The 71754-nt window shown below is 48.5% G+C and overlaps 2 protein-coding genes, 1 long non-coding RNA gene and 1 other non-coding gene across 4 annotated transcripts; 1 reads left to right on the forward strand and 3 right to left on the reverse strand.

Moving 5' to 3' along the window:
• Positions 1 to 40752: 40752 nt before the first annotated feature.
• Positions 40753 to 45421, reverse strand: LOC127317046 (uncharacterized). Its single transcript, XR_007860777.2, has 3 exons — positions 45292 to 45421; positions 44064 to 44214; positions 40753 to 41238 (listed from the first exon to the last, which is right to left on the reverse strand). It is a non-coding gene; the product is annotated as an uncharacterized lncRNA (long non-coding RNA).
• A 676-nt stretch (positions 45422 to 46097) lies between these two features.
• On the reverse strand, positions 46098 to 49108 carry LOC127317036 (subtilisin-like protease). Its single transcript, XM_051347569.2, has one exon. The coding sequence runs from the start codon at positions 48601 to 48603 to the stop codon at positions 46378 to 46380; it is 2226 nt and encodes a 741-aa protein (XP_051203529.1). The 5' UTR covers positions 48604 to 49108; the 3' UTR covers positions 46098 to 46377.
• An 8009-nt stretch (positions 49109 to 57117) lies between these two features.
• Positions 57118 to 57188, reverse strand: TRNAG-CCC (transfer RNA glycine (anticodon CCC)). The gene has a single exon. It is a non-coding gene; the product is annotated as a tRNA-Gly (tRNA).
• A 255-nt stretch (positions 57189 to 57443) lies between these two features.
• On the forward strand, positions 57444 to 59003 carry LOC127317053 (uncharacterized). The gene is made up of 3 exons (XM_051347582.2): positions 57444 to 57661; positions 57741 to 57816; positions 57968 to 59003. Exons 1-3 carry the CDS (start codon positions 57455 to 57457, stop codon positions 58762 to 58764), a joined length of 1080 nt encoding a protein of 359 aa, XP_051203542.1. The 5' UTR covers positions 57444 to 57454; the 3' UTR covers positions 58765 to 59003.
• The last annotated feature ends 12751 nt before the right edge of the window (positions 59004 to 71754 follow it).

A 71754-nucleotide genomic window follows, 5' to 3' on the forward strand; every position in this document is an offset into this window, starting at 1 on the left:
GTACTCGCGTTGGGTGATTTCCCACTGGCGCTTGGCAGCGGCCAGTTCTTTGGTTTGCTTGAGGAGGAGCTGGCGGTGCACCTCCAAGTCCGCCTCGATGGTGGTGGGGTCCCCACCAGGCGTGAGCGGGGAGCTCAACTTCGCCCGGACTTCTTCCAGCCGGGATGGTGGTGCTGGCGCCTTTGCGCCCGAGCCGGACGCGCCGGCCGTGGTGGTGCGCTCCAGGTCCGGACCACGGACGCGCGTGGACTTGGCCCCGGCGTCGTCACCGGTTGCCATGACCTCATGCATGATGCAGGGGCTGGCGGTGGTGTTGTTGATGCCGGCTCCTTCCCGAGGCGTTGACGTCAGGAGCCGTTGAGGCCTCATGGCCTATCCCATCCGCCTGCGGAGTTAGCGGTATGGAGAGGAGGAGTCCCTGTCTCCATCATGCCCTGTAGCCGTACGGAGCGGCGTCAGCCATGCTGGCCTGTCGAGTGAGGGGCACTATTGCTTCATAGTGCCCCTTACTTTATGGGAGATGAGGTTAGCGTGGACCTTTGAACCCGGATCACCTACCCAGTTCCTTCTCCTGCAAGACTCGCCAGCCTCGAGTCGGTCAGGGTGTCAGAACCCAGTCGGATATGGCTTGTAGAAGCCGGCCCAGCCACAGCGCAGGCGGCCGTTGCCAGGCCGACTAAGACTTGGAGCCAGCCGGCTCCCAAGGCAGCCGGCCACGGCTCCAGCCGGCTGCTCCTCAACCGGCCTTTGCCGCGGGCCAGCCGGCCTTGAGCCAGCTGCTCCTCGTCTATTGCCCTACCCGGGGTCTTCCCCCCGACAACCACTGATTTTCATGGTGTTGTTCTGGGTAAAAAAGCAAATTTCCTTGGCAGCATCAGACTTCCCGTGGCCTTCGGTGATGTTAATAATTCCCGCGAAGAGATGATCACGTTCGAGATCGTGCCCTTCAAGAGCTCCTACCATGTCATTTTTGGCAGGCCCACCTACCACAAGTTCCACGCAAGGGCGTGCTACATCTACAACAAGCTCAAGATTCCGGGTCCTAACGGTATGATCACCGTATCCGGAGATTACAAGAAAGCTCGAGAGTGCGACGTGGGTGAAGACGCCTTTGCAGAATCTATGATATCTGAAGAGGAGCTGCAAGGCTACAGAGCCAAGGTGGATCCAAAGGAGATGCATACCACCAAGAAGTAGATCTCCGAACAGAAAAACTCGTTCAAAGCCGCGATAGACACCAAGAAGGTCGACCTCAAGGTAGGAGACAGTTCCAAGCAGGTGTCGGTCAGAGCTAGCCTGGACCCAAAATAGGAAGACGTATTCGTCGAGTTCCTCCGAGTTAACATGGATATCTTTGCATGGCAACCTTCTGACATGTACGAAGTACCAAGGGAACTCGCCGAGCACTACCTCAACATAAATCCGGGTGCCAAAACGGTGAAGCAAGCTAGAGACAAGAAGCGTCGTGCCATAGGGATGGAATTACCAAAGTTACTAGAGGCAGGTTTTGTAGTAGAAGTTATCCATACTAATTGGGTTGCAAACCCCGTCCTTGTACCCAAAAAGAATTCTGAAATACTAAGTATGTGCATCGATTACTCCGGCTTGAATAAGCATTGTCCGAAGGATCCGTTCCCCTTGCTGCGCATTGATCAAGTCATTGATTCGACGGCATGGGCGGAACTTCTATGTTTTCTTGACGCATATTCCGGGTATCATCTGATCTGGATGAAGAAGTCCGACCAAAAGGCGACCTCGTTCAGCACACCCTTTGGCACTTCCTGCTACGTCACCATGCCCTTTGGTTTGACAAATGCAGGTGCCACCTATCAACGTACGATGCAGCGGTGCTTGAAGGACCAGATTGACCGGAACGTACATGCTTACATCGACGATATCGCGATCTTGACCCGAAAAGGATCTGACTTGATCAACAATCTCACAGAAACCTTCGAAAATCTCCGACGGTACAAGATGATGTTGAATCCGCTAAAGTGTGTATTTGGCGTGCCAGCTGGAAAACTCATTGGCTTCATGGTATCTCACAGAGGCATCGAAGTAAACCCAGAGAAAATCAAGGCAATTCTGTGCATTAAAAGGCCAACTTGTCTCAAAGATGTGCAACGACTAACTGGCGAGAAGACACTACCTCTATACAAACTGCTGAAGAACACAGACAAATTTGTCTGGGACGACGCACCAGACGCAGCACTTCAGGGGTTGAAGGACATACTTTCTTCCCCGCCTATCTTGGCAGCTCCGGATGAGTCAGAGCCCATGCTCCTCTATCTGTTAGCCTCCAACAAGGTCATCAGTCTCGTTATCGTGGTGGAGCGGAAGGAAGAAGGTCACGAATACAGAGTCCAAAGGCCAGTCTATTACATTACCGAGGTACTGACAGAATCCAAACAATGATACCCTCACTTTCAGAAGCTAGCCTATGGCGTGTGCCTAGGCAGCCGGAAGTTGAGACACTACTTCCAAGAGCATCCCATGACAGTTGTGAGTAAAGCTCCACTGTCAACCATCCTTAACAATTCTGACGCAATAGGACGCATAGCAAAATGGGGCATAGAACTCTCTGCCTTCGACATCAACTACAAAGCCAGAACCTCGATCAAGTCTCAAATATTGGCGGATTTTTTCGCTGATTGGACCGAGGCTCCGAAAGGCGAACCTGAGACGGAACCTGAAACTTGGATCATGCACTTCGACGGATCCAACCTGAGAAGAACTGCAGTACGTTCTGCAGGTCCACTTCGAAGCTACAAACAACATGGCAGAATATGAGGCTCTACTACACGGTCTGTGCATCGCTAAGGAAATTGGGATCAAGCACATCATATGTTGTGGTGATTTCGACTTGGTGGCACACCAAATAGCCGGAACCTGGAACGCCAGAAACTCCATCATGGCGGCTTACAGAGACGAAGTTGATGAGATCGCCAAGTGCTTCCTCGGATATGAAGTCAAGTACGTCAGGAGAGATGACAACACAGCGGTAGATATGCTGTCCAAGCTCGGATCCAGCAGGAAACCCATTCCGGCCGGAATTTTCCTTGAGTATCTATGGATACCCTCGGTGAAGGGCGCTAACCCGGAAAATCCAGAGGTGGCAGTGTCTCCGGCTAAGGAAGTAATGGTAATCACTCCAGCTTGGACCAGACCTTTCCTGGATTACCTTATTGACCACAAGAAGTTGCCGGAGGATGAAGTCCTCGCACGACAGGTCGTCAGACGAGCAAGATCCTACACAATAGTTGATGGACATCTCTATAAGCAAAGTGCAAACGGGGCATTTCTAAAATGTGTATCAAATCAGGATGACATCGAAATCCTCAGAGAGATCCATGCAGGTGATTGCGGGCATCACGCCGCTCAGGTCCCTCGTTGCAAAACCTTTCCGGCAAGGTTTTTACTGGCTAACAGCTAAAGAAGATGCTGAGAAAATAGTGAAAAACTGACGAGATTGTCAGTACTACGCTACTTAACCAAATGCTCCGACTCGGGAGCTGAAGACCATCCCTATCATTTGGCCGTTCGCGGTCTAGGGGCTCGACATGGTCGGAAAATTGAAGAAATCCTCTTCTCGCGGTTTTGAGTACCTCTTGGTCGCTATTGACAAGTTTTGTAAATGGATCGAGGCAAAGCCAGTGAGAAAAGCCGATGGTGCTACGGCACTAAAATTCGTCTGCAGCCTCATAGTGAGATACGGCATCCCACACAGCATAATCACAGACAATGGCACGAACTTCGCTCAAGGAGAACTAAAGGATTATTGCAATGACGTAGGGATCCGGCTTGACCTTGCATCTGTGGCGCACCCACAGTCCAATGGGCAGGTCGAGCGAGCCAATGGCCTCATACTAGCCGGAGTCAAACCTCGCCTTGAAGAACCGCTGCATCGCGCAGCCGGAGCTTGATCTAAGGAGTTAGATTCTGTTATGTGGAGTTTACGAAATACCCCTAACAGATCAACTGGATTTACTCCCTTCTTCCTAGTATACGGATCTGAAGTTGTGCTTCCCTCCGACATCATCCACGACTCCCCGCGAGTTTCCGCCTACAATGAAGAAACTGCTGACGAGGCTAGACACCTATCTGTGGACCTGATCGAAGAAGCTCGGAATTTAGCTGACCAACGTTCCACCATTTACCATCAGAAACTCCGAAGCTATCATAGTCGTCGAGTTCGGAATCACTCGTTTAAGGAAGGTGACCTGGTCCTTCGCCTTCGGCAGGTGAAAGAGCATAAGTTGCAATCTCCATGGGAAGGACCCTTCGTCATCAGCAAAGTGTTGCACAACAGATCTTATTACCTTGTCGATTTCCGAGAGTTAAAAGATAGACCTGCCAATTGGCACCGGAAACGCAAGCAAGAGGATCTGGATGACATATATGATGAAACAGACCGCCCTTGGAATATAGCACAGCTACGTCCTTTCCATACTTAGAAATTTTTGCATTACATACTTTGTAATAGTTGTGATACATGATCAATGAAATAAAGCATATGGTTCACTCGTTCAGTCTTTTACCTCCTTTAGTTGTTCATTATTGGATCGTGTATGTTTTCCGACTAAAACCGCAGAGCTAGATGTTTCCGCCTAGGCATGTATAACAGTTGTGATTTTCAAAATCGTCCTGTAGAACGTAAGCTTAAGTTTTCTGGTGGATGAATTTTTCGTTGCGAACTTATGGATTCCTCGTAGCGACTTTCGGCACCTTGGCTGGGGGCTTGTTTCCGCAGTTATTGACGGATTGCCATTGGGCTTCGTCGCCAACGGCGAGCATTTCCGGCTAAAGGTCTTCCGGCTCGTAGAAGGTCAAGTGAGCAAGCCGGAAAACTTAGAAACTAGCACTTACTTTCAAATAACGAAACACGCATATAATATTAAATGGATATAAGTTTTTTCCTCCCATGCGCTTGTTTCGCCCTAGCTACTTAAGAATATTTAAGTTATATTACAAACCCTCGATGGGGCCAAAATGATGCATTGTTTTTTTCCACAGGAACAAGTCTTTTACTTCTCCTTGGCCGGAGAAGAGCGAGCTTCATCGTCAGCTTCTAGTTTGTCTTTCTCAGCTTCCTTAACCGGAGAAGAAACTACTTCGTCGTCACTATCTTCAGCTTGCTTCATCGGAGAAGAGGCACTTGTATCATTGCCCTTGGACTTATTCTTTTCAGCTTCTTTGGAGCTAGTCCAGGTAAATTCGTCAGATCCGGATGGTCTGGCCTCCGCCTCACGCTCTTTCTCCAGCTCCGCCTCGAGAGGCTCATCAGCAGGAAGCACGACCTTGTCGTAGAATTTCTCATGGCGAATGCGCCAAGAGATCCTAGTATCATAGCCACTGCAAGCATCTAGAAGAGCATTCGCATCTGCATCCGGAGGAATGCTAGTAGTGGCTATGTCGATGTCGAGAGTCGGAGCATGCGCTAGGCACATGGCCAAGGACATTTGAGATGCACCTCGAGCTGAAGAAGCTTGGAGATTGACCACCAGCTTCGACAGAAGATCCATCCTCTGGATCAGCTTGCGGACAACGCAGGTTCGGCTATCCTTGATCGCCAAGTTATGGCAGATCTTGCGGCAAGCTGAGATCAAGTCATTGCAATCGTCTCCGGCAAGCTGGATCAGATCGTCACGCGGAAACAATTCGTGCCGAGCTTCGTCATATCCAAGTGGCTTTATAAAAATCAAAATTTTGAACAGGGTTAGACATCGTTGAAAGGCACGGAGCATTGATGTGGTTGAGAGTTCCGCCTACTTACCCATGATGTCGGCGTTGAGCAGGTCCCAACCTTGCTCCGCTGTCCTCATATAGGTCCGGAGGTGCTGGACATCTTCTTGAAGTTTTTTCAAGGTGTTGTTGTCTTTTCTCCTTTTCTCTACCAGATCAGCCTTCTCACGGATGAACTCAGAATTCTTCTCGGCTAGTTGCTTCTCAGCAAGCTCTCGTTTTTTCTCCGCCTCCTTCGTTTAGACTCCAGGTCTTTGTGAGCGGAGCGCAGGGCCTCGAGTTCTGAGGAAGTAGTGGCCAGACACAGTTGATGCACATGTTCAAATAAACAAAGTCAGTTCAAATTCGTAAATCTGGAATAATTGCAAATTGGTTGGAAACATACCTTGGGCTTCCGCCAGCAGCTTCTCCAGCTCCGCAATCTTCTCCTTGGCATCATGAATTTGATCCGCCTGTCCAAGGGTCACGCGGCGCATGAGAGATATGTTCTTATGGAGCTCATAGTGCAGCGCTTGTTGTTCCTGTGGCGGTGCAAAATAAGGATAAGGTCCGATTACTCATAGTTAAGTGTAGATATTTTTGAAGCATCATTTCCGGAAATTTTCCGCCATGACGTTTGGGGGCTACCACGACACTTTAAAAATTTCTCAGTCTATAGTTTACTCAAAAGTATCAAGGTGCTAACTATTACTAGTTTCCGCCTAGACACTTGGGGGCTATTGGGCATATCAGTACCTTGCGCTTGATAAGCAGTTGGTCGAAGAACTCGCTGATCTCTTTCTTGTGATTTTGAATCTCGGAAGATTCAATATCAGCTTTACCCCATGCATTGTTTAGCATGGAGTTCAGCAGGTCTTGCTCGAGCTCCCATTTCTCTATCTCCGTGAGCTTGTTGAAGAACTTGTGGGAGTACGTCTTCGGAGTGGAGAAAAGGTCAGAGGGATCACCAAAATTATTCGGAAATCCGACGGCATACTTAGCCGTAGCTTCAGCCTTATCGGAAGAGTTCACTTCCGCATCCTCTGGACCTTGGCCTTGGGGCTCTTCCGGAGCAGGTCGCTTTGCAGCGGAGCTTCTTCCGCCTCCTTTCTCGCTGCTCACTGGGATAATTTCCACTTGAGCATCGGCAACAGGATTGGGGGAAGGTTGAGCCTTAGGCGGAGATGGTTGGGGAGCAGGGTTGGAAGTGATTGGCGGAGCTGGGGTGACAGGGTGACAAGGGATTAACTTTTCAATGCCTACAAGTTGTAGACTAGGGTTTTGTTGGAAGTAGAGGGCAAGTAGATCTCGAGGGTTTCAGCCGGAAAAGTACTCGACTGCTATGAAAACTAGGGTTGTGTTGATAATGATTCAATCCTCTCTTCGTCCCTTGACTCCCCCTTATATAGGAGGCGGAGCCAAGGGTTTCGTATTACACAAGTTTATAGATTCCGGGAGACTTTTTGAGTTCAACCCGTAAAGTTACAAATCTCTTTATTCCTAATACAATTCTATCTTTCCTTAACAACAACTAATTGGGCTTCCGAGCTTCATATTCTTCGACTCGTGGGCCTTTAGTAAACCCCGGGTACCATCTTCGGCAGGCCCATCAGGAATGCCTATGTCAGTAGCCCCCGAGATTTTGCTTGAATCGGAGAATCAGGGAAAATCTCCAACTTTACAATTATCATATAACTTCTTCGAGTTAACACATAACCCTTAGTAAAACAGTCGTATATTGTACAGGGATAATGGTAATTGGGGCTAGTTCATCTGACGGATCAGGTACTAGTTAACTGCTCTTGTGGCAATCCGCAAAAACCTACTTCAAAATCACGTCCCTGGACATGATCTCGGGATACTGGCGTAACTCGACATGTGCTGCTTAAGGTCTTACCATATGCCGAGTTCCAGTCATGTTTTATCGGGTACCTAACGCGTCTGTTAGGATTTTTCTTCGTATTTGTTGATACGGAAAAACTAGCAAAACGCCGTCAGAGGCGGTGCCACGCCACACAGGACAGATCCGGGGACTTACCTTCGCAAAGTTTTGCGGCATTCAGAGATTATTCGCGACTGAGGCACTCTGAGAATATATTGTCGAGTGCCTTTTTCGGCTGATGGAATAGCACATTTATTCGAGTCATCGGATGACTTGTATATTTTTATCTTGTTCTCCCGATGGGAGTATATGAAGAGTTATTTATGTAACTCGAAATATGCTCATCATGCTGTTTCTAAATTCATCGGGCACGCGAATAGCGTTCCCGATGGGAGTAGCCCCCGAGGCTACAGCCAAGTGCTTGTACTTGGTTGTAGGCTCACCGTTTTAACATCTTTGCCGCTATATTGTCCCCTTCTCGAGTTCTTCCACCTTTATCGGGTGCGCAACTAGCGCTCCCGATGGGAGTAGCCCCCGAGGCTACAGTCGAGTATTTATACTTGGCTATAGGCTCAACCTGCATTACTGAAGAACTCTATATTTTATTGTCTGCGTTTATCTCTTATCAGAAGTATAAACAATACTTCTGATAAGAGTAGCCCACGAGCATTTGAACAAATGCTTTGTATTTGATCATAGGCTCTCATCTTTTTTCTTTTTTGTGCTGCCTGAAGTTTCCTTGTCGATATTCTTGATAAAAACTCTTAAAAAAGTAGCCCCCGAGCATTTGAACAAAAACTTGTGTTTGGTCAAAAGCTCTCGAGATTATCATTGTTCCTTTACTGTCGCCAATCTTCATATACCCACAGCCGAGATTTTTCCTTTGTAAAGTGACATCAGTGCTGATGATAGCCACGACCACTGTATCGGGAAAACGCGAGTTCTGTCCTGTCACTGACCTGTGGACCCAATGTCTATGGCACTTTGACACGTTACGCAAGTGGGGGACACACGTCCTCCGCTTTTTCTGGCACGCGCGCTCTAGCGCCTGTCCAGTTCCTTCACAGTGAAAATACGTTTTTACCCCTTGAGCCACGTGTAAAGCATCAAGCCCATTCTCATACCATCCAACGGTGCGGCGCTTCGGCTAACTTGCTATAAGTACTCGTCTTCTTCCTCCTTCAATCCTCTTCACCGTGCTGCGCTCATATCCTCTCTGTCCAAATCTCCACTGCAACCACAAAACTCCAGCGCTCATGCACTGCCCTACTTCCTCCAACACCATTGTTGATGCCACCACGGTCAAGACTCACAAGACACAGCACGCCCGAAGTGAATATGGCGGCGCAAGATCTGGGAGCTTCGGAGTGGGAGAGATCCAAGATTTCAAACCAAGACGTCAATCTGATGAAGAAGCTTGGTCTGACGAAGAAGGATGCGCTGCGCTTCCCCAGCGAGGAGAGCTACCCGACACCCCCTATGGAATATCGGGTTAGCTTTGTTGACCATCTCATTCGCGGCCTCTCTGCTCCCATCCATGATTTTCTCCGTGGACTACTTTTCGTGTACGGGTTGCAGCTTCATCAGCTGACTCCCAATTCCATCCTCCATGTTTCTATTTTCATCACCCTTTGCGAGTGCTTCCTCGGGGTCCAACCTAATTGGGCTTTGTGGAAGTGCATCTTCTGCCTCCGCCGTAATGGCTCCCACAACATCGCTTACAACATAGGTGGTGTTGTTATTTGCGTCCGCCCTGATGTTGAATATTTCGACATCAAATTCCCCGACTCCATCCAAGGGTGGCGCAAAAGATGGTTATACGTCCGCGAGGAATGTCCCGACTCGATGGAATATAACATCGCTCCCTTTGACGGTAGCGCCAAAATTCTCCGCCGCCGATCCTGGGACGCAGAGGCCACCGAAGAAGAAAAACGGCGACAGAGGCGCTGATGACACGTATCCACGAACTCCAGAATACCCGCGGCAAGGAGCTATCGGGTATTCAAATTACGGCGTATTTCCTTAGGATCAGGGTGCAGCCTCTGCAGGCTCGCAAGAACCCCCTCTGGATGTATGCTGCCGACAAAGACGTGGACCGCCTCTCGAAGGATCTTTCAGTAAAAGATCAGGAAAAGCTCGTCCGAAATATTTCGTTGCTGAGCAAGAAGGACGCCATTCCGACCTCGTGTCGCGTGGAGCCGTATAGCTGTGCCAACGCCCTCCCCAAGGTAAACTATCTTTGTTCTCCCGAAGTTCAACATTGTCGACTACTGTTTTGCTGATTTCATTGGTGTACCTTATCATCGACATACCTTTTTGCCTAGTAGAACCATCAAGTTACATCATCTCTCCCTCCCCTTCCTGAAGGCGGGGAAGTCGAGCAACAAGCCGTCGTTACCGATGATAACCAGGGCACTTCTCGCCCTGAGAGTGAAGTTGCGGGTTCTCACAAATCCGCGGCTTCCTCTGAAAGAGAAATCGAATCTGAGGCTTCCGAGTTGACGCGTTCTCGTCCTTCTGCTGCTTCCCCGAATAATAAGAGGGAAAGGGATGAGATCGCAGACTCTGGCACCTCCAAAGCGGGTAAATCTCCTATTGAGGAGACATCACCCGAAGAAGAGGGGAAAGCCTTCAACCCTTACGATGATGCCCTCGTTAGCTCGTAAGTCTCTGTCGTTTTTTGTATTTACTATATTGCTATTTTGAGTATTCTCATACTATTTTTGATGCATAGTGGCGACGAAGAAGAATACCCCATTGTTAATGTGATTGCTCCTACGAGCACATCACATACCTTGGTGCTTTCCGAGACTCGCCCTGCTCCCGAAGAAAACTCGCCTCCTCAGCGGGATATAGGGAACTTGACTCCTCCCGGCAGCCCCCGTGCCCCTTCGCCGAAGAGAGCGAGAGTTGAACTTGGCGAAGGATCAAACCTCCTGACTGGGAGTTCGTCGACTCCTTCTATGGATGATGTAAGGACCCTTACCACTCATTTTTATTACTGTCGAACTTTTCTTTTTTCTGGCTTTCTTACCCCTTTTCTTTTTCTTAGCCTCTGATGCAAGAATTTATTCGTCTTGGTACTCAATTTGTTGGGTACCGCATCCATGCGAATAGTTTGAAAGGTACTCCTCTTATCTCTTCCTTCTCGAACAAATTTTCCTTTGCTATTTTGTCGTGACATTTGCCATTGTCTTTTGCCAGAGGCTCTCGCCATAGCTAATAAGCGTGCCGGAGATCTTGCTCTCAAGCTGGCGGAGAGCGAAAAAGCTCGTGAGAAGGCTGAACTAGACGCTGCCTCGGTTGAGAGTCTTCGAAAGAGACTCCATGACGCTGAAAATGCCTTAAGCGAGCACACAGCCCAACAGCTCGCTCGTGAGAGTGATATCGCCGCCCGCTTGGAGTCGCAGAATCGACGCTTTGTCAGTAAGTGCCAGTCACTTTTCTTGAGTTGTCTCCAACTTTAATTTTTACGTATACTTGTTCATAACCCGGAATTTGCTTCAACAGGGAAGATGAGCCAGGAGTTTGAACTTGAAAAGCCCGATGATGACCGTCTCCTCGACGCCCTTTCTCTCCTCGAAATTTACGGGGATGAAGTGCGCCAGAGTATCTCTGATGCCAAGGCGGCATTTTCACGGCATTTTCCCTATTTCTTCCCGAAGACAGAACAGCCTGACACCTTCACTGCGCTTACCAAGTGCTTTATTCCGAAGGAGGATCTTGGGCTAGCTCTTCGGCAGGAAAATCTTAAGATTGGCGTTGAAGGCACCATAGCTTTGGTTGCCGAGAGCCAACAGAGCATCGACTGGGCGAAGGTTGGTGATGTGAAGAAGATGGAGACAAAGAGGTGGCAATCCTTGATTAAGGCTGCCAAGCCGAGCTCGAAGAAAATCCTCTCCTTCCTCAGATATAAACCAACTCCTTCCCCTAGTTCTGCAAAGCCGGAGGTCAAGTAGACCATCATGTCCCTGCTTTTTCTTTGTTCTTTCTCTTTTGTTGTTGTCGTTGTTGTGGGTATACTTCATGGGTGTACCATCGACAGTGCCTAGATCCGGCAAGCCCGGGTGGCCCACAGACGGTGATGAGGCATGTGGCCCATCGGGCGGCCCAGTTGTTGTTGATCATGAAGGAAGAAGTCCAGCCCAGGATCAGTAAGCCGGATCCGTACCGACATAGGAGTAACCCGGATCCAGTACGACGTGTGTGGAAGGCGGATCCGTGACGTGCACGGCAAGATATTGTACCGTAGCTAGGCAATCTGTAATCCGGCTAGGACTCTCCATGTAAACCCTAGATCCGTGCGCCTTTATAAGCTGGATCCCGGGAGCCCTAGAGGCACAACCACAACTCATTGTAACAACGCGAAAGCGCCCAGATAATTCCAGACAAGCAGCAGTAGGCCCTGTCATCGTGCAGGTGTTCCGAAGCTGGGTAACTCGCGTACCACCGTCCCGAGAGCACTCCGCCCTATGGCCCCTACTTCTTCTCCCCCTCGTGAGGATCCCTCCTCCGGGGTACCGTCGATTAGGCAACGACAGTTGGCGCCCACCGTGGGGCCTGTGGCGTCTGGAGGCCGGAACCGGGAGGGTTCCGCCATGGGAAGCTACGACGACACCATCGCTGTGGGACGCGTCCTTTACGCCGGGAATCTGCCGATCGTCCCTCCGGATGAGTGCTGGATTCCGGCTAGGACAAACCCCGTCAAGCTCTCCATCGTCCCAATTGGCGGCATACACATCTTCATCGGGGAAACCGTCGATTCCGACGGAAACCCACTGGTGAGTAACGCAGACGCGACCGCCGCAGAGCTGGACGCTGTCGCGAAGATCCGATCTAAGACGCAGGAGCTTCCCAAGGAAGATTCCGCCTTGGATCTGGAAATTTCAAAGCCCACCCAATCCGCCCCTGAGCAGGAAACAAAGGTGGAAGACCAATGCAGATCCGCCTGGGTCTCCCAGGTGTTAGAAAAGCAGAGGTGCCACTTCGTACACTTCTTGGCCCATACCGCCGGAACCGCCCCTCAAGAAGACGGAGCTGGTCCTGAGCAGGAAGAGGCACCGGAACACAACGCGGATCCGGATCAGGCTGAGCTGGTCGGAGAGAGCGAGACTCCGGTTGAAGAGTCGATTTTGGGCAACCTGAGCCCAATTTCCGGAGATACCCCCTCCATGGAGTCTGATGACTTCGTTCGCAAGATAAGGGAATACGGATACAGTGATCAGCCTGAAGTCGACTCCGCCCAGCCTAAGCAGGTTCTCGCAACGATAGCAGCGCAGGGACAAACTGGATCTGAAGAACCAACCAGCCAATCTGACCCTCAACCATCCCAACAAGGATCTCCAATGTCTCGGGTACGACCCCAAAGGGATTCTTCCTCGGAGGAAATCCTGTCAGCAGAGGAGGTGGCCGCGCGAGCAGTTCTTAACACACCTATAACCCCGGGCGACGCCGCAGATCTGGAGGCTCTAGAAACCACCAGAAAGGAGATGCTGGCCACAGCCAAGAAGCTCGCCGATACCGAAGCTGCGTTAAAGGTAGGGAGGGCAGATCATGCAGCCTGGGCGGAAAACTTCGACAGACAGGACCGCGAGATTGCTGCCACACTCGAGCAAGTCAAGAGCATGAGGGCTGAGTGGGAAGTAAAGATGATCTATGCACAGGCGGAGGCCGATCGAATTGTTAGAGAAGCAATTCCGCCTCGCAGGATACCCTTCAACACGCCCGCAGAGCACCAGCCGCTCGAAACCCCAAAGGACAACATGCTAAAAGCTGCGGAACTACTGCAGAAGAAGGACGAAGAGGTTGATATCAACTATCTTCGCACTCTCGTCGCTTCAGCAATGCAGCAGCAAAGCAAGGCGGATACTTCGCGCAGGTTGGAATCCAATCCGGATAACTGTATATCTACCGCGCAGAAGGACGCCCGCGCTGATCGGCAACCCGATGATGAATCACACACCGGATCCTCGGAGCGCAGAAGGAAAGCCAGGGAACACCCAAATCCGATCCCCGTACCGTCAAAGACGCCACCGTCAGACCCAAGAAAGGGAAAGGATGCGATGTACTCTGGACGAGATAAATACCGCAACCCCTCTCCTCCACCCAACGGTTACCCACGACCCCCTCGCCGCCGTAGTCCAGCCGGAAACACCAGGCCCCCAGGGCATGGCTGGATTGTTATCCGCGACAACGTGCTGCCAAGAAACAGAAACAGGGAGCGCTCGTCGGAACCTCGTCGGAACCAGAACAATGTTCATGAGCCCGAGCCCAGGAGGAGTCGGGATGAGGACCGTGGTCCAGAACCTCGTCGGAGCCATGACCCAGAGCCTCGTCGGAGCCGTGACCCGGAACCGTACCGGAACGACCAGGGCAGCCAACGCCAGGGCGAAGGCAGCCACAGGAGCCGGAGCCAGCACCAGGAAGGCCGAGGAGAGTCAGAAGGCGGAAGCAAGAGATCGCATCGCCCACCTCGCAGGTCTCCCTCACCACCACCTAGCGGTGGAGGCGGAGGTGGAGGCGGAGGCAACGGTCGAAGATCTCGCTCTCGCTCAAAGTCTCCTCGCCACGGCTCACGCGACGCACGGGATCGCCTCAACGAATACAGAACCGACTACATTGGTCCGAAGTGCTTTGGCAGGATGATTCGAGAGGAACCAAAGCCAAGGATGAACCTCAAGCTACCTGGAAATCTAAAGCATTATGATGGCACCGAAAGGCCGGATACCTGGATTGAGGATTACTACAATGCTGTAACCTTCGCCGGAGGAACCCCTAACATCGCCTGCCGCATGCTTTAGTTGTACCTTGTAGGTCCAGCCCGGATCTGGCTAAGCGACCTCGAAAAGAATTCCATCTTTTGCTGGTTCGACCTGAAGAACGCTTTCGAGAAACACTTCAGGGGCACCTACAAGAGACCTGCCACAACAAGCGACCTACAGGCATGCATCCAGAAGAAGGGCGAAACATCGAGGAATTTCCTCACCCGATGGTTGGCATGCAGAAACGAGTGCGAGAACATTGACAACCGCACAGCAATGCACGCCTTCATTGGGGGCTTGCAGCGAGGAGGATTGCTACGGCACAAGCTAACTTGCATGGTCAATGCAAATCAATTGACGTTGGACGACATGATCACCATCGCCAGCGATCACACTGCCGCCGATGACGACGCAGGCGGTGACCTCGCAGCCACAGCAATCCCCCTGCATCAGCAAAAGAAGAACCGTGACAACGGTAGCAGCAGCAGCCATAAGCGCAAGAACCCTGATGACCAGAAGAGTGGCGGGTCCGAGATGATCGCCATGGCGTTTCAACGCGGAGGTTCAGGAGGCGGCAGAGGACGCGGACGCGGAGGCGGAGCCGGCAGGGGTCAGCAGCATACCTCCGAGGTCACTGCTGGTGGATCCCGCGCCCCGCAAACCTACGAGGAATACAGAGACATGCCCTGCCTGGCCCATCTGGATCCGGCTACGGGAAAGTCCACTCACACCAACCGCAATTGCAAGTGGGTCAATGATCTAAAGAACGACCCGGAGGCAGGATACAAGCGCGCCCGGAAGCACCGCCCACGCGGCAAGGGTGGCAAGGGCAAGAACAAGGACAAAGAGGACGATAGTTCCGAGGCGATGGATGAGGATGATAACTCGCCGGATCCCAAGGCAGGAGCCGCAGGTAAATCCAATCCATTCGACAAAAAGAGCGTGGGGGCTTACCACACTTTCCTCGGAACTCCAACAGTACGCGCCTCCAAGTCAGCTACCCGGATCCTGAACGCCATAGTTCCGGCTGTGCCGCAGTTCGTCAGGTGGTCGGAAATCCCGTGCACATTTGATCGGAAGGATCACCCCGCAATCGTGCCAAAGGAATGCTACGCCTTGGTTGTAAGTCCCCGCATAGATGGGTATGACTTCTCCAAGTGCCTCATGGATGGCGGAGCTAGCTTGAACATCATGTACCTGGAGACTCTAGAGCGGATGAACCTCACCAAGGAACAGCTCAAGCACAGCACCACTGAGTTTCATGGTGTGGTTCCGGGTAAGAAGGCGAACTCCCTCGGTAGCATCACACTTCCCGTGGCCTTTGGCGATGTTCATAATTTCCGCGAAGAGAAGATCACGTTTGAAGTTGTGCCCTTCAAGAGCTCCTACCACGTCATCTTTGGCAGGCCCACCTACCACAAGTTCCACGCAAGAGCGTGCTACATCTACAACAAGCTCAAGATTCCGGGTCCTAAAGGTATGATTACCGTATCCGGAGACTACAAAAAGGCTCATGAGTGCGAGTTAGGCGAAGCCGCCTTCGCAGAGTCTGTGATATCCGGAGAAGAGCTGAAAGGCTACAGAGCCGCGGTGGATCCGACTGAGATGCAGACCACCAAGAAGCAGATCTCCGAGCAGAAAACCTCCTTCAAGCCCGCGATAGAAACCAAGAAGCATGACCTCATCCCAGGTGACTCTTCCAAGCAGGTTTCAGTCGGAGCCAACATGGACCCCAAATAGGAAAGCGCGCTCGTCGAGTTCCTCCGCGCTAACATGGATATCTTCGCATGGCAACCTTCTGACATGTCCGGAGTACCTAGGGAACTCGCCGAGCACTACCTCAACATAAATCCAGGGGCCAAACCAGTGAAGCAAGCTATGCGACGCTTTGGAGATAAGAAGCGCCGCGCCATAGGAATGGAACTAGCAAAGTTACTAGAAGCAGGTTTTGTAATAGAAGTTATCCATACCGATTGGGTCGCGAATCCCGTCCTTGTACCCAAAAAGAACACTGAAATACTAAGAATGTGCATCGATTACTCTGGCTTGAACAAACATTGCCCGAAGGATCCGTTCCCCTTGCCGCGCATTGACCAAGTCATTGATTCGACGGCGGGGGCGGAACTTCTGTGTTTTCTTGATGCGTATTCCGGGTATCATCAGATCCGGATGAAGGAATCCGACCAAAAGGCGACTTCATTCATTACCCCGTTTGGTACTTACTGCTATGTTACTATGCCTTTTGGTTTGAAAAACGCAGGTGCTACTTACCAACGCACGATGCAGCGGTGCCTGAAGGACCAAATCGGCCGGAACGTGCACGCCTACGTCGACGACATCGCGGTCATGACCCGGAAAGGTTCCGACTTGATCAGCGACCTCGCAGAAACCTTCGACAACCTCCGCAGGTACAAGATGATGTTGAACCCGCTGAAGTGCATTTTTGGCGTGCCAGCCGGAAAACTCCTTGGCTTCATAGTCTCTCACAGAGGCATTGAGGTTAACCCGGAAAAGATCAAGGCAATCCTGTGCATCAAACGGCCAACTTGTCTCAAAGATGTGCAACGACTAACTGGTTGCGTCGCAGCAATCAGTAGGTTTGTTAGCCGTCTTGGCGAGAAGGCGCTACCTCTGTACAAGCTGCTGAAGAAAATAGACAAATTTGTCTGGGACGACGCAGCTGACGCAGCTCTTCGAGGGTTGAAGGAAATACTTACCTCCCCACCTATCTTGGCAGCTCCAGCAGAGTCAGAGCCAATGCTCCTTTATCTGGCAGCTACCAACAAAGTCATCAGCCTCGTCATCGTGGTGGAGCGAAAGGAAGAAGGTCATGAATATGACGTCCAGAGACCTGTCTACTACATTAGCGAGGTGCTGACGGAATCAAAACAGAGATATCCTCACTTTCAGAAGCTAGCTTATGGCGTGTTCCTAGGCAGCCGGAAGCTGAGGCATTACTTCCAAGAGCATCCAGTAACAGTCGTGAGCAAGGCTCCGCTGTCAACAATTATCAACAACGCTGACGCAACAGGACGTACGGCTAAATGGGGCATCGAACTATCCGCCTTCGACATCGCTTACAAGCCCAGGACTGCGGTTAAATCCCAAGTCTTGGCAGATTTCGTCGCAGATTGGACAGAAGCTCCGGATGCAAGTCTGGAGCCGGAACCAGAAACATGGGTCATGCACTTCGATGGATCCAAGCAGCATCAAGGCTCAGGAGCCGGAGTCACCCTAAAGTCCCCTACCAGAGAAGAACTGCAGTATGTTCTGCAGATCCACTTCGAAGCTACTAACAACATGGCGGAATATGAGGCTCTACTACACGGTCTGCGCATCGCTAAGGAAATTGGGATCAAGCACATCATATGCTGTGGAGATTCCGACCTGGTGGCACAACAAGTAGCCGGAACCTGGAACGCCAGAAATTCCGTCATGGCGGCCTACAGAGACGAAGTTGACGAGATCGCCAAGTGCTTCCTCGGATACGAAGTCAAGTACGTCAGGAGAGACAATAACACAGCGGCAGACATGCTATCCAAGCTCGGATCCGGCAGGAAACAAATTCCGCCTGGCATTTTCCTGGAGCATCTCCGGATACCCTCAGTTAAGGGCGCTAACCCGGAAAACCCAGAGGTGGCAGTGTCTCCGGCTAGGGAAGTGATGGCTATCATTCCGGCTTGGACACAGCCTTTCCTGGACTACCTCATCGATCAGAAGTTGCCAGAGGACGAGGTCCTCGCTCGACAGATCGTCAGACGAGCAAGAACCTACACAATGGTTGATGGACAGCTCTACAAACGGAGTGCAGCAGGGGTATTTCTTAAATGCGTCTCCAATCAAGATGGCATTGAAATCCTTAGAGAGATCCACGCAGGGGATTGCGGGCATCATGCCGCTCCCAGATCACTCGTTGCAAAAGCTTTTCGGTTAGGTTTCTATTGGCTTACAGCTAAAGAAGACGCTGATAAAATAGTTAAGACCTGCCGAGGTTGTCAGTATTACGCTACTCAACCAAACGCTCCAGCCCAAGAGCTGAAGACCATACCTATCACCTGGCCATTTGCGGTCTGGGGGCTCGATATGGTTGGTAAGTTAAAAAGATCATCTCCTGGCGGTTTTGAGTACCTCCTGGTCGCTGTTGACAAGTTCAGCAAATGGATCGAGGCTAAGCCAGTGAGAAAAGCCAATGGTGCTACGGCACTAAAATTCGTCTGCAGCCTCGTGATGAGATTCGGCATCCCACACAGCATAATCACAGATAATGGCACGAACTTCGCTCAAGGAGAATTGAGGGATTATTGTGAAACAATGGGGATACGACTGGACCTCGCATCTGTGGCTCATCCACAGTCCAATGGTCAGGTTGAAAGGGCTAACGGCCTAATATTGTCAGGAATTAAACCACGCCTTGAAGGACCACTGCGACGAGCAGCTGGAGCTTGGGCTGATGAGTTGGAAGCTGTTCTGTGGAGTTTACGAACTACCCCTAATAGATCAACAGGGTTTACCCCTTTTTTCCTGGTATATGGATCCGAAGCCGTGCTTCCCTCCGACATCATCCACGATTCACCGCGGGTTTCCGCCTACAATGAAGAAACAGCTGACGAGGCCAGACAGCTATCTGTGGACCTGATCGAGGAAGCTCGGAACCTAGCTGATCAGCGCTCCGCCATTTACCAGCAGAAGCTCCGACGCTATCACAGTCGTCGAGTTCGGAAACGCTCCTTCATGGCAGGAGACCTGGTTCTCCGCCTTCGACAGGTGAAAGACCATAAGCTGCAATCTCCATGGGAAGGACCCTTCGTCGTTAGCAAAGTGCTTCATAACGGGTCGTATTACCTTGTTGATTTCCGTGAGCTGAGGGACAGACCTGCTAATTGGCACCGGAAACGCAAGCGTGAGGATCCGGATGATATCTACGATAAGACAGAACGCCCTTGGAACATTGCACAGCTACGTCCTTTCTACACTTAGCATACATTTTCCGAGTTATAAACTCTGTAATAGTTATACATGATCAATGAAATAAAGCTTGTGGTTCACTCTTTGAGTCTTTTACCTCCTTTACTTGTTCATTTTAGATCGTGTATGTTTTTTTTTCCGACTAAAACCGCAGAGCTGGATATTTCCGCCTAGGCGTGTATGAAAGTTGTGATTTCCAAAACCGTCCTTTAGGACGTAAGCTTAAGTTTTCTGATTAAGTTGTTATCTGTTGCGAACTTGTGAATTCCTAGTAGCGATTTCCGGCACCTATGCCTGGGGGCTTGTTTCCGCGGTTATTGACGGACTGCCATTGGGCTTCGTCGCCGCTGGCGAGCGTTTCCGGCTAAGGTCTTCCGGCTCGCGGAAGGTCAAGCGAGTAAGCCGGAAAACAATGAAGCCAGCACTTGCTTTCCGACATAAAACGAAACATGCACATAACATTAACGGATAGCAGGATAAGTGTTTCCGCCCCATGCATAATCGTTTCGTTCCTAGCTATTTAATAATTTAAGTCTTATTACAAACCCACTCTGGGGCCAAAATGATGCAACTTGTTTCATTGTTTAAAACAGGAACTCTACTCGGAGTCCTCCTCTTCTGATTGCTGGTAGGAGGAGCCATCGACGCTATCACCAGATTCGGCTTCGGAGTCGTCACCAGAGTTTCCTTTGGAATGCTCGCCGCTGGACCCGGATCCTTCCCCGTAATATTCCGGCTCACCCGCTTCTTCCTCTGCATCGGAAAATCCTTCGGGCAGATCGTGCTTGTTATACCAGAACGAGTGATCCACTCGCCTGACAAACAGCTGTTCATAGCCTTCGGTTTCCGCGAGGAGGGCATCCATATCGGAACCCTTGGGGGCTCCGCGTGCAACATTCGCCAGGTTGAGCGAGGGGAAGTGGGCCTTGCAGGTGGCCAGGATTAGGGAGGCGACTCCGCGTGCTGAAGACTCTTGCCAGTCCTTGATGAAATCCGGCACCAGCTTCATAAGTTTGGTCATCGTATCGATGACTGTGGTTTTGGCCTTCTTCAGAGACAGAGCTGCGGCGATTCCGCGACAGGCTTCAAATAACGCGTCAATTGATATCCGCGCTTCATCGTATGCCTCCGTCCTCGTAAGGTTTGACTCTTTTGACCATTCAAAGCCAAGGCTTGCTGTGGAAGAAAGAGATTCAGTTCCGCTAGAGAGGACCCATACAAGTTAGTCGGAGCAACGATACGGAAAAATGCTTACGGAAGATAAGTTTGTCAATGGCTTCCGCCTCCGCTTCCAGAACTTTGTTCTTGGCAATTGTGGAAATCACGCGGCCCTGGCTTCTCTCCAGTTTTTCATTCAGCTCCGCCAGGTCGCGGGCATGCTTCTCGGAGAGCTCTTTCCTCGCCTCAGTCTCCTTGCTTGAGGATTCTTGGATGAAGGCTTTGAGGGACTCGTTTTCCGCTTCAAGCACCTTGACTTTGGCGGAAAGCTCATCAAACGAGGAGTGCTTGACAGATTCTTCTGAAGGTAGAAAGTTGCACACATTATGCATCCTGAACTATGACAGTACAAAAAATGAAGACCCGGATCTCGTACCTTTAAGGCGGGTCTCAAGCAGCTGGATAGCCTTTTGGCTGTTTTCCGCGTTCTGGCGCAGCCCCTCGATCTCCGTGATCTGCTCTAGCACGTGAATGCGCAGATCTTCGTGCAATTTCTGTGTGGTCTGTGAAGCAGTAGGGAGTCAGCCGGATATTTAAAAATCCTGGGGGCTAGCGAGGAATTCAGTAGGTATAAAAAATTTTAAAAAAAAAATTCCGTCTAAAGTACATTCTGGGAAAGCATCGGATAATACACGTTGCACGGAACTATATCACCCAATGCTTGGGGGCTAGTATTACCTGCCGCACTTCCTTGTGCTTGGCGAAAAAATCCTTCAAGTTGCTCTCCAGCTCGGCGAGTTGACTCACCTCCTCGTCCGGTTTTCCCCATACCTTGTTCAGCATGGCGGAAACTTCCGCGTGACGTTCTGCAAGGGTAAGTTTTTGGAGGGACGGAGTTGGTTGGAGGTTGACTCGGATCGCGTTGGTAACTTGGAGGAGCTTAGCCTTCTGCTCCTGTTCTCCTTCAGTGGGCCCCGCGAAGGCGGAGCTTGGCTGATCTGGCGGAGGAATTGGTGACGAGGTCCCCTTGGTGGAATCGCCATGATGAACGGGATCTTCAGGAAGGTCATCGATGTCGATGATATCCTTTGGATCCGGCTTGCTGGCAGATGAAGCCTTGGGCGGAACTTCCACCTCAGGAGTGATAGGAAAAGAAGCCGGAGATGGTCTGGCCTTCTTCTTGGGGACCCTTGGGGCCTTGGGAGGCTGGCTTCCGGAACTTCAGAAACGACATAAAAGCATAAGTACGAGTTTGAGCGTTAAACCAGAACTTGGGTCTCAGAAGTAGACGCTTACCCGGAAGGCTTGAAGAAATGCTGGATGGCAGGCTGCCCTTTGTTGCTGGTATTAATCAGCGAGAGGCGCTTCTTTTCCGCCTCAGCTTTCCGGGTAGCCGCAATGCTGAGCGTCTCGCGAGGGCGTTTCGCATAAGGGCTGGAAGGGGCTGGCTTCTTCCTCTTCGCAGGACGTGGAGCTTCAGGAGCTTCCGCCTCTGATGCGGCTTCCGGATCCGCGTTGCCGGCGGACGGGACTCGGAGGAGAGTTCTGAGTTCACTTTCCTCAAGCGCCTCGAGCTAAATGCAAAGTTAACACTTGGACAAAAAAGTTTGAAGAAAAACAATGAACCAAAGTCAAGACGATGTACCGCGGTTCCGGATCCCTCCGTGTGGATGTCTTTGTTGCATACGTGAACGTGGAGTTCACGTGGGATTTTGATAAGGACCCGGATCCTTTTGTCGATGGCGTCGGCGGAGAGATTGTCCTTGGTGGCGCGCATTGGATCGTCGCGCCCTGTGTATTCAAACATCAGGCGATCCCTGTGTTGCAGCGGCTGGATCCGCTTTGTGAACCAGGAAAGGGTTAAGTCCTTTCCCGTCAGCCCCTCCTCCGTGAGCTTGCAGATCCGCCTGACAGCGCGGGTCAGCTGTGGTGAGTCGGAGAAGTGGGGGCAGTGCGTCCATGATGGAAGCTCCGTGGCGGGGCAGTTCTTGAAAGATGGCAGCTTCCTGTCGCTCGCGGGGTCGGAGACGTCCTTCAAGTAGAAGAAACCCCCGGACCAGTACCTCGCGGATTCGTGACGGTCGGTGGGGGGGTAGACGCGGCCCGGGCGGATTATGAAGGTGACGGAACCGCAAGTCGCCAATTCGGAAGTCTGGCGGATCTTCTCCTTCTTGACAGAAAAATAGTATTGGAAGAGGGGAAGCTCTGGAGTAACCCGGAGGTGGCCTTCGCAGAGAGCGACGTGGTTGCTGATGGCGAGCACGCTATTCGGAGATATGTTGTGGGGTTGGAGTCCATACGTCTTCAGAATCTCCCGAAAGAAGTCCGAAGGCGGAAATGAAAATCCGCGCTCCACCAGTGCCTTTGTCAGCACCATCTCGTCGTCCTTTGGAGCCGGAGCTGGTTCATTTGGAACTGATCTCCAGCTTCCGGGTTGCAGGAAGCCCTCCGCCTCGAGATTCTTTAATTCCATCTCAGTGGTGGTGCAGGGCCACCACTTCCCCTTAGCTTCGGAGTCGCGCTTCCGAGCTTTCGATTTCTTGGCAGCCTCTTCCGCTTGCTGCTCCGTTTGACCTGCCCCGGAGGTTTTCTCCGGGTGAGCAGAGGTCCCCTCAGCCTCCTTGCTGGAATCCTTTGAAGGATCCAGCCTGACTGGAGCGAAGGGAGGAGGGGCGGAGGAGATTGGCGTCGCCATGATTGGTTCCGAGCTCGGAGGTGGAGTCGTTGAAGACATCTGAAGAAAAAGAGTTTGGCGGAAACTTTCCTTAGTCGGATCCCACATCGTCTTCCCCAGGTTCACCCCTACCAACTACGGCGCGAAGATGAAGCTCGAAGATTTACCGTAATGGCGTGTGCGGTGGTCGGAGTCGCCGGCGACGAGTTTTCCGTGCGATGGCTCGCCGGAGTTAAGAACACGAAGAACACTGCGGTGGTGGGTTCGCTCCGGCGATGCTCCGGCGATTACTCCGGCAGGTTCCGGCACGACGGAGAAAGGGCTCACGGGCGGCGCTCGGCAGGAAGGTGAGAAGGGGGTGAATGAGGGTAAGGGGTCTCGACGGCTGATATTTATAGGCTGAGGGGATAAGATTCGTGCTCCGCATCCTGTGGTCGGAACGCAAGCGTCGCGCCGTTGGATGCGTGACACGTGTCCCAAACCCTAGCGGTAAAAATGGTTAGAGATAAGTTACCGCGCAAATCGCGCAAAAATGGCGCCAGAATTGGCGGAACCGTTTGAGTCTTTTAAGATTCCGGGTAATTGTGTGAAGATAAGTTGGTTCTCGTTCACGAGCAGGGAGTAACCCGGAAATGTTCTTTGGAATGTCGATGGATGAAGTCCCGCAGGATGAGAGCATTTTCCGGCTGTAAGTTGGAAAAAGAAGAAAATGCGAAGTTGGAGTTCTTCAAGTTTCTCCGCGTTGCCAACGATGCCGGAAACTAAAGGTACATGCATGGCGGAGACTGCAGGTGAAACTCGGAGAACTCTGGGGGCTACTGTTGTGGGTATACTTCATGGGTGTACCATCGACAGTGCCTAGATCCGGCAAGCCCGGGTGGCCCACAGACGGTGATGAGGCATGTGGCCCATCGGGCGGCCCAGTTGTTGTTGATCATGAAGGAAGAAGTCCAGCCCAGGATCAGTAAGCCGGATCTGTACCGACATAGGAGTAACCCGGATCCATGAGGGCCCATGAGGAACCCGGATCCAGTACGACGTGTGTGGAAGGCGGATCCGTGACGTGCACGGCAAGATATTGTACCGTAGCTAGGCAATCTGTAATCCGGCTAGGACTCTCCATGTAAACCCTAGATCCGTGCGCCTTTATAAGCCGGATCCCGGGAGCCCTAGAGGCACAACCACAACTCATTGTAACAACGCGAAAGCGCCCAGATAATTCCAGACAAGCAGCAGTAGGCCCTGTCATCGTGCAGGTGTTCCGAAGCTGGGTAACTCGCGTACCACCGTCCCGAGAGCACTCCGCCCTATGGCCCCTACTTCTTCTCCCCCTCGTGAGGATCCCTCCTCCGGGGTACCGTCGATTAGGCAACGACAGTCGTCGTAGAAGCTTTTGCGACAGCTTATCATAGGTTCACTAAGAAACCTTTTGTAATGCCCGTGTAAATATCCGAATGAATCAATGGAATGCTATTTTGCCAAGTTATTGACGCCCATATTTTTTCAAGTTGGTTTTTGACAACTATACCGTGGATCCACGTTCCTCGAACGCCTTGCCCGCTTCTTCCTTCTCGAGGAAGACTTCCGCTGATAATCTCAACGAGGATTCTTCGAGTGCTGATCTAGGACATGATTTGAACGAACTGCGACAGCAGCTACAGGCGATGAAGAAACAAGCGCTTATAATTATGGATCAATCTCGGAAGTCGTCCGAGAAAGAAAAACTGGGGCTTCATCAGGCCCGAGAAGCCTTAGCTCTAAAGGAGGCCGCAGTCGCCGAAGCTGCACAGGCTGCTTCTCGAGAAAATTATATGCTCGAGTTGATGACTGACGCCAGCCTGGATATGGCGGGTACACTTCCTGTCTTTGAGGTTCTTCCCTTATACTTGCTTCCTTTTTCTTATCATTGTGCTTCCGTTGAATAGGCTCTTTTTTGGATACTGCTGCCGAAGACCAACGTGTGGAGGCAAGATCCACTCATCTTGTGAGGCTCGCCCTGGAGCATGGATCCAGTTTTTGGTCCACGCCGGACCGTACTCGAGGAATCGTAAGATTTCAAGATCGCGCCGGTCAAGTTCGCGACTACCTTGATTTCTGTGCGAGGACATTGGCCCTGGTTTACAACACCATGTTTCCTCGAAACACCCAACCGAAGACTCTTCCTGATTTGATGAACAAGTTCAGAGATGCTCCTCGGATCCATGAGTTTGTGAAAGCCCAATTAACTGCAGGAGCCCGGTTTGCTATGATCATGCTGCAAGTCGTCTATCCGAAGTTGGATATGACTAAAATCATTGAGTTGTGCCATGCTAAACTGAAGAGATGAAGGAGGAACATCGAAAAAATCAACGAAGTTGTCACGCCTGTAGCCGAAGAAATGATGGATGATTTGCTTCGGATGGATGTCGAGTTCTTCGTGAAGGGCAATTATGCTGAACATATGAGTGCCTCTACTGACGATGAAAGGGTTAACATAGATGACCTAATGGGTCATGAATAGTTATTTTTTCCTGCCAAAATTTTCTGTATAAAAGGATCCTGCATATTGTAAGTGCTATATTGTAAGACATCTTGTGTGTTTTCTTTCCATCTAGCCCCCGAGCGTTTGTCGGCAACTATACTTTTTTTTATGTTGGTTGGTTTGCGAGGTTTTTTAGACCAAGGCAAAATAACTTTGAAGTTTGTATATTGTAGACTTGAGTATATATATTGTATTTGCGGGTTGCAAGCCCCCGAGCCTGTCGAAGAAAAAGATGTATATCACCAATATCTTTACTATATTGCAGCACCGCGAGTCCGCCTCATTAAAAACATTCCAGCCCCACTCGGTGCCCTGAAAGGAAAGGAGTGCGTCTGAAAACTCGCGGGTGTTTCAGTACATTGTATGTTTACATAGAGGACTATATTTCGTCTTAGGCGTAAAAACGCCTAAGCTGCAGCACGTTCCAAGGATTTGACTCCTCGATCCCTGTCTTCTTGTCCTTTATCCTGTATGCTCCTCCTTCAATTACTTCTGTGACGATGTACGGGCCTATCCATGGCGACTCGAGTTTTTCATGGCTATTTTGCGTAAGCCAAAGAACTAGGTCGCCTACCTGGAAAGACCTTGGTCACAAACGTCGACTGTGGTAGTTTTTCATATCTTGCTGGTTCTTGGTGACCCTTGACAATACCTCGTCTCGAGCTTCGTCGAGTGCATCAACATCATCTTCCAGTGCCTTTCTCGAGGTTTCTTCGTTAAATTCTGCCACTCTCGGGGAATTGTGCTCTATCTCTATCGGCAGCACTGCCTCAGCTCCATGGACTAGAAAAAACGGAGTTTCTTGTGTCGCTGTATTTGGTGTTGTTCGTATGCTCCACAGCACGCTCGGCAACACTTCTGGCCAAGTATGTCGAGCTTTTTCCAATGGTGTTAACAAGCGCTTCTTGATGCCATTGCAGATAATGCCGTTTGCCTTTTCGACCTGACCATTGGTTTGCGGGTGCGCCACTGAGGCAAATTGTAATTTGATGCCTACCTCTGCGCAATATGCCTTGAACTCCTTGGATGTGAAATTACTGCCGTTGTCTGTGACGATGCTATTGGGAACTCCAAACCGAAAAACAATACTCTTGATGAATTTGATTGTCGATGCTGCATCTAGTGAATTTATCGGCTTCACTTCGATCCATTTCGTGAATTTATCGAAAGCTACGAGCATGTACTCGTATCCTCCTGGCCATGCTTTGTGTAATTTTCCCACCATATCAAGACCCCATTGAGCAAAGGGCCATGACAATGGTATTGGCATCAACTCCGCTGCCGGAGAATGAGGTTTCGCGGCAAACCTCTGACAGGCATCACAAGTACGCACTATGTCCTTTACATCTTCGATTGCTGTTAACCAGTAAAATCCTGCTCTGAAAACCTTGGCTGCTATAGCTCGACTACTCGCGTGGTGTCCACATCCTCCTTCGTGTACATCCTTTAATAGCAGTCGACCTTCCTCGGGTGTGACACACCGCTGCAAGAGTCCCGATATACTCCGCTTATAGATTTCGCCCTTAACCACGGTGAAAGCCTTGGATCGTCGAATAACTCGCCTTGCTTCTACTGGTTCCTCGGGTATTTATTTCCTTAGGATATATGCGATGTACACCTGCATCCAAGGAACTTGCAATACCATCACTTCATGCGATTCTTCGTCATCTCCTGATGTGCTTTCTTCCGAAACTGCCAGAGCCCCCGAGTCTTTCTCAACCTTCTCTTTCTTCTTTGCTTGTTTCTTTACCTTAGTCGACCTTTCACTTATCTCCTCCCAAAACACACCAGGTGGTATTGCCAAGCATTGTGATCCGATGTTTGCGAGGACATCGGCTTCATCGTTGCTAAGTCTACTAATATGATTCACTTCACACCCATCAAAGAGCTTCTCGAGTTCATTGTACACCTCCTTGTATGCTATCATACTATCATTGACTGCGTCACACTGATTCATCACCTGTTGAGCCACCAGTTGGGAATCGCCGAATTTTTTTAATCGGGTTGCAACACAAGCTTTCGCCATCTTCATACCATGTATCAGTGCCTCGTACTCCGCTTCATTGTTGGACGCATTGGGGAAAGTCATCCGCAGCACGTACTTCATTTTATCTCCTTGCGGTGAAATCAATATCACACCTGCTCCAGCTCCTTCTAGCTTTTTTGTAACATCCCAAATTTTCAAACAAAGAAGAAAATGAATTTCCTTTTTCCAAAAATGAGAATCAACAAAAACTTTTATTACATCATGTGCTATGCATAGTGCTCATGCTTAATTCTTGTGCTAAATTCCATGATGATTGTTGGTATGCTTATCAAATGTGCTAAAACCCTAAACCATAATGAATGTGATCAAAGAGAAGAAAAGTGGAAGAATAGAAAAATGCACACCACCTCACATATGTGGCATATAGCCATAATGGCAAAACTTGACCTATGCCACTATACTTTACCCAAATGGTTTGAAACCATCACTACACTTAACCTAACACACAAGGAACCCAAATTGGTGACCTTAGGTCAAAGAAAAAGAAAAGAAAAGAAAAACATGAAACTCACATATGTGCTTATGGCCAATTTGGCAAAACCTTAACCTAGGCCAATTTGGTTTGTGCCATTGGTTGGAGAATGTTACTAAACACTTAAGAACACCATCTGAATCAAAGAAACTCAAATCAAATCAAAATAGAATTCAAATTGAGCTCACATAAGATAATGGTCAAAATTGCATTTTATATCATGACACCTACTTTGAGCCTCTGTATTAAGAGATTTTTAAATCAAACAATCTCAACTCTTTGTACCTCATCCAAGACCTCATCAAGGTGAACAACTTTGGTCAAAACCATCCCTGCAAATTCTTTCTCAATTTCAAATTCTCATCAAGCAAAGTAGCAACATTCAAATAGATTCTAGATTGTGCCATATTTGAAATCTTGCAAATCAATTCAAATTTCCACACCACCACCACCATTGTGTGCCAAATATTATATGAATTAACTCCACCAAAAATCATTGCAAAATTCCAAAATTTGCTTCATGCGGCCATTTGGTCGAGCACCTGGTGTGCACCATTGCTGCCAACCCAACACATGCATATATCCAGTGGATTATCGCCTAAACCATCAAGCCTTGGTCATCAAATGTACTCTCCTGTATCCCCTGCATCTTGCCAAGCACCAGAGACACGAGCTAGTACATGATATCATCACCAATCAACCATGTCATGCATGACATGGCACACACCATGCCACTCCTCTCTCCATCCTCTTCCAGCATGCACCACCATGTCATTGACTTCCCCCTCACTCTCCTGGACACGCCAGTACTTGCCATCGACGAAGAGGAGCATCACACGCGCCAGCACAAGGACGCCCAGTGACGGCCACGACGCGCCAGAGCGCGCCGCGACACGCCCTGGACGCGCCAGAGCAGCATCGCCGCACGTCACCCTAGTCCTCCCCTCGCTCTCTCCGCGCGCCAGTCGCCTCGCCGTTGACCCTGCTACCGCCCAGACACGCTCATTGGCCCGCTCGACGCATGTAGACGACGCCACCATCATCGACGTCCGCCGCAGTACCGTGCGCCTCCGTCAACATCCCGAGCGCGTCACTGTCCCGTTTTCACCGCAATCAAGCCCTACGTGACCGCCCTGACGTCGCCGACTCGCCTGCGTCAGCGCCCAACCCTCTGCGCCCCTGTAGACGCGTCGCCATGGATGACCTGAGCCCCGCACCTCGGCCTCGCCCAGCCGCTATAAAAGGGGCACTCCCGTCTCTCAAATCTCCACACCACCAGCATCCCCTCCTCTCAGAACCTCTCCTCGACCACACTCCGCTCCACATTAGCCACTGTCGCCCTCCAATTTCATCGCCGGAGCCGTGAAGCCGCCACAGAAGCCGCCGGAGATTGACGCCACCTCCAGTGACGACACATGTACCAGGCGAACCACCGTCCTCGACAACATCGCCGCGCACCTCGCTGACGACCGTCGGAGCGCCGGTGAGCTCCCCGACCCCCTACCTACGCTGCCAGTACGCTCGCCTCTCGTCGGAGATGACGATGGCCGTGCGTTGTTCGATCCAATTCTAATCCTACGGCTCAGACAGAAAACTTACCGTTTCGCGTTTTAAGTGTCGCTGACGCGTGGGACCCAGCGTCAGATGGCCTGCTCGCGCTGGACGCGAAGTGGGCCGGCCCGTTTTCCTTTTCTCTCGCTGGCCCGTTAAATTTTCCCGCGCTAGCCCAGCAATTCAAATTCGAATATTCCAATTTAATTCAAATTCCTTACTGATGCCATGTTCAAAATTAAATAGAATCAAATCTACTGAACCAAATTTGATGAATTTTATATATTTGGAAAGATTATGAAATTCCCTAAATAACTACACTGGCCTCAACCCTTGATTCATTGTAGAATTAATGTAGTAAAAATAACAAGGCAGGGCCTTTCCAAACTTCAAACATTTATTAAAAATCAACCATAAATGATTTTAAGTTGATTTTAACTCTCAAAAATCACAATTCATATTGTCTATATGAATATGTAAAAATATGACATGGTTGTTCATATGATCATGGGATAGAATAAATAATGGCTATGTGGCTATTTCTAGTCCATTTAAATTGCCCCAAATTAAATAATTAAATAGTATGAGGGATATTCTCTCATTTAAATCTTTGTCCCAAGTAATTCAACATGAGGTATTGACCTTGGTCTATATAAGCTCATACTGTATTATTTGGTGATATTAAATTATTACTAAGATAGTGTTAAATTGCATGAGGTGTAATACCTCATTTAAATCATTTTCCCAAATGATAAATATGAAGAATTGACCTTGGTCAACATGTGTTCATACCTTATTATTTGAGGAGATTAAATCTTAACAAGATTCAATGAGAGGAAATTATTTCTCAAAGAATATAAATAACAACCCTAATAATTATTTCAATGAGAGGAAATTATTTTTCTTAAAAAGAAAACAAAGTCAACCAACATGTTAAATAATGTTGTGATGCTATAATAGCTTGTGTGAACCATTTGTGTGATTAGTCTAGCCCTTAAGATTTGTTTGGTGATTGTATATCTCGTATTCGTTTATAGATGCTAGTACCGAGGAATGCCAGGAGGAGGAGGTCAACTTCCAGGAAGAAGAAGACCACTTTGATCAATACACCACTCAAGGCAAGTTATATTCTTGCAAGTTGCCCTAGTACAAAGCTCTACAAGAGCAAGGCACCATTACCTTCTACTTTATTCTTAACGATCCCATCCCAAGTTTTTAACTTACAAGTTTTTGACTTTGGTTTATCAAAGTTTATTTTTGATTCATGATTTACTTGATCTAGATATAGAGTAGTACAAGAGCATCACACTTAGCCTAGAGAGCTACAAGTTTAATAGTACCCCTCATGACTAGTTGCTAGTGCTAAAACTAAAAGTGACTACTCTAGATGGGAACATGTGAAAACCAATGACTTTGAAAACCTTGGAATGATGAGTCATTCTATTGAAAGATTTTGAAGGTGAATGTGACTTGTGAATGACATGGTGAACTTTACAAAAACTGATGGTTGGGTTCGGATGCGATACCATTCCAATTTTACAAGTACCCCCACAATACCTGATTATGGGTAAGGGCTTAACTGGAAATTTATGTGCTTTAGTATGGGTTCCCTCTAAACAAACGTCATAGGGGTTATGCCGAGGCTGCCTCCATTGAAATGTGAACTGATGTGAAATGACGTGAAATGAGGTGAATGTCCGGCCCAAGCCCTGTGCAGTTCCCAGGCTGACGGTTTGTCTTCACTGGGAGGCCAAGCTCATGGGGAGAGGTGCCTGTACTAGGGTATGTAAGTGAAAGGTTATGGTTGGTAGTCCGCACACGGAGTGTGATAAATTAGGGCCAGTTAACCCTGACGGATTATTGCAAATGTTGTGCCAAAAGTGTGCGACCTCTGCAGAGTGTAAAACTATTTGAATAGCCGTGTCCACGGTTATGGACGGTTGGAAAGGCCATACTGTTCCGTCATCAGACCAATTTCAAAAAATGTGACGTGTGAAGGTTGACTTGTGACTTGAACTTGAAAGGTGAATTTGAATTGATCACAACAGAGTTGTGGGAATGACACTAATGTTCCCACTTGAGTTAGTTAGGCAAATGAAGAGTCTTATATTACTAAAGTGCTTATGAAATAAAATTGGCTTTATGCAAATAAACCTAGAGCTCAGCACCCCTTTACTAAAATTGATAATGCTTACACTAGTATTAGTTTGCGAGTACTTTAAAGTACTCATGGCTTTGTCCCTGGCTATTCAAATGGCCAGACTATGAAGAGGAGTACCAGAACCAAGAAGATGGACAGCAGGACGTCTATGATAACTAGGACTACTCCTGACGTCAACAGTTGCATGTGGAACAGATGGACCGCAACCGCTACTTCGCTTCCGCTATGTGTTTTGTAATAGGATCTCTAGATCCACTATGTTGTATTAAGACTGGATCATGTGATCCTTTGATGTAAGACAATTATGAGTTGTAATGAATGATGTTCTATGATATCAATCTATTATGTCTCGCAAAAACAATATTCCTGGGATTGCGATGTTTGGCATAATAGGCATCTGGACTTAAAAATCCGGGTGTTGACACTTTTGGACCCGTCAAAGTTCATAGTCCAAGTTCTCGATAAGTCTGGAGGTCCCGTATTTTGCAGCTCCATCCACTCTGCGATGAAGTCTGGTAAGATCTGTGACTTTATTGCTTTTCTTTTTTCATATGTTATGTCCCGAGGGGAAAAATCTATTCCCCAAAGGGAGACACGACCCGTAGCTTCAGGGTTGTTCAATATATTGGACAAAGGCGCCTCATTGACCACTATAATTGGATGTGCCGAAAAATAGTGCCGCAATTTTCTTGCGGTTGTGAATACTCCATATGCTAACTTTTGGTACTACGGGTACCTCTGTTTTGAAGGCGATAAAACTTCACTGATGAAGTATACCGGTCGCTGGACTCCATGGAGTTTTCCTTCTTCCTCTCGTTCCATCACGAGTACTGTGCTGACCACCTGGGGTGTGGCCGCGATATATAATAGGAGAGGTTCCTTTTCCTTGGGCGCCACCAATATTGGCGGTGTCGAAATTGTGCGTTTGAGATCTTCAAAGGCTCTGTCTGCTTCTTCGTTCCACTCGAACTTTTCTCCCTGTTTGATCAAAGCATAGTACGGCAGCGCCTTTTCTCCCAACCTGGCGACGAATCTGCTCAAGGCTGCGACTCGCCCCGTTAGCTGTTGTATTTCCTTGAGCTTTGTTGGCTTCCTCATTGTCACGATGGCCTGGATTTTCTCCGGGTTGGCTTCGATCCCTCTTGCTGACATCAGAAACCAAAGAAGTTCTCCCGCAGGAACGCCAAAAGAGCACTTCGTCGGGTTCAGCTTGAGGCAGAATTTGTCGAGGTTATCAAAAGTTTCTTTGAGATCGTCAATCAAGGTTGACCCTTTCTTTGTCGTTATCATGACATCGTCGATGTATACTTGAACATTTTTGCCAATCTGAGTGGCGAGGCACTTCTGCATCATCCGCTGATATGTTGCTCCCGCGTTTTTCAACCCGAAAGGCATTGTTCTATAGCAGAAAACTTCATAAGGTGTTATAAAAGTTGTTTTGACCTCATCTTCTTCTTTTAAGCAGATCTGGTTGTAACCAGAATACGTGTCCAGGAGGGAAAGACGTTCACAACCTGCCGTGGAGTCGATAATTTGATCGATCCTTGGGAGGGGAAAGTATTCCTTTGGACAATGTTTATTGAGACACGTGAAGTCGCCGCACATGCGAAGGACTTCTGTGTTTTTCTTTGGGACCAGCACTGGGTTAGCTACCCACGTGGCCTCTGTGTGCAACTCTTTGATGAACCCAGCTTCTCTGAGTTGATTTATTTCCGATAGCATAGCTTTGTGGTTTGGTTCCGAGAAACGCCGCAAAGGTTGTCTGATTGGCCTGGCCAATGGATCCAAGTTTAGCGGGTGCTCGGCAAGTTCCCTGGGTACTCCTGGCATGTCTGCTGGACACCATGCGAAGATTTCCCAGCGCTCACGGAGGAACTCGACGAGCGCGCTTTCCTATGCGAGGTCCATATTTGTGGCGATAGCTGTCGTCTTCTTGGGATCCGTCGGGTGGATTTGTACTTCTTTCGAATTTTTCGTAGTATCAAAAGTTTGCTCCTTCAATGGCCTCCCTCCGTCAGGCAGCACATCGTAATCAGTTGTTAGCTTGGACGCCATATACTCCGCTTGCATCCCGAAAGTTTCTGACAGTCGATGAAAATCCTTGTCGCACTTATCCGCTAGCGCAAAACTGCCTTTTACTGTAATTGAGCCTCTGGGTCCAGGGAGTCGCCACAATAAGTATGTGTAATGGGGTACCGCCATAAATCTGGCGTACGCAGGTCATCCCAGTAAAGCATGGTACTGTGATGGAAAATCACGACTTCAAATTCCAGCCTTTCTATCCTGTAATTTTCTCGGGTTCCAAACTAAACGTCGAGATTGATCTTCCCCAGCAGATAATTTGGTCTGTCTGGTGTGATGCCATGGAAACGTGTGTCGGTTGGTTTTAAGTTTGCCAGGGATATGTTCATCTTCCTCAATGTATCTGCGTACATGAGGTTTAAGCTGCTGCCTCCATCTATGAATACTCGTGAAACGTCGAATCCTGCGATCACCGCTGGTAAGATTAAAGCGGATTGTCCTGGTCGCGGAACTTGCTGCGGATGATCCGCTATGGTGAAGCCAATATCTTGTCCCGACCAATTTAGGTACTCGATTGTTGGTGGAGGCATCTTCCCTGCCATAAAGACTTGTCGCGAAATTACTTTCTGAGCCCTGTTGGATGGCCTTGCCTTCTGGATCATCGAGACCGCGCCATTGGTGTCGATATAAGGAGGCGGGTGTGGTGTTGCCGCTATTTGTAACTGGTGTCGGTTTGCGTCCGTGATCACGGGAGGAGGTGGAAGGTGAATCTCACTTCTTGGCCATTGAGGGTTCCTATTTGCTGCCTGTGCGTTGGCATGCCCCGCAAATCTGTTCAGCGCCTGGAAAGTCCAGCAATCCTTCTGCAAATGTCCTGACTGCCTTTTCCCGTTGTTGTCGAGATAAAAGTGCATCTGACATGGTCCGTTCATCATATCTTCGGGAGATATGTACGGCCTCTGGAACCTTGGACCATTATTTTGCCTATTGGGGTGTGGACTACCCCTATAGTCACTGCGCTGTTCACCACTCTTTTGATAATCATCTCGATTGTTATTTCCGCTATTTCCTCGGAAGCCAGCCGATATTTGGCCGGGACCGTCATAGTCGGAGTATTGGCGAGAAAATCGTCGTCTATTTTGAATATTCCGGTTTCGATCCTCCTCAGGCGACCTATGCCGCTTATTATGAACATCATCTTCTCCATCCGCCCAGCGATTCGCTATTTCCATCAATGCTGCTATGGTTTTTGTGTTAGTCCTTCCCAAGTCCTTTATGAAATCTTTTCTTCGGATTCTAGCAACAAAAGCATCTATCGCCCTCTCGTCAGATATGTTTTCTACCGAGTTTTTGATGATGTTCCACCTCTGGATGTACATCCTCATCGACTCATCATACTTTTGTCGACAAGCTCTCAATTGTTCTATTGATGCGGGTTTCTTACATGTAGATCGAAAAATTTTCACAAACATGTCCTCAAAGGTCTCCCAGCTGTCGATGGATCCAGGTGGTAGCTTCTTGATCCATGATCGTGCTGCACCACTCAAATATACCTGGATGCTCTGCATGGCAGTTGCTTTGGTTCCACCTGTTAACTTTACTGTTTCCAAGTAGTCGACCAGCCAATCCTCCGGTTCTTGCAAACCATCGAACTTCTTGTAGTTGTCAGGTAATTTGAAACCAGACGGAACTCGCGTTTTGCGAACTCGTCGAGTAAAACAGGGGAGTCCGCACATCTCCTCCTCATCAACCTCCGGTGACTGCCGACGTTCCCTCCTTTCTTGATGCGCCTTGTCAACCCGCGCTTGTGTCGTTGTATCTCTTGCCGATGTTCTTGGAGGATCCTGTATCGCCCCTGTAGGCCGCGGATTATTTTGTCTTGCAGCACCTTCGGGTGGTGTGCTTGTTCCCGCAAACGCTGTCCCCATGACTCCGACTCCTACCATAGCCATGTTATACAATGCCTCTCTTGGATCTCCTGGGGGAGGCCTGTTCGCCAGTATAAAGGCTTGTGTCGCCATATATCCCGCTTCTGGTGTTTTAGGAATAATGTTTCCTCTTGTGTCTATTGACATAAAAGACATGTCGAGGTTCTGGGTCAGATGCTCCCTCTCAGCTTCAGGTATGTTCTGCAACCGCGATCTTCCCCTATTACGAGCATCTCTGTGACTGTCTCCCGAAGTTCCTGACTGTCGGCTGAGCTCTGCCCTTCTTCGGCTTGACGCGGAAGCTGCGGCCTTTCTTCTATTAAGCTCAGCTGTCTGCTTTTCAAGTTCTCGTCCAGCACGGGCGAGTCTATATTGGTATGCTTGTAACTCTTCAGCCGTAGCAGTTGTATTCATCGGCTCTGTACCGTCCATGGCTTTTGTGGCTCTGTCCCAAGTCGCTTGTGGGAGTTGCACCCTTAGACGCGGTGTAGGCCCGACATATTTGGTGCCCAAACCTCGCATGAGATCAGCGGGATCGACGTATGGATTTCCCACATCATTGAAAGCCTCTGACGTCTCCTTCGTGCGACTTGCTTCTCCAACTACATAAATTTGATGATATTTTGAAGCTGTATCTTTGCTGGGATTGGTGACACCATCGTATAGATCGGTGAAGACCTCCCGAACAGAAATAGATCTGTCGATGAAGTTGTAGCTGTCGACGCTGTCTGAGTCGATGCTTATATTGGAGTCCGCAAACGACTCGAAGGACATGCCGCCGAAGATCTTGACGAGTTCTCCGCTTGTTGACGATTTGTCGAAGCGCGGTGATGAGATTTCCTCAGCATCGATCTTGAACGATGATGATGATCCCGAAAAATCGGAATCGACCGCCGACGATCCCGACGAAACCGGAACCTCGAGACGATGCAACCCTTCTTTTCCGACGCTGAAGTGGAACTTCCCGAACGTCATCTCCATAGGCTCCTCCAGATACGCATATGCATCCACATGGGAGGGCGGGTGAGGAACAAAATCGACTAGATCAGTTTCGATCCGTTTACCTCTGTCCATTGCGTTGCTTCCCACCGAAGATGTCGATGATGTTGAACGTGCCATCGAGATCAGATCCTTGTCGCCTCTAATTCCCACAGACGGCGCCAATTGACAAGGGATTAACTTGTCAATGCCTACAAGTTGTAGACTAGGGTTTTGTTGGAAGTAGAGGGCAAGTAGATCTCGAGGGTTTCAGCCGGAAAAGTACTCGACTGCTATGAAAACTAGGGTTGTGTTGACAATGATTCGATCCTCTCTTCGTCCCTCGACTCCCCCTTATATAGGAGGCGGAGCCGAGGGTTTCGTATTACACAAGTTTACAGATTCTGGGAGACTTTTTGAGTTCAACCCGTAAAGTTACAAATCTCTTTATTCCTAATACAATTCTATCTTTCCTTAACAACAACTAATTGGGCTTCCGAGCTTCATATTCTTCGACTCGTGGGCCTTCAGTAAACCCCGGGTACCATCTTCGGCAGGCCCATCAGGGATGCCTATGTCACAGGGCCAACGGCCGGAGATGTCTTCATGTAGTTCGTGATGGGCTTCTGGGTGTTGACCCGAGAGGTGGTGACCTTCTGGTTCCTGCAACAAGTAAGGAAAAGATATAAGTAAAGAAACTTCACAATCAGAAGTATGAATTTCCGAACACTTACATGGCTCCAGGGAGTAGCAGGCACGATCCTTTCCCTGTTGTAGCCAGCAGCTTGATGTGATCGCGCTCCGCCTTCTTGGACTCGAGGCGCGGAGGTGGCTTGGTCTTAGCATTCTTGGCGGAGGCCTCGCCGCTGGCTCCGGCATCAGAGCCGAAAGTCTTGGCGCGGGGACGTTTTGTCGCGCGAGGGGCAGCTTTTTTCGGAGCTTGCTCGTCCCCCTCAACGTTGTCCTCCGGATCCTCCTCCACCCTTCCAGCAGGTACACGGAAAATACTTCTCAAACTATCCTCCGCCAAAGAATTGAGCTGAAGAGGAAACATGGAAAAAAGTTAGAACATTTCAAGTGTAAGAAGTAAAAAAGGCTAAGTGTAAGAACGCACCGGATGACACTTGTTGTTGATGGAGATATCCCTGTAAATCTCCGGGACCTCCTGGCCACGGCCAATCTTCACGAGTGTCCGGATCCTCCTGTTCAGAGAATCCGTTGGCAAGTTGTCTCGGGTTACCCGCAGTTGGTCGTCGATCCCGGAGTATTCGCAGATCAGCCGCTTATTGAACTTGAGCGGCTGGATCCGGCGGGTGAACCAGCTCAAGGTCAAGTCCATTCTGGTTAAACCATCATGGACTAGCCAAGAGATCCTCCGAGCAGCCTTGTCCAGTTCCGGATACTGGGCAAGGGCGGGGATGAAGCTCCAGCTGGCCAGTTCCTCCGGAGGATTGTTGGCGAATGCGGGAAGGCCGTCGTGGACGCCCGGAACTGACATGTTCTTCACGTAGAACCATCCGGCATTCCAGTACCGGACGGACTCGTGGGAAGGGGGAGCCGGAAACATCCTTTGAGGGCGGAGCACAAACGTCATGCTTCCGCAGTTCACCATGACATTATCCTTGGTCTCTTTTTTGACTCGATAGAAGAATTGCTAAAGGCGGATATCTGGACGGATTCTGAGGTGACCCTCGCAAAGAGTCACGAAATTGGAGAGAAGGAGAAAGGAATTGGGGCATATGTTGTGAGGCTGGAGGCCGTAAGTGCTAATCACTAATAAAAAGAACTCGGAGGGGGGAGAGAAAGGCCGCACTCCACCCAGCCTTTGGTGAAGACGCGTTCGTCGGTATCTGGGGTCGGAGTGCTTGAATCCTTTTGAAAACTCCATGAGCCCGGAGCAATGAACTCTTCTTTCTCGAAGGCTCTGAGCTCCAAATCAGTGACTTCACTGGGCCACCACTGACCCTTCTCACCTTCGCGGATCCGGGCCTTCGAACCCTTCTTTTGCTCAGCTTCATGTACCTTAGGAGCCATCCTAGCATGCCCTTCTATCTCCGCCTGGATCTCTTCTACTGTTGGGATCTGACTGAGAAAATTGCTGGAAGAGGCGGAGAAAGGTTGAGCTAATCTAATATCGGAAATTGGGCGGAAGGAATGCTATTGGCTCAACGAACTTTGGTTCTGTGGAGTTTGGTTGTGGGCTATTCGGAGAACTATCGGTAAACCTAGGTGAGCTAGTGGACATATTTCTGGCTGCATGCATATGGTGCAACGTTTAAGTAACCGGAACTAGCTAAGTTGTCTTCTACAAGTCCGGTGGACTTACCGGCAATGGCGTGGCGGTTCCCCGTGACGCCGGCAAAGTTGAAGGTCGCGGAAGTGACGCGCAGGCCTCCGGCGATACCACAAAACGGCGGCGGTGACGATTTCCCGATCAACCGTGAGCAGCTCGGGTTGAGGGAGACCTTGGAGCGGTGGCGCTTGAAGTTTTCCGGGGAACAGCTCACCGGAAGTGAGATTTACCGGGCAGCGCTGGCGCGAGGAGGAAGACGAAGTGGTGAGGACGGTGAAAGAATGGAAGTGGCCGTGTGCGTGGGGGTACTTATAGACCTCGCGCTGAGATTCGTGAGTCGGATCCTACGGTGGGAACGGAACGGTCGCACCGTTGGATGATCGCCACGCGTCTTAGGTCAGAAGCGGTGAAATGGACGCAGTGGTGACCTAACTGAGCGCCTCCAAACTTCCGGCTGAAGATTCGCAGATCCGAAAATTTAGGGCGGGAAAAGCGGAAGTTGTGCGCGACGTGGGCGAGAAATCTGCTAAGTTACCGTTACAGAAGAACAAATGATTTTCGGTTGAATGAAGCCGAAAATGATGAAGATTTGGAAGCTCTTCGAGATTCTTTTCGGATCCGGACAAAGTTAGGCGGAGGAATGATGAATCTTGAAGAACTTGGGGGGGCTACTGTTGTGGGTATACTTTATGGGTATATCAACGACATGGTCTAGATCCGGCAAGCCCGGGTGGCCCATAGATGGTGATGGTGGCATATGGCCCATCAGGCGGCCCAGTTGTTGTTGATAGAAGATGGATGAAGTCCAGCCCAGGAACAGGAGCCGGATCTCAACCGACCTTGCAGGGAGTCGGATCCATGACGGCCCATGAAGTATCCGGATCCAATACGGCAGCTAAGGAAAGGTGGATCCTTGACGTGCATGGTAATGTAATATTCCGTAGTTAGGCATCTTGTATTCCGGCTAGGACTCTCCGTGTAAACCCTAGATCCGGACGCCTTTATAAGCCGGATCCTGGGGGCCCTAGGGGCACAACCACAACTCATTGTAACAAAGCGAAAGCGCCTAGATAATTTCAGACAAGCAGCAGTAGGCCATGTCATCGTGCAGGTGTTCCGAAGCTGGGTAAAACGCGTACCACCGTCCTGAGGACTCTCCGCCCGATGGCCCCTACTTCTTCTTTCCCTCGGGGGGATCCCTCCTCCAAGGCACCGTCGAATAGGCAACGACACCACCACCACCGGACCCGCCGTACCCCTGGGCCGCCCCTGGAAGACCCCGCCTCCGCGCGAAGGGGGGTCCATGGGTCGTCGCCCGGAGCCACCTCGCGCGAGACGACCCGGGGCGAAGGTCGGGTAGGAAGGGAGGAGAGGGGGTGGGAGGGGACGGTGGTGGAGGGTGGAGGGGCGGCAGCACAGGGAGGTGGGCGCTGGCGCAGGGAGGGTGGAGGGGCGGCGGCTAGGTCTGTATATTATCACCAACCTGTTGCGGGTGGACATCAAAAATGGGTGTACCTAGGATTCCAAATTAAGACTACACTCTACTCCGCTCAAAGGAACCGGCTCGTGCACAATCGCCTGATTTATTCTAGTTTTAACCATTCCATTGGGGACATCTGATTACCATCCAACTATCAGGTGACTTTCTTTTTGAGACGTCCACGTCAGTTTATTCAAATTTTCATATATAATGTTTACAAATAAATCAAACCCGTCCGGTGGGTTATTCATCCACACATGGCGCCCTGCATCTACGGACATAGCAAAACGCGCTAGTTGATCAGCTTCATGATTCGAGTTACGAATCTCATAGTGAAAAGAGACGCCATTTCGTGAGCCTGCTCTCGACTTGATCTCCGTCGGTATAAGACTGAAAACTCCCAGATTCTTGTGTTGCAGACCTTGTATCACTTCCATGCAATCGGAGGCCACGGTGACCTCGCAACATTGAAATCTCCTGCCAGCGCCATCGCTTCTCGACAAGCAAGGGCTTCAAGGCACCCCGGGTGTGTTTTCTTCAAAGACCATCGCGCCGGCGCCCATGAACAAGCCTACCTCCGAGCGACACGACTCTGAATGCGCCCCTGTTTGCTGACCTAGCCACCTGCCCCATCGACATTCATCTTGCAGCATAAGAACGAAGTTGCTACCAAATTACAAACAAAGCCCACTCCATGCAGCTCTGCAAGAAGAAATTATATACAACGTCCACAACAAGATCATGACAATTATTCGCTACCAAATTACAATTTAGAAGAAAAAAAGGGTGTCTTCCTGATAGTGTGTCATTAGTTTCTATATTTGGTAGTACTGCATAGGATTCCTAATTAAGATCCAACACTAAACCGCTCAAAGGATCCGGCTTGATCACAGGTCGAAAACAGTATCCTATTCTGGTTTGCCATGTCGGTTTTTTTCCTTTTTGTTTATAATAGAAACATCAGAACCTATCGTATTGGCAAGCACGGTCACATATGTTGTTTCGAGTTTCATGTCATGAAAGTGCCTGACTGTTTAGAATACTTGAATTGTACATTGCTATATATATGGGTGAAATAATTAAAAAACATGTAAAAAAAATTCTTGTGTTTTGACTGTGTAATGCTATATACTCAAGTATCAATCTGAATTGCCACTTGTAATAGCTCTGAATTTCCAAATCATTGTGTGTGGTTTGTCGTGCCGGGCTGCCGGCAATGGTTGGCTTTTAGTGGATTTTCATCTTACGGGCTCCCCCTCCCCCTCCCGGGTCGCTCCCCCTCGGGTGGCTCCAGAGGCGACCCATCTACCCCGACCCCGCCCTCTCCACACCTGCCCCGGCCAGGCCGCTGCCGTCGCCGGCGCTGGCGGAGGTGGCGGCGCCCGACTCGCCAAACAGTGGAGAGGGCAGTGGAGGGGGCACGTCCGGCGGCGCATTTGAGCGGGGAGGTGCGACGGCGGGCGTGCTTCGCACAGCGGAGGAGGCAGCAAGGTGACGGGATGCGGGACGCCGGCGGTTGGGCAGCGGCGGCACGGAGACCTGGTGGCAGCGCGGGCCCGATCTGGGCCTGATCTGGGCCTAGGGGCCTGGCCGTTCTGCTTCGGACCAAGCAGCGCTGCCAGGTTCCTGACCGGGGATCACAACCTGCTGCTGAGTTGCAGTAGCCATGGGCTTGGCGGCGATGGCTTACTGAGGTGTACCTCCTTCGTCGTCGTTGGGCGGCGGATGGCGGCGCGGGGGCCTTTTCGTCCGCGTCGAAGAATAAAGGTGGCAGTTCTAGGATTCTTCTCGGACCAAGTTTGAAGATCTGTCGGATCCTTGTTCCAACCAGTCTAGGTGGATTGTCGTGTTTCGGAAGGCCCTACAGGCGAAATTCATTGTGTGAATAATGCCTGAAGATTGCTAGATTGGGTGGTTTCGGTCGTGCGCACCCATGTTTTTTTATCTGGCCGTTTGGTTTCAGAGGGGGCGCTTCGAAGCTCTACTGGCTGTTAATATCATGGAGATCGTTTTCTTTCCATGGTGCTAGCGGAGAAGGTCATCAAGCCGAGATCAGTGGAATAGCTATGATGGTCGGATCTTGGTGCTGAGGTGGAATTGGCTTGGCGATTCGTGACTTATAACAGCGACTGGTATGTGGGGGCGACTGCATAGGAGAAGTTCAGAGTCTTATCTTTCAGGTTGAAAATCCAAGGTATGACCTTAATTGGTTATGTCTGGCAATGTTCTTGTTGAATGCATTGTTTTAAGAGAGATGACTTTCTTCAGGTTGAAAATCTAAGATCCAGCGTTTGTGCACTGTTTCCTTCTTGGAGGTGTCGCTTCTTAGTGGTGTCAGTTTTATTGTTTCAAGTTATAGATCTCTGTAGCGGGACCTTTTTCTTTTTTGTAATTCTTTTCTCTTTCTTTTGGTTGTGTGCATCCTTTATGTCATTAGGACATGATGTTGTTGCAGAGGCTGGGTGTAATTAGTATCTCTGCGATATTACTATTTATCTTTATCGAAAATATACTATAAAAATATCATTGAGTTCATATTCGAAATAAGTTTTAAGTGATAAAATTTCTATAACAGGCATCTCATGTATTATTAGTTCATTTTTTGGTCAAAGTAAAATCACAGAAAACGAGGGTGCTACCAAAATAGAGCGGAAGGAGTATAAATTTACTCACAACTTGTCTACACCTTGTAAATAATAAAATTATAACTATCTGTCGCTAATGAGCACTAATTGAAAATTAATCGGGATCCAAAGAAGTTTCTACGTAAAGGAACTAAGTTTTGTCTATAACATGCTGTAATATGGACCAATGTATCTTCATATGTTATAGTTATGAAACAAATTAGTCCAAATGGCATGCTATATATATTTATGGAAAAATAGGAAAAATTGCACAGTTGATTAGTCGTGGTTCAGAAAGCAGTCTGATATTTTCAGAGATAACAGAGATTTTAGTTCCTTTTTGTACAATCACAGAAACTATACAACCAAAAAGTAATTATAGAGATGATATGAGGCCATCTGATGGTTTCTTGTTGGGATCTTGTAAATTACAACTTGGGTCAGGGAAGCATGTGGTAATCACCGTATAGGGAAGCAGGAAAAATAATTTCTTAGTTAGGTGCAATGGAGTAGGAAGTCATATCTTGTCAGGGAGAATCACACAGAATTGTGGCAAGCCTTATTTTTTTATCTTCAAAGCATTTCTTTTATCACTTATAAGGACACACACCTAGATGGCGTGATAAAAGCACAAACTTGAGAAAACCATTTATAGTATAGGAAAAAATAAATTGCAAATTATTGCATAAATAGTAAAGTCAGCTGCAAGAATCAGCATGCCCTGCTTAGACATATTGATAACAAGTGCACCGCACAAAGCAGAAGCTCACCCAACTGAAAAAATAGAAACTACAATAGGACATGTTGACCGGACAGTGACCATACCTTGTTAGGATTAAGAAGGTAGTTATACAATGTGTTCTCCTATCCAATCACAGCCATGTTCTTCGTAGCCGAAGAATTACCAGGACTTGTGCCAAACTTCCTGTGAAACAGATCAATCTTCGAGAAACCAGGGCCTACTAGGAGTTAAGCCCTGCATAAGATCAGCATGATTGACATTACTAACTACATCTTTGCAATTTGTACCAACAAGATCCTGCTTTGATCATAACTTGACATGCAATAATTGGATTTAGTTTCAACATTTACTCCTTAGTTGAAAACATGTCCATTACAGTGTCCTGAACAAGAGCAAGTGTTTTGTTGAATCATATGTATAACATGTGCGGAGATTTCTATCCAAAAAAAAACATGTGCGGAGATTAGATCCCATATTTTTATATATAATATTATCATTAACATACTAAAAAAAACGATTTACACCTCATAAGGAAAATCATATCCATAGTTGTCCTCAAGGTGAACTAGTATAAGAGCAAAAGCAATTTGCTGCTAAAGGGGAAAAAAAGTCTGTATATGACATGTTGTGTGGAAGAATCACAGTAATGTTTTTTTTACATGGCAGTCTTTCATCACAAAATATTATTTATTGAGTTTCCGATTGTGGTTTGTATATACCAGAATCAAAAATGTCATCAATAATCGGAATGTTTTATACAGTTTTAGCTACTACAGAAATCTGCAAGACTTGCCCATGGGGTCATGTATATACAGTTTACATGTTCTTTCTTGGTTCAAATTGTGGAACCACTTTTTCCCTTTGAGTATCTAGGTTTCTTAGGAGGTAGAAACATTTTCTCAGTACAACAATAGTCAAGGCATGTCAATGAGAAGCAATCCAGAACTAGAGACATGGTTGTGTTGAATCACTGAAGACTGAACAAGTGCACATTGCGCTAAGTTCATACTTCATGATTAGTCTTCTCAACTCTTTTTTCCTTAAATCGCCTTTTAAAAGTCAAATTCTATGTTAAATTTAAAATATTAACCAATGATCATTTTATTATTCTCCACCTTATTTTGTCACTCGTGTAAGGAACTCGATAAACTAACCGTAACAACTTAATTTTTCAAATGACGAAATAAACAAAATGTGCAGCGATACAAGTTTGCATGTATAAACATAAGTAACTAAGATGCATGAAATCACAATATCTTCTCAGAAACAGCAACAAGCGATTGACATCAAAGGCATTGCATTTACGAACACCTTCTGATTGCAGAAGCCATCACCAAATCCAAGCGCGGTGACTCTTCCGCCCCCCTCCTCCCCACTGAGGTCCAAATGGCATGGTCGAGCCCCAACTAGAATTTGCAGACAGAGGCCTCAACCCCTCCCTCCCGCCCGGTCCTGTTATCATTCAGAGTTAGAACAGGTTCAGTTTAAGTTCAGTTAACTCGAAGCGGTACACAACATTCTCAACAATCAAATCGTTCAACACCTTCAAGGCTTCAAACACGTCTTGGAAATTTACAAATATTCCCTTGGGTAGAAAACATCGTCGGGTACATTTTGTAGAATGGTTTTCTGTACTTAATTGTGCTTTATTGTTTTCTTGGAAAGTTCTCTTTCGTATTCATAAATAGTTCAGCTCTAGCGTGAATTCATGAGATTATGGACCCATGTGGAATTATTGATTTTGAAGGGAAACTTTAAAATCACTGTGCTTAACTTCCTGCTTATGTAGGTACATGTCTTTCTCTCCTAGGTCAAGAATATTTTGGGGAAATTATGTATAGATACAGTACTAATGAATTGATGCTATTGTAGGTTCAGTATCAATTCACTTTGAGAAACAGGATAGTCCAAAATGGAAATTATTACTATCAGCTAACTGTGGTGACTTCTTCAGTAACAAATGTAGTAATTTGAATAGTTGCAGCTAAGAGCATGTCCACAAGGATGAAACCATAAATAATATGAAGCATAATACCATAAGTTTCAAACGCACAGTTCAGTATCCAAACAGCATAGCGTATTAGCGTTGCATGCTTCCACACAGATGAAAGCAAACCTGATGGACCAAATTATCTGATACTAAATCATTAATATTTTCGAAGCACATGAATTACAGAGGATGCAGATCACATCACATACTCGCAGTTTATGTGTGGTGAGTTCTACGACAAATCAACGGAAGGTCCACGTCCAAACTTCAATTATTTTACAGGTATAGAAACCCTACTAGTTAAAAGACTTAAGACAGTCATTGCTCTAGACCATAACGGCATAGCTAAAGGAAGGAGTATATATGTGTGATGGTCAAACATCTCATGACACACATATTCTTCCTGATTACAGAAGACCAACAACGGCAAGTATGGGACTTCGCACAACATAGTGCCCGGACACCCAGCTCAAACTTCCCTCCATGAATTTTTTCCCAGCATTGCCATGGCTTCTCACCGTTATGGTATACAATATCTTCTGTCCAGCCTTGGAAAAGACCAATGTCTCTGGGTAGACAGACACTAGAAGACTCTTGGGAACCTGTACCTTCAGTGTGTACACGGAATTGGGTGAACCCACATTTGTCACAGTCCGGTTCAATGTGAATGGCCTTGTCCCGAGGGGCACCGTTATTGTCGGGTAGTTGAGCTGCGATTCTGATATCTTAGGAAGCATCTTGCAGGACAACCTCGGGTTACGCACAATGACTGCCAAGGCTTGATCACCAAGGAGAGCACATATATAGCCGGCATATTCAGTAATGCCAAGGTCATAAACAAGACCTGGGTCAGTAGCTCTTGTAGGATTGACATGGCCAGCACCCATCGCATACGCGGTTGCCCTCTGATGCTGCTCGTCCAAGATCGGGTCACCCGTGCTGTCAGTGATGTCAGATGTTGTAAGGATGGCTGATTTGATTGCAGCCGCGGACCAATCAGGATGGGAGCACTTGACAAGCGCAGCGATGCCACTGACATGCGGAGTCGACATCGATGTTCCAGATCGAATGTTGAATGGACCAGAACCAAACATGGTGAGTGGTGGCCATGCAGCAAGGATATTGAGCCCAGGTGCTAATACATCAGGCTTTAGAACGCCGGGGCTGAAGCTGCTAGGACCACGGGATGAGAATGCTGCAACAGTCGGAGATGGATGGACACCTAGAACTGTATTTTTGTAGATGACTTTGGCAGTGGCTTTGATTGTTGTCTTCACGTATTCTGCGATCTTCATGCCATCAGACACAGTCACTTGCACAACATTACCATAGTCCTCAAGGAGCGTGGTGAAGCCGGCATCTTTCCTGTTGATCAGCACTATGCCAGCCGCCCCGGCACTCATGATGGCACTGATGTCGGTGTTGTTTATTGATCCTGTGTTATTCATTGATCCTGTGTCATGGCAAATGACAATTTTGCCAGACACATTTCTTCCAGCCAATGACTTGCAGTGTTTGTCCAAATAAAGAGGAAACAGTTTGGCGCTTGAGTTTGATATCTGGTTGAAAGCTTCCCCATTGATGTGATTGCCGTTCCCCAGCTGCACAACAGTCTCAAAGCTACGGTCCACTGAGCCAGCTGCGACTGTGAGTAACCAGGGTGCAGAATTGGCAAGAAATGACTTGGGTCCATTGTTCCCAGCTGCAGCCACGACAACAATGCCCTTTGCTACCGCACTGAATGCACCAATGGCGACCGGGTCTTCACTGAAGTTAACATCGAAAAAGGGGCCGAGGGAGACTGATAGCACGTCGACTCCATCTTTGACAGCTTCCTCAAATCCCGCCACTATGTCTGAGGTTGCACACCCATGAATTGTGCATACCCTGTACATTGCCAGATGTGCGCCTGGAGCAATCCCAGCTGCTGTGCCCCTGCCGAGTCCGTGGACGGAGGCACCTCTGACAAAGTTCCCGGCAGCGGTGGAAGAGGTATGCGTCCCATGACCCGTGTCATCTGCAGAGTCATTTGCAAAGACACTGGTGAACTTAGCACCGATGAGCTTGTTGTTGCACCGAGCAGCGCCATGGCATGAACCCTTCCACTTTGACGGGGGTGGCGGGATGCCAGCATCATCAAAGGAAGGGTGCTGCGCATAGATGCCCGTGTCCAATACCCCGATGATTACGCCCTTGCCGTAGCTGACGTCCCTCCACAAGCCGCTGCCTCTCTTCAGCCCGAGAAACTCTGGAGTGTGTGTGGTGGTGGGATGCCAGAGCTGGTCTGGAAAGGCACGCAGGAACCCAGGCTTCTTGGACACCATGTCGAGCTCGGCATCCGTCAGCCTGGCAGCGAAGCCGGTGAAGACCTCGGTGTAGGTGTGAAGGAGCCGTGGCTCATCGAAGCCAGCGAGAGGGGATGGCATGAAAGTCTCATGCCACCACCGGTGCTCGTCCTCGCTGGTGCCAGCCTCGGCAGGCTGCTTCAGAAGGAGGATGAATGTCTGATAGCTGTGTGTCCGTGTGGCACTGGCATCTGGATGATCAGCAACGCACAGTGCAGGTGTAGGGCGATGGAGGAAGGTGAGGGTGAGGGTGAGCGAGAGAAGGAGGAGATGGGCAAAGGAGGACATTGTCCCTTGCGTTGCTAATTCGTTGCTGGATCGTTTGGCTGGAAGAAACACAGGTGATCGGAGGGAAGAAGATGGTCTTATGCTCGGATGGAGAGAAAGGGACGCTGTGCGTGTCGAGTGTGGAGCGGAAGAGACATGATTTCGCCCTGGTACAGTGATGCTCCCCTAAGCGGCGTAGGAGGAGTGCGTGTCCAGTGCGCACTCGTGGAGAGAAAGAAAGGTGACAAGAGAAAAGGGGAGAGAGATGCTTGCGCTGTCCTATGAGAACTGAGAATTTGACGAGAGGGAAACAATGCTGGCGAGAAAATAAAAGGAGGCCATGGACGAGACCAAAGGCGCTGGGGCCGCACGTACGGCTGCGCTTTGGCGAACTGCGACGTGTCGAACAGTAGGAGGGACGACGTCGAGCGGAGCGGACCATAGAGGGGCACCACCGGCTGGACCGAGCATCGCGTCCATGGCAGCGTCGCCGGCGCCGGCGACCTGGAACCCTCCGCGCCGGCTTCGGTCCCCGTTCTTTTTTGCATCGGCGCCTAAATTAAAAAAAAAAGGGGATAGAGGCAGTACCTGCATTGACTCGCCGGAGCCGGATGACATCCAGACCCCGGGCAGCTCGCGTCAGGCACCTCGGCGACGCCTCCTGCCTCGAACTTCGGGCCAGCCCGCCGCTCCGAGTCTCACGTCCGCGGCGCTGAACTCCAATCCAGTCTGCAGAACACCGCCTGCGCTCGCGCCATAAGCTCCGCCGCCGACCACGGCATTCGCATGGGGAACGGTGGCGGCTAACCGAACCAGATCGAAAGCTTGGACTGTTAGCACTTGGACTGTTAGTTACTTAAGCACATGTTCAGTACTTCAGTCACGGTACATGTGTCTTGTGTATTTTTCTGCCATCAGAAGGACCATTGAGCAGTATATGATAGGCATGGCATAAGACTTGTGGTAATAATCGAAATAGAACTCAAACGGAAGTGTTTGTTGCGTGATCACCTACACATGGCTTAATTTTTTTTTTCTTATCTCCGTCAATCCACCTATAGTGTTCTGGAAACTCTCTATAAAGCCATTTTCGTGCCTCCACATACTTATGGTTCATATCAAAGTACTCGGTAAGCATGGATTTAGAAGACGATGGTTTAGCAACAACATCTTCCAAATTATCACATGCTTTAAAGGCAACAGTATGCATGTTCTCCAAATGAAGTTGGAGTTGCAGAACAGACGGACTAACACCAAACATGTGAAAACAGAAAATCCTATAAATAGCCTCTGGAGGAGATATATAGCGTGCATCCCTATACTGACGAATTTCATTGATGATTCCCCCGGCATTGATGACATCCTTCTCGAATGCAAATGATGTTCTATCATGTCCTTTGTAGATGTACTTGAACAAATACTTGACCGCCTTGATGCTCGAGCAAGCTTCAACATTAATGTGGCAGTTGTATCGCATGAGAAGAAAAGGGTTGTAAGGGACCACCCATCTATTGTCCAATTCTGCTCCTCTGATCTTAACTACACACCCGTCCTCCCTCCTTCTGTAGATGGGATATGAATCTTTTCCTTGTTGTGTATGGCTGCAAAATTGTCGAGGATAATGGAAACGACATTCTCCATCAATCATGCAAGGACAACTTTTCTTCAACGCACCACAGGGTCCATGCAACATGTGTTTGACTACCAGATCATGTAGAACAGGGAACTTCTCTTTGTCCGGTATCTCGGCAGATATCACCCGATCATAGTCATCTGGGTTTTTTAACTTGCTATCTGATTTCATAATAAGAAGGATATGCTCATGCGGCAGACCTCTTTTCTGAAACTCAGTCACATGTACATAAGCTGCGACTGCTCCAAAATGCTTACCCTTGGTCAACAAATTCATCATATCTCGCTGCTTAGCCTTGTAAACTCTTGCCACCAGATCTGGACGATCTTGTGGCAGCTGACCGGGCAATAGTTTCTCTGTTATTTCCTCCCAATACGGGTTGCAAGTCATGGTGATAAAATAATCCGGTTTACCCCAACGTTGGACTATAGCCATAGCATCAAGGAACCTCCTCTGCATGTCTCTGTCACCGCCTGGAAAACTTCGTGGGAGCACAATTCTTTTGCCAATCCGATCCCCACGTGCCTCGCCAGCATCAATGGTGTCAACAAGACCCTGTACAATAGAAAAAACTCACTAATTGGGACATTTTGTATTTCTGAAACAGTAATAATACCGTTCATATATGCATGTTATTACCTGGTAGAGGTCAGCTCGTATAGTCTTTTGATTGCTCGGCTTCGAGTACCAGTCAAGCCTCATAGTTTCTATCTTGATGTACATATCAACAGCCCATTGTTGGAAGAGGCGCCCCCCGAACAAGATGATGTTAAAGAGTCCCTTCCGGATTTGCAACTTGAAACAGTAGTACTCCCTCGCGCTAACGAATTTACTGGACTGTGCTAGGTCGATAAGATCCTCATATTGGTTGCCGTTGATATCATCTACAAATTCAAATGGTTACAAAACAGAATAAGTTGGGTTGATATTTGTTAAATGATTTAAAATTATCAATGATGATCATGCCTGTTGGATCAGGAGCATGTTCTTCATCTTGTCCAGGTGCATCAGTACCATGTTCTTCATCTTGTCTAGGTAAATCATTAGTATGGTTTTCATCTCGTCTAGGTAAATCACCGGCTTGGTCTTCATCTTGTCTGGGTAAATCACTTGATTGGACTTCTTGTGCTGTGTTCGTACCAACTGGAGCTGAAATAAAGTAATTTGTTAATTATAATGTCATGAGGAAAAGCATATTAGCTTGTAAGTATTATCAAAGAATAGTAAGTAAAAAAATCGATGCGTTATACGAACACACCTGTTGCTACATCAGAATTGTCCGCTAAATCCTGAGGGGGCTCAAGATATGGCATCTTACGATTCCAACCGGTCTCCCCACCCGGAAAAAACAATGGATATGCCAAGGGATCATAGCACCCATAGTAAGCTCTAATATACAAGGGATCACCTCCTTTTGCATGCACGACAACACTCCTATCGAAGCAGTTCATCGGGTCGTTTCCTTCAACCCATATAGCAGCCACTTCAGATGCCGTGGGGGCATTGTACCGACGCTGGTCCAGGGTTATATTTGTGTTGAGCTCAATCTTGTACTCATCTAGATTCGAAAATGACCCAACACTCTTGAAAGTCTGCACATAAGGATTGTTCTCAAGTATTTTCAGAATTTTCCGAATGAGATCTACATTAAGATCAGGAGACCTCTGGACCCTATGAGACAAGGATTCATCGCTATCATAAATATAAAGCTGCAAATGTCGTGGCCCATTATCACCAGGTACCAGATCATCCATTTTATAGTACAATATGCCATGTGCCCGAAATGTATAGTTGCCGGTTCCTTTCGCAGTGCTAACTTGGCGGTCAAGTGTAACCCCAAGACTCGTAAATGAGAAGTGGGAGTTGAAATAGCGAATATTCTTTCTGAAATATTTAGCATCCTCATCTTCCTGACTTGTCCACAACCGTTTCAACTCCTCTGGAACAGCCGGAATGAACACACCGACTCTTCCTTTTCTACAGCAAAATGCAGGCCCCTCGAACTCAAACCGTATTGCTCCACAGTGGTCGCAGTCTTTTGCCTTTTTGAGGACATGGTGTTTTTTTGGTAAGTTTTGGTAGATGGCATCAGCAATATTATTATTTATTGGCACTCCTTCAGTAGTATGTCGTTCTCCATGGTACGTTTCGTATTCAACACCTAGAAATTGCAATATATGAACACTTGATTAAAAATATTAGTAATAAATTTGGAAATGATAAGAGTGCTATTTTTGAAAAGATAGAAGGTAGAAATGTTCTTACGTTGTCCACTGAATATTCTTGCTTCCTCGTCAAGCTCATCGTCTGCAGTTTCACCATGGTGTACTGCGTTTCGGCATCCATGTAGGCAAGATTTTGATTGAGTCATAGATGAAGATATAAAAAATAGAAACAATAGTTGTGAATTTCTGTACCTTCAAACTGTGGTTCTTGATCAACAGGCTCAAATAAACCGTATGAATCGTCTAATTGGTCATTTTCTTCTATGCAAAAAAATAATTAAACTGTAAGAAATGGAAAGCTATAATAGTCTAGATATACAATGCACTTATGTTGTATGCACTATACCTGGAGACGTCGCAGCAGTACACTTTGATGGTGTAGTGCTTCTCCTCCTAACATTATAATCTCGTCTTTTTTTTAGGAGAGCATCCATTTGATCGGGACTCATTGAAGTGTATCGGCCTCTCTCTCGCATCCTTTTTGTTTCTGCAGCAGTTTTCTTAGGAGAATCTTGAAGTACGAATCTCCCAGGTGATTGTTGATCTGTTGAGAAGTTAGGAAACATGGAATAAATATGTACTGGGTATGGATAGGAAAAATATAAACCATATAAAGTGTTTACCTGGGCTGGCACATCCAGATTGAAAGCTTGGTAGCAAGTTCCGGACAAAATTATCACTTTGAATAGCACTCATATTGGACCGGGTGTTCATGTTTATGGTGTTAGGTGTGACAGGAGAATAATGCATTGACCCATTTAAATGTGCATAGTTTCTCCCTATAATATTTTCATGTGAGTATCGCTCAGTAATACAATTCATGGGTCGTTTTCCTAGATAATCTCGAGATGATTGCACAGTTGGCTTGGGAGTTCCAGTCAAATTTGTTACAGTGCCTAGTAATGATAAGAACAAAAACCATATTATTGCCTTGAAAAAATGGATAATATTTATAGGAGAAACACTGTTGAAGTAAAAGGATGACAAATGTCTTCTTAAGCCAATATCATATCCTGGTTGTACCCTGTTTATATCTTGATAGAGGAGTTGCAATAACATCTGCGAATGGCCACACATAGAACATTTAAAACAGTGTTGAAATGAAAGGACGAAAGTGCATATATGTTTTCATAGGTGAGACAAAATATGTAATGTGACTATGTATGTGGGTACCGTGCGTGAGATTGGACTGCTGCGCGGTAGTAATTGTAACACCCCTTATAGTGCTCACAGTGGGGTCTTCAGGTTTGGAAACAACTACAGATTGTGGATAAAAAACATAAATACCGCACGGTAAATTTGGTAGATTAAGACATTTGTAATACCAGATTACCAGGTGGCCTATTTTTTATGGACTGTGCAAGATCACGTTTTCGTTGTCGTGCTTCACGCTGTTTGAGTAGGTACTGCGCTCTTTGTTGTTCAGTCATTCGTCCATACCATCCTTGACCCCTCTGTTTTTTTGGAGCAGGTTGATCAACCTGTGAAGTATCTCCAGCACCTGTGGGCGTTGCAACTTCGTTGGTGGTCTGGCCTGTTTGTTTCAGCATATCAACAATAAGCCGAAGTGAAGATCCGACGGATAATGTAAGCCCGTAAGAATACCTGATGGCGATGTGTTTGTTATATCTTGAAATGGGGAGACTCTTCCCCTCTGTTTTTTTGGAGCAGGTTGATGAACCTGTGAAGTATCTCCGGCAGCTGCCGGCGTTGCAACTTCATTGGTGGTCTGGCCTGTTTCAGCATGTGAACAGTTAGCCAAACTGAAGATACGGTAGATAATGTAAGCCCATAAGAATACCTGATGGCGATGTATTCGTTATGTCTTGAAATGGGGAGCGTTTTCGCCGGGGAAAGGCTGAACCATTTGATTGATGAGCCATCTGGTAAGAGCAAAGAATGCAATGACAAGATCATGAAAGTTTGTCTATTTCAGCCCATGAAAGTTTGTCTATTGTTTGATCTGATGCAGAATTGTGACATAACAACTCCTCGAATTAGAAATACCTAAAATTTCATCTTGCATAATCAATTTATTTACTATTCAGAAGGTCTCACCTTGCAGGCCTGTAAATCGCTTGGTGTAGTTGAAGAAGATACTCTCGTCCGAGGTTGAGGTGATACTCACGGACTGGCGGTGGTGGTGAATTGCTGGTAGCACGTCGGACGTGCGATGTCGTGGGTGTTGGCGGTTGCGACTGCGACGACAGTTCACAACGGAGACGGCATGGGGGTGCTGGCGCAATGGTCGTAGTCGTACATGGCGGCGACGGACAGCGGAGGCGAGCACGGACGTCCCAGGCACTATCAGAGATGGTGGCGTTGCAATCGCAGAATTTGTTTTGTGACATGGAATGTAATCGCGAAATTGATGCAGTATTTCGTAAATTATGGGCATGCAATCGAATTATTTTAGTGACATGGAATGCAATCGCGAAATTGATGCAGTATTTCGTAAATTACGCATGCATTCAATCGCGGAATTATTTTAGTGATATGGAATGCAATCGTGAGTGTAAATAAGGGAGTTATTTTGTGATGATGGCGTGTGAATTGGGTAGTTGGTGCTGGCGTTGTGCAATGTCATTGGAGTCATGTGTGTCGTTAGATTAGCTGGAATAGAAGGCTGTGATTGGATGTTTCTGCCAACTCCGTGCCTTTATAAGTAGTTTTAGATTAGATGGCATTTCGGAATTTCAGAAGATATTGTAGCTCCAGAGTTAGAAATTCAATTCGGCTTCCGGCATATGCTCCATCTAAAAAAAAACATATTTCCAGCTACCGAAAATTTTTGATTGAAAATTTTACATGTACATCTTCATAAATATATGCATGTTTGTAAAGTTTCACGAAAAATCATTATTTTTTGCGGTCTATGAAAAAAAGAGAAAAATTATTATGTGGAAAGTCTTTTTTAGCATCGATTTTTGTCTTTTTTCCACATCCCACATGACAAGTTGATTTTTCATGAAACGATTTTGTGGATGCGTAGCACGTGAAGATGTACGTCGAATTTTTTGTTTCAAATTTTTTGATATTTCAAAATATGTCTAATATGTATTTTAAAATATAAGAAGCATATGCTCCCATGAGCCAAAACGCCACTCCTATCTAGAGTCGGCTTTTTTTAGGGAAAAGGCATAAAGCCATATATTATATAAAACAGCCCTTACAAGAACATCCTTACATAAAAACTAGTCCTTAAAAAGTTCACCACCATCTTCCTTCTGCATCCTTCAAGGGCGCACCATGAGCAAAGCTCGATGCCACCTCTGGGCCTTCAGCATAGCAAAGCTTGTGTTGGAGAAAACTTGAAAATACCTAGACACTTGTAGAAGTTGTGGTCGAGAAGTCATCGATGTAGTCCAGAAGATGTCGGCGATCACAATCTCGAGAGATCACCGTCCCGAAGAAGCTAGTGACGATAAGGGCCGGGAGATGATAATCCTAGCTCCGACCAGACAGAGATGCATGGGGGACACCAAACTTGCAAGTTCCCCAACAAAGCCATACCTGAGCTTCATCGGGTGGAGGCGGAACTTGAGGACACCAATACGCTGCGACATCATCCCCTCCACTGAACGCCCTCGTCGTAGACAAAACTTTAACACTCCAGACCTAATGCCTGATTATCAACTTCAAACTCCAACCTATCGACGGTCATCCATGAAAGGACCTTGATTTGGAGCGGGTTGAAGGATCTTTATTCTTATCACCGTTGATGCCCCTACATCGAAGGCGCAGAACTCGAACACCCTACATGTACTAGTCATCTGATTCGAGGTTTCCCCACCCTCCAACTGCTGCAACGTCCAGGAGGGCAGAGGAACCAGCGACGACAGTGCGGACAACCGAGGTTTGCTAGATCGCTTTCTGGATCACCCCTCTCGAGAACCCTAGGAAAAAAAAGGTCCAGCTCTAGAGTCAGCTTCATGTGGCAATGACCATTTTCCATGTAAAATAACATGACATCACTTATCACAAGACTAAGTTGCATGCGCGGAGAGCAGCAGGACACCACACCAGTTAGATAATCTGACAGCAGAAAATAAGATCGTTTAAAAATCCTTGGTTGCATTAGTAATCACAAACATAAACTAAAAGGTCAACATTCTTTCTGGTGACCATCGAGATACTCTGCTTGAAGCCCCTCCAAAAGGTAGCACCTAATTAAACACGAGTGTAGCCAAACACTTATATGAGTCAATGACTTGCAAATGACAGTTCAATCTAACATGAAATAGAATCCTTCATGTTCTATCTAACATGAAATAGTGAGTCCCTAAAAAACATGGAATAGTGCGTTCTTCAAACTATGATGTGGCGCAACGATAATGGTGATCATGTATCATACATAAAAGGGCTTACAAAAGGAACACGTCCGAGTCTAATTTCTTGAAGAAGAAAATGAGCACAATAGAAAGGGTCAAAGGGAGGAAAGAAAACACTCCTACAAAAAATCGTTATTGCGCATCATCAAAACTTAAGAAAAGCTGTGCATCCATGGATGTGGCGCAACGATAATGGTGATCATGTATCATACAGAAAAGGGCTTACAAAAGGAACACGTCCGGGTCTAACTTCTTGAAGAAGAAAATGAGCACAATAGAAAGGGTCAAGGGAGGAAAGGAAAATACAAAAAATAATTATTGCGCATCATCAAAATTTGAAAAAAGCTGCGCATCCAGGGAATCGAACCCTGGTCAGTACCGTGGGAGGGTACTATGATACCACTACACCAGATGCGCTTGCATATCTGTTGAGTAGAAAGTCTGTATATATCTATTGGCTAATTCAGTGAGTAGACATGCATTGAGTGGGCAAATGGTATACAGTTCCAGTGACTAGAAATTCAAGTCAGTTTTTGTGTTATGTTGGTTAGATTAATGTGTTTAGAGTACTTCAGATTAAAATTACATAATCCAGAGTTGAACCCTCTAATAACTTATGGAATTAAGTCAATTTTTTGTGTTTCTTCGATTAAATTTTTCTGACCAACGGTTTTCACATTTAGATGGCTTTCAAGTACTGCAACAGCTCTCAAATTAGCTTTGCACTGTGCAGCAGAAACAGCAGTACAGTGCCAGCCGCGCTATATATCTCGCCCAACCCAACCACAGCAACCAAAACCTTCCTCCAACAATCCGGTGTCGCCTTCCTTCGTCCGTCTCAACCTCACCGTCAGACCGTCCTCATGGCAACAGAGCCTCTGCAATGCAAGGTAGCTCCTCAAAGCCAGTACTGTCTATTCTGCTCTCCGTGTTACTCGCTCTTACTCTCGAGGTCTCCTTGATCTGCAGATCCTGGTGCTCCGGGTGCCCATCCACTGCGAGGGATGCAAGAAGAAGGTGAAGAGAGTGCTGCAGAGCGTCGATGGTGAGTGTGCTCAACTCTGTCTGCCCCCAACATCTTTATTTGTCGATTTGTTTTGCTTGCTCTTCTGGAAGTGGAGATTTATTTACCCAGAATCCCATTTTCTGTCCCCGCAAAAAAAAAAAAAAGAATCCCATTTTCTGTCTGTCTGCAGGCGTGTACAGATGCGACATCGACGCCCGGAGCAACAAGGTGACGGTCGCCGTCACGGGGAGTGTCGGTGGCGACGCTCTGGTGAAGAGGCTGCGCAGGTCCGGCAAGAACGCCGAGGAGTGGCCCGAGCCGCAGCAGCAGCAACCGGCCGACAGTACCCAGAGGTCCCAGACCCCCGAAGAAACCAAGAAGCAAGCCACTGAACCGGACAAGCCCGGTGGCAGTGGCACCGCCGAGAAGCCGGCGTCCGGGGACGCGGAGGCAAACTCTGCAGAGCAGAGCAACCCCAAGGCCTCCTCTGAAGCAACCGCCGGCGTGACCGCGACGCTGGCTCAAGACGGCACGGAGAGCACCAGTGCTGATGCCGACGGCGCTGTCGAGCATGCCACCAAGGAGGCCACGGCGGAGCAATGCAGCGATGCAAAGAGGAACCGGAAGCAGCAGCCGGAGGAGGTTGAGAAACCAGTCGATACCATGGTGGTGCTGACGGCAGCGTCGGCCCAAAGCAGCGATGCCTGCAACTTGCCACCGCCCCTGGAGCAGCCGTCGGTACACGTCCTCAGCTACAGCATGGCGCGGCCGACCGTGAGCGCGGCATCGTACTACGCCGCCGCGCCAGCCGCGAGAGCCCCACCGCCGCAGGAGCTCCCGTACACGTACCCGCCGTGCTGCTACTACCCGCAGCCGTCGCCTTACCACGGAAGCTGGGCGCCGCAGACGGGCGCGGCTTCGCCGGCGTACGACTCCTACAGCGATCTTTTCAGCGACGACAATGCCAACTCCTGCATCGTGATGTGATGATGTAGTTTAGACTTGAGAGTTGCTTAACAGTGAGCCCGTCTAGGATACTCATTTCACAAGTATATTTGTTTGAGATGATTCTCAGTTCAGATGCTCATCACAAGTTCACAAGTCATGGCTCGAAGCATTTTGTAAGGTGACATTCTTGCGCTTGTGATGACTGACGAAACTTTGTAAAACTGCAAGGCAACCATGCCATCACTATGTTGTAAAACTGCAAGGCAAATTCTCATTTACTCTGTTTTTGTATCTAGATGCAAGTTACTTGTCAATTACAGTGAGGCAATTGCCTAGAAGATACTATGAGTTTGCCTGAAACTTACCGGAAAAGTACGGCCCTCAAGTCTGTTCAAAGATACTAGGTGGTTGGTTGGTCATGAACTCATGATTTGATACTAAGAGTTGAAGGGGACGTAATGATTTACCAATCACTCTGTTCTGGTCAACATGTTCATGTCACGTCTGATTTAACCGAACCAATGTGTCTTGTAAGAAACGTGTATGATGTGGATTATGAAGTTCTAAACGCTGATTGGCATCGAACGAGAATACACCTTCCATTAACCTCATCATGAAACCTAAGTTGACATTTTTTAGTTGGCCTTTTCTTGTTCCATTTTGTGTGTTGTGCCATCGCAATAATAAAAAATGGAAATTGGGAAGACAACCACGCACCGCTCTCTCAATGGAGGCTCGTGGAAGTCCTAGCCGCCACACCCCTCTCTCCTCCTCCCTCTCCATCTGGCGTTGTCGAACGATGTGGTCGGGCTAAGTACGTGTTGGGGAGGGATGCGGCAACGAGGCAAGCCCCAAAAAGCAGCGGCTTTCACCGATGATTCAAGGTTGCTATGGTATCGGTGCCCTCCCCTCAAGCAGCTTAATACTGCTCCTCTCCTATGATAGTGCGGCTCATCTAGATTGTTGCGGCGGCTTCCGCAACTCTGTTGGTCGCATGTTGCGGCCTCGGTTGGCCCCGAGCATCTTCACGAAAACGCTCAGGGTTCTAGACTGGTGGAGGGCCTAGGTTGGGCTCCTCGGGGTTAGAGGCCCATCGGCGGTGGTGGACAAGTGGGTTGTGCGGCACTGGATTTCGGAGCAAAATCGCCGGCGTAAACCATGCTTGGATTCGTCGTCGAGGCTGACGAATCCGGCGCATGTGGGCACCGTCACCTTGCTTGACGAGGGAATACTCAACCGGGTAGGCCCAAGGGGCCAAGTTGGGCCACGACAACTAGGTGGTTCGTGATAAGCCCACGTGCATCTCCCTGGTGGGCTTACGTGAAGATGAGGTGGGCCAGCTCGAAAGCCCGTAGGAAGGGCAAGGGATCAACGTGAAGCATAGGTAAAGCCTTAGTTGTAGCTTTGTCGGATCCGGAACCCTAACTGAGACTGTGTGATCCTGTAAACCCTAGTCATGTCATCTCTATAAGGCCTGGCTGGGAGCCCTAGAGGGCATTGAACATTATGCTCTTCCTTTCCCTAGGCTGGATCTACTCTTTGCCTCCGGCGACTCTTGTAAAACAGATCTATCAACATCATTCGAAATAGGAAGTAGGTCTTTACCTCTACCAAGAGGGGCCAAACCTGGGTACATCACGAGTGTGCCAATCTCATCGAGGTGATCAGTTGTCGCCATTGTCTTTCACCTCTCTCAAGCTACATGTGTAGTATCTATCTTCACAACTCGTCGACATCATTGGAGTCTTTGTCGATGCACTCTCGTCTTCACGTCCAAGGTCTTCGGGGGAAAACCCTAGATCCGGGAACCCCGGATCTGCTTCGCATTGTCCCCCCCCCCCCCCCCCCCACCCCCACCCCCCTCCGATTGAAGGCTTCCTTTGAAGAAGGGTTCGGCTAGAGGGCCAAATGGTTCGGGGAGTACCGGTTTTCGCCCGTTACTCGATAATTAACTGGGAAACCTCTTGCTATCAATCAATGAATAAGAGGTAAATCTCTTGCCTTGTTTAAAAAAGTTAACTGAGAGAAGCCTCGAGTTGACTGAACTTCCACTGTCCTCTCCTTCATTGAATGGCCTGACCTGAGCAACCACCCAGCAAAAGCAACACTAGATTTACCTTTTGCCATAGCAGGATATGCTGAAGCAAACATGGCAAAGTGCATTTATGTTGCTGCAGGGCACTGCAACTGCATGGCAAGCAAGACCAGCTTTGGCCTGGGGCATGGTGCAGCGTGACCATGGCCAGAGGCCACCATCCATGCTCAACAGAGGTTGCATTGCATCTACGGCTGAAGACACGTACTACTTCTTCAGCGTGTCAAGATAGAAGAGGGGCCGTGAAATGTGAAATGAGAGAGATTCATGGGTGATCAAACTGAAAGAACAGCTTGGGCAGCATAGGATGGGTTTTGTCTCTCGTAGTAGCAAACGGGCAGCAGCACTAGCAGCATGGTATGGGCTGTACAAGTATACAGGATTGGCAAGGTGGGAGCTATAGGACATGGGGGGATCAAGTGGCGGTGGTGAACTGGTGATACAGCAGTGAGTTTAATGGTGGGTTGGGTCCAGATGAACATCTTTGGAAGTGAGTAAATGGTGTAAGCCAGAAGGACCGCAGAGCTCAGAAATCAGGCGTCTGAGTACTACAACTGTATCTCATCTCGAGAGAAATGTTATCCTGGACTGCATGCAGCGGTTGCCATAGAGCACAGTATACTGTTTCAGTGAGCAGAGAGTGAGATTAGCGAATACAAGGTCGTAATTTCAGGGGATAACCACACCGTGATGTCTCCCTGTGCAATCGATACATCACCTACGAGTATGTAGGACGGTAGGTCCGGCCATAGAAGTGAGACATTGCTCCTCCAATCGTGCGAGCAAGTGCAGCTACGGCCGGCTGTTTAATTAGCATACCCGAGTTTTGTCATGTCGAGCGATGGCCGCAGGCTACCAGCAGGCAGCAGCCCAGCGGCTATGCTACAGCCGGCTAAACGGAAGAGGAATCAGGGCCGGGCAGCGGCGGAGGTCAGCGCGTGTATGGTCACCGATGGACAGGTAGCCATTAGGGGAAGCTGGAAGAGCCGTAGCTAGGCTTTCTCGGCATCGGCAGGACGTGAAATTTCCTGCTAGAAGCTATGCGTTCATGTCGCGAGCCCATGAGAGACAAGACGTGTCCGACATATTCTAGTCCGTTTCCACAAGGTTCAGCAGTGGAGAATTTTGAGGTTGTTTGACCGTAGACAAAGCTTGAGTTTCAAATGAATTTCAGAAACATTTTTAAAAAAGTATAAAGCCATTGAACACCAGTCTGGGTTCCCTGGTTTTGTATCTCGATCCTTTCAGAAAACGTGACAAATTCTTGGATTTAGGGGAAGCTAAATTTAGTTATTTGTGCCGTGTGCAAATGTAAGAGTTATCTTGTGTTACTGTTTTTGACATAAAAAGTATTGCCATAATCACAGTTGAATGCTTGCAAGTTCCATATCCACGGTATCCCCGTATTCACGGCTTTTAAACTTTTCTGAAACTTTGAGTATGCAAAACTTTCTTCGGCCATGTTAATGTTTGAAGGGTGGTTAATCTATATGACAAGCAAGCACAATACAAGTAAAGCAATATAAATGACTATATCTATATCTATATACCTAATCTATACCTAATAATAAAGGAGCTAAGATTTCTGCCAAAATTTTCGTCTAACATTTTTTTGGACCGTTTTACCCTCCCACCAAAATACATAATACAACAAAATGCCACGTAGCGGTTCGGTTCATTTTTTTGTTCGCTTGTTTTTGGAGCAGAGTACTGCTCTGCCCAAGCGACGCCGCGTGCATCAAGCCCTGCGCGACTCCCGCCGCCGGCCAGGGCCTCGCCGACCCCCAGCACACCTCCGTCCATGCAGGCAGGCAGCCGCCGGCAGCGCCCCTCATGCGCGCCTCCCGAGGCGACGTGCTGCTCGTTCCTTCTGGACGGCACCTCCATGACCTGTTCTCTAGGTAGTCTAAATTGGTGGAAGCAGAGAAATGAGGGGCTCGGGCGGAGGGCCGTCGACCCGCCTGGCCCCTTCCTCTAGCGTGGCGCCGCCCACCCTCCTCCAACCGCGCCACGCAGCTCGGCCCCGCCCTCCTCCATCGCGCCGGCCACCCACCCTCCCCCACTGCACTGTTCCCGCAGTGCCGGCGGTCCTCGTCGGGGGCCGCCCTCGCCGCGCCCCTCCGTGCTGCAGCAGATGAGGCCTCCGCGCGCGCCTCGCCTCCGTCCAGGAAACCGTCCGGCTCGTGGAATCCAAGGTCACGCTGGAGGCCGGCGTCAAGGACGAAACCAATTGGCACCTAGCAGGGAGAAGGCCCGATTCCCAAAGCATTTTTCCCCTTTCTGTGATTCTCCATTGCGATGCGCGGCCAGAGGAAGGCCAACTCGTGTTGGTCTGTAGACTCAGCGCCAGCAGGTCTATTTTCTTCGGTGAGCTTCTGAATTCTGCTGTGGTTACTGCCTCGATCGCGCCATAAAAGGATCACGCATCATTGCCAGGCCTGGTAGGCTGGTAGGAGCCGCAATCCACACAAGTGGGCTTTCTGAATCAGCGAAAATAAGTTATCGGCGTTCGGTTCATAGGAGTCAGGACCCGAACGTTGGATGACATAGTCCCACCTCGCTCCCTCATACAAAATAAGGCTGGTTTATATACCTTAATTTTCTGAATATCAACAAGCCTCCTCAGAAAAGAACAAGCATGGCAGCCGTCGGGGTCGATAGGACAACACTGGAGACGAGTATGGCGAGCAAGAGGAGCGCACAGCCTCAGGGGCACAGCAGAGGACACAGGTTGGGAGTCGGTTGTTCTGATAATAATACCATGGAAAAGTGGCGCGGGCGGCGACTAGGAGAGGCCGGCCGGCTTCGGTCCGAGCTGGCAGCAAGGAGAGCGCCTCTCGTGTGGAGGCGCAGAGAGCCGGCGGCGGTGGCCAGGGTCTTGACGGCGAGGGGAAAGAAGCGAGAGGGATGCGGGTGAAGCGCCAGATGACCGCCGAGTCGCTCTCCATCACGCCAGTGCGAACTGGTCATCGCCGTCCAAGTTGTCCTGACAGTTTAGTATCCTGGTGATGAGACTGCAGCATCTGCTGCTTACGTTTGGAAGCGACAGATGTTGATAAATTTTGTGAATCTAACAGCCTGTCTTCAACTTTTGTCCTCTAATGAGCACTACATTAAGCATCTACACGGGCTCATTGCATTTCAAACACGATTTATCATTTATGTCCGTTCTTGTTTATTTGGGTTGGATCGAGCATTTGCATATGAAAATGACCAGTTTCCGGCGATATAAAACTGTTTGGTTTGGGTACGGAGCTACCCTAGCAGTCCCACCTATTTGTTTTCCGCTCGTTCATAAAAATTTCCTCCCGCTAATTTCTTTTTTCTAGAGTAGCAGTGTGCCTATCATGAAAACTTCCTTAAAAAATGTAGTGATATTCTTCATCGCCGTTCAATAAAATTAAATTGTAGCAGTAAATTTGTTTAGATTTATATCTTACTAAAATTTAAAACGTTCTAAGTATTGGTTACTCCCGGTGCAACGCACGGGCACTTTTGCTAGTACCTAATAATAAAGGAGCTAAGATTTCTGCCAAAATTTTCGTCCAACTTTTCATTTGACGGATTTGCCCTCCCACCAAAATACATAATACTGCAGATTGCCATTGTACCGATTCGTCCTGTTTTGTTCTTTCTGGCTCCTATAACCGAGCCGGGCAGATGCTCTCCCCGAGCACCGCGGGCCACGCCTCCGCCGCGCGCATCGCTTGCCCGAGCGCCGCCGGCCAGACCCCCGCCGCGAGCCGCGCCGTCCAAGCCCTCTCCGACCGCCACACACGTGGGGAGGCCTCTGGTAGCCGACGACGGAGGAGGGGAGTGGCCGGAAGGCAGAGCCCTTCGTCTGCACCTGGCCTGGCTCCTCGCAGCGGTAGCTGGCGGCGGGACAGGGGAGCAGCCGAAAGGGAGAGCCTCGTGTCCGCAGCTGGCCTGGCTCCTCTATCTCCAACCACCGGAGAGATCCACCTCCTTCGAACGGTGGAACGGAATCGCAGCAGCCCCAATCCTACTCTCCCCCAAGATCCCGAACGGAGGAGGCACTCATCAAGATGGTCCGGCGACCGGAGGAAGGCGCAAGGGCGATGCGCTTGGGGCGGCGCTTGGTGCGCGGGGCAGTCGGAGGAGGATGGGGTGGAGGCGCGCCTGCGCGAGGCGGTGGAAACAGAGGCCGATCAGCGCGAGCTCCAGGTCGCAGTACCGGTTCGTCCAGGTTCATTTTCTCTCCTCTAGCCGAGAGCGAGAGCAGAGAACTGTTCTGCCGCGCAACACGATTCACACGCCTCTCGCCGTTCGTCGGCGTGAGGAAAGCGAGCAGAGAAGCAACGCTGAACTAGCGAGCAGAGAAGCAGCGCTGAACCAACCTTGGGCTTTCTGCATGCTCATGCCCGCTAGCTGTTTGGAGAAATGCACCAGCGATGTTTGATGGTATTTTGGACCGTATAACTGTATATAACACGGAATACGTATGTTCACCACTGCCTATGTTGGTTAATAGCAATACATACAAATACATAATGGTGGTTAAATGTCCACATATGCTATGGGTACAGGTGGTTCACGACATGAAGAGACGAGTCCAGATCATAACAAATTGAGGAATCCGGTCAACGTTGCCCACTGTGTTAGCTTGGCGTTGTTGCCTATATATAAACATGGCGCAAGGCACACGGGAAGGGCCATACGTGCAGGGGTACCTAGACGTAGGAGAGGCAGCCACCATGCCAGATCAAGACAGCAGATGACAAACTCCCGACGAAAAGATAGGAAACGCGCCTACGAGAAAGAGCGATGTGATCTCCGTCTGCATGTCGTGCTCTATTGTAAGTTAACACGCGGTGTGGTCCTCCGGCAAGGGGCGACACGATCAAATTAGTACTACTTTCGCCCGATTTGTGGTTTCGCTTGGTGTCCGGGCAGCAAAGCAAAGGCTGGTCTTGATCGAAGTTTGCAAAGTGCATCAATCGAGGACTCGGCGATACCTACCACCACCAAATCTGCCAACGCCGTCGTGCCGATGTTGGCCCCGCCACGTAGATCCGTTGCTGTCCAGACTTGGCATCTAGACCGCCGTATGACATAATTGGTGGAGACATCTTGGAGTGGGTGCGACGGTCGGAGAACGGGGAGTCAACACCGAGCGTAGGAGGATTATACATGTTCGATCCAGTGATCCAGTATTGGTGGAATGTCGCCACCGACGCTAACGCCAATGTCGAAGAAAGATCTATGCAATCGTTAATAGGAGAGCAGGGGGTGCCTAATCAACACAACAACACAAATTACACCGAAGGAAATCAGCGTCTAATTACTCTGCAACCTGTCCATCTTGCAGGTATCATGACAAGCACCAAACCTTTTTTTGTAGGGGACGAGCACCAAACCTGAACCCAGGAAGGATACTCTCCTCGCATTATCGATGTTCGTGTGTGCTGGTTTGGTTAATTTAACAAGATTTAATTAATTTTAGTGTTTTTTCATATATTTAACGAGTGATTTTCTGCATGATGATTATTTATTTTATAATGATATAACTAAAATTATAATTTAACCCGTCGCAACGCACGGGCACTTTTGCTAGTATGATATAAATAACCGCAACGGACACATGAGGACATATTCCCGTACGTAGTTCCTTCCATTTAAAAGAAAATGCGTCTATGTTGGAGAGGAGCCGCAACACGAAATCCACCAACGCAACAAAGGCTCATCTTCTTCTTCGGTGGTCAAGTCACACAAAGGCTAGCCTACTCTCCACTTAGCGGCGACGTTGAAGATAGCACACAGTTAAAACATGATCATGTTGTCATTAAACAACCAAACCCAATTAGGGAGGGACATGCCCTTTCAATAGTTTTCATTATTTGTTCAGCTATTATGTCCATGCATTCTCTCCAACTGAGTCTTTCCATTTTTCTCCAAATGCCCCATCCACCGAAAAGTGAGTTGCAATTTTCTTGGTCTCGCTTCTTTGTTGATGTTGAATATATCTGTTGACCACCAAAACCCACCGACGAGTAGCGACGGGCAATACGAAGAGCCGGGAGGCTCCCAGGACTGCTGGTGGGCCCTGGTCCCTCGGGCGACGGCCCGCAAAGCTCCGGCACGCACGTCCGATGCTGGTGCAAGGGCGTGCCACCTGACCTATACCTGGTCAGGAAGGTGATGGATTGCTTCGACTAGTTTCCTGCATGGCATACACGTAAACATTAAATACGAGCCTCGATCGGCTCTCAGGTTGTCCCGTGAATCGGCTCAAGGAGCCGATCCACCTATGATTCGTATGAGATCTACGATAACATGGTGGTCCTGCTTGATCAATATTAAGTTAAAACGATCTACGACGATCTAGGGTTTTCACCACACAACCGGAACGTCCTACACGTGATTGAGCACATGGACACGAAAGATGATAATAAACCAGTCCTAGACAAGGCCTAAAAACCAACGTGGAGTTGATCCCCGGAACATCTTCTCTAGGACTAGCAAACTATACCTTACGTGCTACTGGATCCTTCAACCCGTTTGCAAGGCCTAACTATGCAGATATCAAACTAATCCTTGAAGAACAAGGAGCAATCGTAACGGATCGAATCTACTAAACAATGACTAAGCAAGGTGCCACCCTTGCGCCTAAGATCGGTACAAGGGTGGCTAGATATCCAGGAATAGCATGACTAATCAAATACATCGAGAAAGTACCGATGCTAACCCTAACATATCCATGATAACGGTGCTGCTCGCCATAAAAAAGGCTTCAGTACGAGCAACACATGAACAACAGATAAACAAGATTCTGCCTAGATCGCAAGATGCGATCTAGGCAAAGATAGCGCTTGCTACCGGAAGAAACCCTCGAAACAAGGGGTGGCGATGCGCCTAGATTGGTTTGTTGTGAACGTGATCGTCTTCTTTCTCAATAACCCTAGATACATATTTATAGTCCGTAGACTTTCTAACGTGGGAATAATCCCAACCGTGTACAAGCTAAACTCTACCTTTTAATCCTAACCGACACGTATCCTACTATATTTACAGATACACGGGCAATTTAGCCCAAACTCTTTAAACAAGGCCGATTCATGAATAATTTCTACGTATATTTGCTAAGCCCACCTCAATCACTGCCCACTTCTGATTTGGTTAAAATCTGGTGATAACACATGCCCCCTGGTTTTGGTAATGATAATTCCAAAACCACTCTGTTTTTTCTTCGTCGGGTCATGTCGTGGCAGAGCGAGCAATCGCGATATCCTTCATCATGATGCCTTGCCTTCTCAACTTCTCAGCGTGATCTGACAGTTTTTTTTCTTTTGGCACCACTTCCTCGGAAACTGATGTGGCATTAAATCTCCACTATATCCCCTTTTATTTAACCGCGCCGAACAGTTCGCCTCTTTATCCCCTTGCTCTGTTCTAGCCATCGGCACCAAAAAAACCCCCATCTCCTGTAGCAATGTCTTCCTCTTCCTCCTCCTCCGCCTCGTCGGGTCTTTCTTCCCAATCCTCCTCTTCCTCATCTTCCTCCTCCCGCGAACCCACGCCGGAGTGGGATTTGATGGTGGCGCACAACGAGCGCGCCCCAGAGGAATGGGGCCAGGAGGACCACGATTCCCCCGTCTGGTCTGAGGACGACAAGTCCTTGACCAGCGGAGACGATGACCTCCAGTTCCTTGCCGATGGGGAACTGGAGGCGAAGAGCGAGGATGACTCGTTCTCCTGGGACGACTACACTTCCTCCGAGGAGGAAGAAGAAGAGGAGGACGACGACTCCCTTGAAGACTACCCGCCGGCGAAGCGCTTCCGCGCCGGATCAGATGACGATGACGACGACGAGGAAGAGGCTCCCAATGAGGGCTACGGGAGCAGCGACGAGGAGCCCGCCGGCAGCAGCGCCGACGGCAGCTCCGACGGCGACGACGAGGGCAGCAACGGCCCGTAGAGCAGCACCTACTAGTATAGGTCTAGTAGTAGTAGCAGATTGGTCAATAGACCTTTCTTTTGTTCATCCTCCCTCGAGCAATCGGCTCTTTCTTTGTAAGAAATCCCTTCTATTAATGAAGAAAATGTTCCTATGTTGATTTTGTTTCACCTTAATTTTGCCGATTGCCAGAGTAAGTCAACGCGCAAAGAGCCGATGGCAGCGCATCGGCCTTTTCCATGAATCGCGATTAAGGCCAAATCAGTTGCCTATTTGCACAGTAACTTGCAACCTTCGTTTGAGAGAATAAAATCAGATTCCCCAAATTGCCGTCCAAACAGGTTCAATCCGTGTCCATGCCAACCTTAGATCTCAAACGCACAGATTCAACTCCTCAGCGAATCCAATGGGAGAATCATCCCAATGCCACGGTCTTTGGCCTGAAAATAATCTGTTAACTGCTCAATTGAGCTTGTTCCTCTAGAGTCGATGGCTATGCATCGGCTTTGTTTTTTGTTTTTTTAATCTGAAGTCGATGTCTGTGCATCGGCTGTACTGGTATCATATTTCTAAAGTCGATGTCTATGCATCGGCTGTGAATAGTATAAAAAAATTTTACTGGCCGATTTTATACATCGGCCCCCGCATTTCACTATCTGTCATCCCACATGCTTGGGAAATATTTCTTGAGATGTTGACCATTGATAGCTACTGGGAATTTTACACCGTCCAGCTGCTCGAGCATGTATGCATTACCCTTCAAAACCTGGTCGACTCTGTACGGACCGTGCCAATTAGGAGACCATTTACCATATTCTTTATCCCTAGTCCCTAATGGCAACACAGCCTCCCATACTAGATCACCAACCTGAAACTCCTTTGGTCTCACCTTCTTATTGTATGCGCGGGCTACCTTGGCTTTGTTCTCTTTAATCTTCTCCAACGACCAAAGTCTGAGTTCCGTTGAGTCCTCAATAGTATCACTCATCAGGGCTGCATATTCTTCAGCTGTTAGATCGTTCTGAAACGTAACACGTCTCGATCCAGCCGTAATTTCCCAAGACAATACAGCTTCCTGCCCATAGACCGGCTGGTATGGCGAAGTTTTTATAGCTCCATGGCATGACATGTGATAGGCCCCCAAAGCTTCTGACAATACCTCATGCCAACGCCTAGGGTTCTCGTCAACTTTCCTCTTAATCAGCTTGATAAGGCTCTGGTTTGACGCTTCAGCTTGCCCGTTGGCTTGAGCATAGTATGGAGATGATCGGATCAGCTTAATCCCCATGTCATCGCAGAACTTTCTGAATTCTTTAGAAACAAAGACCGATCCTCCATCGGTCGTGATAGTCTGGGGAATCCCGAATCTATGAATAACATGTTCTTTCACAAAATTGATAACGTCTTCCGATTTCACCTTCTTCATAGGGACGGCCTCCACCTATTTAGTGAAATAATCTGTAATGGCCAAAATCCACTCGTGGCCTTTGCTCGATGCAGGATAGATTTTACCGATCATATCCATGCCCCAACCTCGAAATGGCCAAGGCTTGATGATGGGGTTCATTGCTGATGCGGGCACCATCTGAATTTTCCCAAACATCTGACACGCTTGACACCCTTTATAGTACCTGAAGCAGTCCTCAAGCATGGTGGGCCAGTAAAACCCTGATCGCCTAATCAGCCACTTCATCTTATGAGCCGATTGGTGAGTTCCACAGGCGCCTTCATGCACCTCGTGTAAGAGCCGATTAGACTCGGTTGGTCCCAGGCATTTGAGCAGTAACCCTTCTAACGTCCTGTAGAACATATCATCTCCTATAAGGACATATTTCATGGCCTTATACCTTATCCGTTTAGGTGCCCCCCGAGCCGGATCCTTCAAGTAATTGAAGATATCGGCTCTCCAGTCATCCTGTTCCAGGAACTGCACCTGAACTTCTGACCCGTCTGGTATGTCCTTATAGCCTGACGCCATCTGTGCGAGATCGTTGGCCTCGGTATTTTGAGATCTTGGGACCCAATTGAAGTTGATGTACCGAAATTTTGTCATCAGCTCGCGGCATTCCATCCATAATGGGAAGAGTGACTCACTCCCGCACTTGTATTCGTCCGTGAGCTGGGAAATCACCAACTTGGAGTCTCCAAAAAGTTCCACCGCTTCTGCCCCGGCTTCCAAAAGCAACTCCATTCCCTTGCGTATTGCCTCATACTCAGCGACATTGTTGATACAAGGGGTAGATAACCTGATGGAGAAGGAATATGTTGCCCCCCGGCGACACGAGCAGAATGCCGATGCCACAACCATCGTCACAAGCCGATCCATCGAAGAACATAGCCCATGCACGTACAGATAGTGCTGCTATATTAGTATTGATTCGTTCAGCAATGAGATCGGCCAACGCTTGTCCCTTGACTGCTTTCGCGGGCTGATACCGGAGATCAAACTCCGATAATGCAAACATCCATTTACCAAGTCGGCCTTTTAAAACAGGGGCTGACAACATATGTTTGACGATGTCTGATTTGCATATGATGATAATTTCTGCCCTCAGAAAGATGTGATGAAGCTTGGTGCAGGTGAAAAACAAACAGAGGCACAACTTCTCGATCTCAGGATACCTCGTCTCTGCATCCAGCATCCTTCTGCTGAAGTAGAAAGCCACCTTTTCCAGACCATCATAAAGTTGCACCACCACTGACGCGATGGAAGTGTCAGCTACCGATAAGTAAATGTAGAATGGTCTGTCTTGCTGAGGCGGAACCATCACAGGCGGTGTCGATAGATACTCCTTAATCTCGTCAAACGCCTGCTGCTGCTCTGCCCCCCAGTGAAACTCGTCATCAGATTTAATTTTCACCAATCCCATAAACGGCTCAATTCGTCCCGACAGATTGGAGATGAATCTTCGGACGAAGTTGATTTTGCCGATGAGGCATTGGAGTTCCTTCTTCGTGGTAGGTGGTTGCATGGTGCGCACTGCCTCCTGGCTTTTCAGGCCGATCTCGATTCCACGTT

This window comes from Lolium perenne, chromosome 1 (assembly GCF_019359855.2).
Source record: "Lolium perenne isolate Kyuss_39 chromosome 1, Kyuss_2.0, whole genome shotgun sequence".
NCBI lineage: Eukaryota > Viridiplantae > Streptophyta > Magnoliopsida > Poales > Poaceae > Lolium > Lolium perenne.

Excerpts from the sequence above, each read along its gene's own strand:
- LOC127317036 (XM_051347569.2), bottom strand. The coding sequence starts at position 48,603 with ATGTCCTCCTTTGCCCATCTCCTCCTTCTCTCGCTCACCCTCACCCTC.
- LOC127317053 (XM_051347582.2), top strand. The coding sequence starts at position 57,455 with ATGGCTTTCAAGTACTGCAACAGCTCTCAAATTAGCTTTGCACTGTGC. Across the intron at positions 57,662-57,740 it reads CAGAGCCTCTGCAATGCAAG|ATCCTGGTGCTCCGGGTGCC; the intron begins GTAGCTCCTCAA and ends CTTGATCTGCAG. Across the intron at positions 57,817-57,967 it reads AGTGCTGCAGAGCGTCGATG|GCGTGTACAGATGCGACATC; the intron begins GTGAGTGTGCTC and ends GTCTGTCTGCAG.